The sequence below is a fragment of the Pteronotus mesoamericanus genome, unplaced genomic scaffold (assembly GCF_021234165.1).
Source record: "Pteronotus mesoamericanus isolate MK-2021 breed Mesoamerican mustached bat unplaced genomic scaffold, CSHL_Meso_final scaffold_137, whole genome shotgun sequence".
Classification (NCBI taxonomy): domain Eukaryota; kingdom Metazoa; phylum Chordata; class Mammalia; order Chiroptera; family Mormoopidae; genus Pteronotus; species Pteronotus mesoamericanus.
The window spans coordinates 2,066,449-2,138,187 of NW_026555306.1; the positions used below are offsets into that span (position 1 = coordinate 2,066,449).

At 43.6% G+C, this 71,739-nt stretch overlaps 3 protein-coding genes across 3 annotated transcripts in view; all 3 read right to left on the bottom strand.

The window, feature by feature from the left end:
• Window positions 1-9,024: 9,024 nt before the first annotated feature.
• Window positions 9,025-16,106, bottom strand: ZNF229 (zinc finger protein 229). The gene is made up of 5 exons (XM_054588447.1): window positions 16,087-16,106; window positions 15,894-15,990; window positions 15,637-15,695; window positions 13,125-13,258; window positions 9,025-11,392 (listed from the first exon to the last, which is right to left on the bottom strand). The coding sequence occupies exons 2-5, from the start codon at window positions 15,925-15,927 to the stop codon at window positions 9,169-9,171; spliced, it is 2,451 nt and encodes an 816-aa protein (XP_054444422.1). The 5' UTR covers window positions 15,928-15,990; window positions 16,087-16,106; the 3' UTR covers window positions 9,025-9,168.
• A 23,522-nt stretch (window positions 16,107-39,628) lies between these two features.
• On the bottom strand, window positions 39,629-54,674 carry ZNF180 (zinc finger protein 180). Its single transcript, XM_054588449.1, has 5 exons — window positions 54,614-54,674; window positions 53,568-53,654; window positions 47,564-47,638; window positions 42,650-42,773; window positions 39,629-41,508 (listed from the first exon to the last, which is right to left on the bottom strand). The coding sequence occupies exons 1-5, from the start codon at window positions 54,617-54,619 to the stop codon at window positions 39,770-39,772; spliced, it is 2,031 nt and encodes a 676-aa protein (XP_054444424.1). The 5' UTR covers window positions 54,620-54,674; the 3' UTR covers window positions 39,629-39,769.
• A 4,145-nt stretch (window positions 54,675-58,819) lies between these two features.
• CEACAM20 (CEA cell adhesion molecule 20) overlaps window positions 58,820-71,739 on the bottom strand; it is a 17,027-nt gene continuing 4,107 nt past the window's right edge. The window contains exons 4-12 of the mRNA XM_054588450.1: window positions 71,371-71,652; window positions 69,717-69,995; window positions 66,369-66,647; window positions 64,356-64,470; window positions 64,044-64,129; window positions 63,216-63,277; window positions 62,806-62,841; window positions 62,466-62,582; window positions 58,820-58,873 (exon numbers count right to left, since the gene is read on the bottom strand). Of these exons, the coding sequence (XP_054444425.1) occupies window positions 58,820-58,873; window positions 62,466-62,582; window positions 62,806-62,841; window positions 63,216-63,277; window positions 64,044-64,129; window positions 64,356-64,470; window positions 66,369-66,647; window positions 69,717-69,995; window positions 71,371-71,652 (1,310 nt within the window). The remainder of the gene's footprint in view (window positions 58,874-62,465; window positions 62,583-62,805; window positions 62,842-63,215; window positions 63,278-64,043; window positions 64,130-64,355; window positions 64,471-66,368; window positions 66,648-69,716; window positions 69,996-71,370; window positions 71,653-71,739) is intronic.

The following is a 71,739-nucleotide window of genomic DNA, read 5'->3' on the forward strand; positions in this document are numbered from 1 at the left end:
AATAGCCAAGCCTTGGTGTTTTATCTGCCTGCCAGTAAAGAGCCTGCCATTTATCAAGCACTTGATCAATGGTCCTTGACATTAACAGATGCAGAGACAGAATCAGCTCTAACACATGAGGTGCATGCGCAAAGACACGAGCGCACTAGGCTCTCCTCTTCCAGAACCTGTTCCTTCCTGGGAGCGACCAACGGGACAGGCTGAATCACACACACGTGTACACCCTGCACCCACTTAGTCGGGGCTGGTTTCCTAGATTTCTGGTTTCAGGCTCCCCCGGCCTTTATCAAGTCAGGGCTCTGGCAGGAACCAGGCAGCGTATTCAAATTTGAGGGGAGGTTAATAAACAGCACTCACAATGATGTAGCCTGGGCGGAAGGAAACCACGGGGAAGAGACAGGGAGGTGCCTGGGCCTCCCTGTGATTACACCTGGGCCTGAACGGGCGAGGGGAGGAAACAAGCACTGGCGCCCGGAACGGAGCCGGCTGCGTGGAAGGGCCGCCTGACAGGAACTGTAACTTTTTGTTGAGAGGTACAGCCAACCTGTTGAGGAAGGAGGGTAAGAAGCTAGGAAAACTCTTGAGCAAAGGGAACAGGAAAACTGAAACAAGACAATTAAACAAGACCAAATAATTTGAACGACTTAGAGCCAGTTAGTGAATCATAAGAACTTATCTTCCCTGACCAAGGACACTTGAGAGCAAATAGTTTATACTTCTCCTCCCTAACCAGAGAGTAAAGAGCTTAAATCAACCGGTCAGGGAGACAGACAGCAGAGACCCAATTAATGCCATTTGTGTCAGATGAAGTCAGGGGAACAAATAACAAAAACCTGATTAGAGCCAGACAGACCCAAGATAAAAATAACACAGTAAAGCAGACGAAAGAATAATCCCAAACTCCTCTGTGCACTCATTTTGACGCTTCAGCATATTAAAAATGCCCTAAGATTCTTGTCCCAGGAGGGAGATAAACCCCTTAAGGCAAAGGACACCAGGGAGAGCTCACTCTATAGCACGCCCGTGCCCCTCCTTGGGCATGAACTTCTCACTTCCTTCTAAACTGTAAGGGTTCCCACAAGACTTGCAACGGGGGAGCACAGGGCAGCAGCATCTTGTCCCGGGCTTAGCCCCTGCCCCTGTCTCCAAGGACCCCTTTTCTCTGACTTCCCAGTGAGCTAACAGCAGTCCCACTTTGGCTCACTCCTTTCCTATAACGATTCTAGGGAGCTGGAGCAGAGCACCACCTCGGCTCTCCTGTTGCGTCTTCTACCCTAAGCCCTTCCTTGTCTCATTGTCCTCAGCTTTAATAAACAAAAGTACTCTCAAAATCACCTGGACTCGTGTTGTGAAATCTTTTCTGCATGACGTCAGGAACCCACACGCTACAGGCGGGCCCGAGGCAGACCCCTTTGGCCCAGTCCCCATCTGGTGACACTGTAACAACTCTGCACAGAGAAGATTGGAGGACTACAGATTCCAAGTCACTCTTCTCTCTCTTTCCAAACTCTCCTGTTGTGACTTCTCATTGGCCAAAGACAACCAGGTCGGAGAGCAATGGTGGGCTCTCAGGACAAATAGGAAGATGGGAGAGCAGATCCGGGGGAGGGGAACCAAAAAAATGCGTGTGACACCTCAGAACGCATTTTCCCTCTCACCTGCTGAAGCCCACACAGCTCTTGCCTACAAATGCCTCTCCCATTCACACTGTCTGATCATCGCTCTGATCTGAGTCACTGTAGCAGCGACCATATCAACCTTTTGAGGGAAGAGGACCTAGAGGGAAAAGTTGCATCTGAATTTGAAGCTGAAATTGCTCAGAAATATAAGCCCCATGTCTTCCCCAAACCCTGTTTCCAGATTCCTGGCTTCTTTCTTCCCCCAGAACTTCCAGGGGCTGCAGAACGGAGGAGGGGGACTGACCTGAACTGGGCACGTCTCCCAGGATGTGCCTGGGGATGCATTCTCGGCAGCAGGATAAAGATCATTGTGTGTGTGTGTGTGAGGGTGAATGTCACGCGATTGTGACAAAGTTGTACATCTGTGATCCACGAGTGTCTGAGCCAGAGGATGCTACAAGGGCAACTCCAGCCCTAAGGGCCTGTGGCAGAACTGCTGATGGGGCTGTCCCTCGTCCACATGATGCCTTTGGACAGTTGAGAAAAATATATCGCTTCTTCCAGATACTTTTCTTTTACCTGTTGGTAAATATACTGATTTTGTTAGAACAAGGCACTTTCACTGCTACCTGCTGAAAAATTGTGTATGTGCATCTTATAATGCAAATGGCACATTTTTGACGTGGTCCCCTTGCACAGGACTCAGCCCTGCACAACTGGGCGCTGCAGCCCCGCCCTCCAAAGCCAGGCCAAGACCTCAGACCAGTGAGGCACGGTTGTGCGCACATGACAAAGCCTGACACTGGCCAGTGCAAGTGACTCGAACTATGGCAGGGCTTTCCTAACGACTAGCCCAGAGACCCCACTCCTGGGATCATTCTCGCGTGATCAGAACACTGGATCTTTACAATATCCATTGTAACACTTTTTACATTGTACTACATTTTTCTGGTTCCTTTTTGCTTCCTCTCCTGCATCATGTGCTCCTTATGAAAAGAGATCTTATAGTTCATGTACATGTGTTAAGTTTAGTATGCAATAGGTGCCAAATAAATGAGTGAATGGGGGAGTCTGGGACTTTGCTGATCTTAATTCTTAAATTGAAGAGGTCAGATGTGAGGTCAAAAGTGCAAGGAAAACTCCTCTATGTGACCCATTCATCAAAATGTGGCTGTGGGAAAAGGTGGCAGAGCCTGCCTGTGACGTGGACTCTGAACACAGTCTGCCTGGGTTCAAGGCTTGGCCTTGTCACTCGCTGGTTTTGTGCCCTTGAACAAACCACCTCCTCGTGCCTCAGTCCCTTCATCTGTGCATGACAGGATGTGAAGAGAACCTACTTCATGGCGTAGTTGTGGGAATTCAATGAGTTATGTGTCAGGTGCTCTGAACAATGCCTTGCATACAGTAAAGCATCAGTAAGTGTTGACCATCATGTACTACGCTATGTGCTAAGAGCTCCATATAGAAAAGAAAAATTCTGTCCTGGACCTAAGGTGTCCAACCTTTTGGCATCTCTGGGGCACACTGGAAGAAAAAGAGCTGTCTTGGGCCACACATTAAATACACAAACACTAACGAAAACTGATGAGCAAGAAAAGGTTCTGAGTAAATTTGTGATTTTGTGTGGGGCCGCATCCACAGCCATCCTGAGTTGCATGCGGCCCATGAGCCGCCGTCTGGACATCCCTGGAAGGGCAGGCAAACAAGAAGCAGAAAAGTGAGCCAATGAATTCACTGAAAGATGAGAAGTGCTGCAACAGACATCCTGCAAAGAGACAGGAAACTGGAACCCAAGGCACCCTGAGAGGGGCCCAGGCAGTTAGGGATGACTGAGATGTAGCAGGTGTCTATAGAAATAGTAGGCCTTTGCCAACGTGACAAGGGAGGAAAAGTGAACAGGCAACAATGGTAGTGTGGACAAAAGAACAGATGTGGGAAATACTGTGGGCCAATCACAGGACAGGAAGCACTTGGGTAGGGACCAGAACAGAGTATCACGGGGCAGGGTGGCTAAGATGACACTGGAAACATCACCAGAGGCCAAAAACAGAAGAATCTTGGGTGCTATACTAAAGAGCTTGAACCCAGTGTTGCCATTATAATCATTATTATCATCCTTCAGGTCTTGGCTCAGATGTTACTTCCTCCAGGAAGCCTTCCTTGATAACCCCTACTACATTAAGTACAGTTTTACTGTGTCCAGGAGGCTGGAAGAAAATACCAAAGACTGGGTGGCCTTTAAACAACAGGAGTTTGTTCTTACAGTTCTGGAGGTTGGGCAGCCCAAGATCAGGGTGCCACCATGTTTGGGCGAGGGCCTTCTTCCAGGTCACAGACTTTTCATTGTGACCTCCCATGGAGAGGAGGGCTAACGGAGCTGTCCAAAGCTCATTTACGAGGGCATTAATCTCATTCATGAGGCTTCTGCCTCTTGACCTAATCATCTCCCAAAGCCCTACCTCCTAATACCATCACATGGATCATTAGGATCTCGATATATAAGTTTTGGGGGGATACAAACTTTCAGACCATAGTAGGCACCCACTGTGGCTGGCACTTCTCTTATCATAGTACTATACGCTTTTGTTTAATTACCTTCTGCCTTTGGCTATAAGCTCAGACAGGACAGCATTCTCTCATTCAATACATATTTATGAAGTACCTACTGTGTGCCAGGCAGTGCTCTAGACACTGAAGCTACAGCAGTGATAAATGCTATGAAGAAACAAAGGCAAGGCCCTGACCTATGTGGCTGGGTTGGTTGGGCGTCTTCCCACAAAGCAAAAGGTTGCCGGTTCGATTCCCAGTCAGGGCACATACCTGGGTTGCAGGTTCAGTCCCCACTCCTGTCATATACCTGATCAATGTTTCTCACATTAATGTTTCTCTATCTTTCTCCCTCTATTCCCCTCTCTCTAAAAATAAACAAATAAAATCTTGAAAATAAACAAAGGGAAAAAGGGGAGGGAGTGAAGCAGGGTGGTCAAGATCGGTTTTACTGGGAAGTTAATATGTGAATGAAGACCTAACAAAGTAAGGGAGTGAACAATACAAATGTCTGTATGAAGACAGCTCTAGAAATAGAGAACAGTAAGTGCAAAGACCCTGAGGTGGCAGCATGCATGGTGTGCGGCTAAGTGGAGCGAGCGAGACAATGAGCAGTAGGAGGAGAAACCAGGTCATGGGAGCCAGATGGTATCTGATCTTGCAGACCATTTGAAGCAGCGATTTTCAACCAGTATGCCACAAGATTTTTTTTTTTTTTTCTGGTTGCTTGTCATTTTTCCCACTTGGTGCAAGGCAAACAGTTATGCTGTGTCAGGAAGACTTGCATGTGGTTTGGGTAGTAAAGAGCGGGACTCTCTCAACTTCTTTTCTGGGGTTTTGCTATTTTGATATAAAAGAACCCAATTGATTCTGCTTGCTGCAGCCAGCCCAGCCTACGGGGGTGGCGGGGGGAGGGGGAACGAGGGTAGAGGAGGGGGTGGGGGAGGAGCTCAAAGGAGCCTAGCTTGCAATACCTGACTATTTGGTTAGGGGAATTGACCTATTTTCCTTTATTGTAAAAAAAAAAAAAAAAAAAAAAAAAATGACAACAGTTAACACAATAGCTGGTGTAATGGAAATTATACCTATTTTTGTCAGATTGGCAAAAAATATATTTTTTGGTGTGCTGCAGAATTTTAGTGATTATGTGTGTGCCATGAGATGAAAAAGGTTGAAAATCACTGATTTAAAGGATTTTGGCTGTTAGTCTCATTAATGGGAGCAACACGAAAATCAAAATTGTAAACAGAGGAGTGACATGGCCTAACTTAGGTATTACCAGTATTACTCTGGCTGCTCTTAGACTAACAGTGGCAGGAGGGGACTATAGAGGCCAGTTAGGAAGTTATCAGGATCATCTCAGCAAGGGATGACGGTGCATGGAGTCAGGGCGGTAGAGCCGGGGTAGTGAGAAGTGGCTGGGTTCTTCGTTCACAGTGATGGTACAGCATGTGGGGTGAGAACAAAAGGAAGGAGAGGAGGCTTTGGCCTCAGTGACTACAAGGATGGACTAGCCGTTTAAGGAGATGGGGAAGACCATAGGGGAGGCGAGTTTTGTAGAAGAGCATCAGGGATTCAGCTTTGAACATATGAGGTTTAAGATTTTGAAAAACACACCTATATTAACAGAAACAGAGGGGGAAATGCACCTCATTCATAAAATACCTATGATTCAACCTCATTAAGGAGGAAACCCACATAAACATATTAAAAGGCCTGACATTCTGACTGCGCCTCTGAGTCCCAGCGACTCCCAGGGCACAGGGACCTCGGTTGAGGGGAATTCCCAAGGTGTGGCCCCCACATACCGTGTGCAGCTGAGAATGGATCCAGCCTTTCTATGCTCAACCACCTCCTAGTTTGTTGACTGGAAAACTGCTTCAAAAATATTTCATTATGAAAATTTCAAACATACAGAGGTAGACAAAAATAGTATAAGGAATCTCCATGTACCAATTGCATGGCTTAAACAATTATCAATATGTGATCACTCTTATTTCAAATATACCTCTACCCCTTCTCTTGTCCTATCATTTTGAAGCAAATCCTTGGTATAACACTATTTCACCCATAAATACTTCATTATGTAGCTTTAAAAGTTCTGAATTTTTAAAATTCTAACATTACACCTAAAGTAATTAATATTCTTTAATTTTATCAAATGTATAGAGTCAGCGTTTAAATTTCCAATTTGTTGTCTGCAATCTAACCCTTTACAAATTGCCATGTGTCTCTTAATCCTCAAAGTTTGCATTTCCTTGCTCACAACATGCAAGGTGAGGATGGGGTTAATTATTTGAGGCACTTCTTTTCACACTGCATTCAGAGGCATACTCCAGATTTATTACTAGAGAGAGGGAATGTACAGTCTGAGCTATTCCCCTACTTCCAGAGGCCAGAACCTCCGCCCTAAAGTCACGAGTGCCCCGCTAGAGTCAGAGCTGCCAAAACTCAGACAGCGCTCAGAATCCAAGACTCTGAGATTTGGCTCCTGCCAAACCCAGGAATGAAGAGCCCAAGCCGTTCCCCATTTCAGGAGGTGAACTGCTTGAGCCGATCTCCGCTCTTACGCAGGGATGCAGAGTTCAAACCATTATCCCCAAAACCTGAGCAAACGGCCCCTGCCCCCGCTTGGCTCCAGAGTTTCACGTCCGAAGATGGATACTAACCCCCGACCCGGCGATGCACAGCCAAGCCCGAAATGTGCAGAAGCACTACCTGAGTCGGTCACCACGAAACTCGGGCTGCCCCGCAAACCGAGCCCAACCTCTCCCCACCTCATCCCAGGAAAGCCGAGCCAGAGCCCCTCACCACCCTGCCCGGCCGAGGCAGCCCTAACATCGGTTCCAGTCCCCGTTTCCAACTCCTTCTACTCCAGTCAAGGCCGACTCACCGCTGCACACCCTCCACCCACAACCCAGGTGACCCCTGTGAAGAGGGGCGCACTCCAGAGCCGACTCTCCCCTGCGTGGCAGAAACCATTGTTCTCGGGGAGAGCCCGGGATCCAGGCGCTTGCACTACAAAGCCTGCGAACTACCACCCCCCAGAAGCCCCTGCGCGGTAGCACAGCGCCACACGGGCTGCCGGTCAGCAGTGCAGCCGCGGCTCTCCAGACTATCCACTCCTCTGAAGTAATAATTGCAATAGCGATAAAATAGTGAAATGTTAACAATGAAATCACTCTCCATCTGTGATAAAAAGTCGTGAGAATATTCAATACCTTACCACCCAGATGTGAGCACTTATTTTTGTGAAAATCCTTTTATGTTCCTATTCTGCAGACATACCATTTAACTATATAACCATGCAACTTTTAAATTACAATTTATTCAAACACTAAGTTTGTTTGTTTGTTTTGAAGGGGACTCTGGAAACTCACACTTGACAAATGACTTATAGCGCAGAAATATTTCTCCTTCTCTGGAGAAGCAGGATTAACAAGCAGTGACTTCTGTCTTGAATCAGGAACAGTATGAGTCTACGGAGGTCTCCTGAAAGACACTTATTTCAACACATCACGAAAACACGGAGTTTTCACATTCTCTTCGAGAAGTTTCCCTTGTTTGGACTTAACACCTTTTGTGCATTTTCAGATTTCTACCTAAGAAGCTATCTGTTCTGGTGACTTAATAGGTTAAGAAAATTGAGTATTTCGCTAGAGACCCACAATTCTGGCCTGGAGGAAAGCAACAAAAGGCAGATGAAATCTCTCTCGCACTCACCTTCCTCCCTTGGTACTTTTCACCTTCTAAAATGCTATATAACTTACATATTTTGGCTTTTGCTGACTTCCTCACACTGTTACCGTAAGAGTCAGCTGGTGCACCAGGTGAGTTCCTGCCCATTGGCCCAGGGGAGGCTCTTACACTGAGCAGGAAGAAAGCTAGAAATATGAAAGGATAAGGTCCCAGGTGGCCAGAAGTTATAAAGTTCACTGGATTGGGGGAAAAGAACGCCCTCTCCTCCCTATCCCTTTAAGAACTGCAGGCTTGAGCAGGAGGGCAGGGGGTGGTCTTTGAGACTGGAGTCCACCATTTACCCAGGTTTGAGCGGCACCTGAATAAACATTTGCACCAGCACCTGCCTCATGTGTTTGGCTTTTTGTAGTGACAGGTAGTGGAACCGTTCTGTAAAAGTCGTAGGAATTAAGCTGAATGAAGGTTGAGATTTTTGTCTATTGCATTCATTGGTACTGTATTTACTGAGAACCTACTATGTGCTATGCACCATTCTAAGCATTAAGGCTGTAATATAGTGAACAAAACAGACAAAAATTGCAATTGTTGAATGTTTAGGGTTTTTAAAAAATTCTCACCCGAGGACATGCCGATTTATTTTAGAGGGGGAGGGAGGGAGGGTGAGAAACGTTGGTTGCATCCTGTACACACCCCAACTGGGGACTGAACCCACAACCCAGGCCTGTGCTTTGACTGGGTATCAAACTGGTGACCTTTTGGTTTGCAGGACAATGCTCAATCCACTGAGCCACATCAGCTAGGGCTCAGGACCATTTTTTTCATTGCTTTTAGAAAGGGCAGGAGAGAGAACCATCAATTAATTGTATTCCATACACACTGTAACCGGGGATTGAACCTGCAACCTGAGTATGTGCCCTAACCAAGAACCAAACCCTTGATCTTTCAGTGTATAGGACAAAGTGCCAACCAACTGAGCCACACCAGTCAGGGCCATCTCACTATCCTGGTCATTTGCAAAACCTCCCCCTAAACCAACTTTGAATTTGACCACTTTTACTGAAGCTGCCGCCATATTATTTCTTCAAGGACTATTCTACTGCGCAACACTCCAGCAGACTAATAAATTTGTGATTGAAGTGCTTTCTCTATCAGACTTCTGGATCCTCCCATGTGGACTAGCTGCTGCCTATGAAAATGCCAGCCTCCACTGCTGCCCTCCCTACAGAATACGTTCACCTTGTTCTTCTCCATGTTCACTGCCAGATGAAGATAAAAGTTCTGAGCCCTAACTGGAGACCTTAACTCACCCGTCCTTATAAGGCTTCTCACTGAGGTGTACTTTCTGATGATTTCGCAGACCTGAGATGTAGCCGAAGCCTTTCCCACACACCTCACACTTATAGGGCTTCTCCCCAGTGTGGACCCTCTGATGGACAAGAAGACAGGAGCTTCGACCAAAGCCCTTCCCACACTCCTCACATTTATAGGGTTTCTCACCAGTGTGGACCCTCTGATGACCTTGAAGATATGAGCTCTTACTATACCCTTTCCCACACACATCACAGCGATATGGTTTCTCTCCAGTGTGCACTCTCTTGTGACTGAGGAGACCTGACCCATACTTGAAGCCCTTTCCACATTCGTAACATGTGTAGGGCTTCTCTCCTGTGTGCAGTCTCTGGTGGGTGCGAAGATTTGAGCTGTAACTGAATCCCTTGCCACACTGATTGCAGGTATAGGGCTTCTTTCCTGTGTGAACTTGCTGATGTTTGTAAAGGCTTGAGGTGCATCTGAAGCCCTTTCCACACTCCTCACATTTATAAGGTTTCTCACCTGTGTGGACCCTCTGGTGAATGAGAAACCCTGAGCTGTGATTGAAGCCTTTGCCACACTCAGCACATTTATAGGGTTTCTCCCCCGTGTGGACCCTCTGATGGATGACCAGGTCAAAGCTATAAATAAAGCTCTTCCCACACACATCACATAGGTAGGGCCTCTCTCCCGTGTGGACCCTCTGGTGACTATGAAGGTCTGAATTCCGCCGGAAGCCCTTCCCACACTCCACACATTGATAGGGTTTCTCTCCCGTGTGGACCCTCTGGTGCACGTGGAGGTCCGAGCTGCGGCTGAAGCTCTTCCCACACTCGCATTTGTAGGGCTTCTCTCCTGTGTGCAGTCTCTGATGCCTGAGGAGCCCCGACCTGTAACTGAAACTCTTACCACACACGTCACATGCGTGCAGGCGCTTGCCCTTGTAAACTCTCTGGTGAGCCTGAAGGTATGAGTTGTGACTGAAACCTCTGTCACCCGTGTCACATTGGAAGGGTTTCGCTCCTGTGTGTGTCTTCTGATGACTGCTGAGGTGGGTGCCGCAGCTGTGGAGATTTTCTCCCGAGTGGATGTGCTGATGCTTGTGCAGTGCAGACTTGGCGCAGAATACTTTGGCACACTCATCACACGTGTAGAGCTTCTCTCCCGTGTGCAGCCTCTGGTGGATCTGAAGCTCCGAGCTGTAGCGGAAGCCCTGTCCACACTCATGGCATTTATACAGTTTCTCTCCGGTATGGACTCTCTGGTGGGTAAGTAAGATGGCACTTTGACCAAAGGCCTTCCCACACTCCTTGCATTTGTAGGGTTTCTTCCCCGTGTGCACCCACTGATGGATCAGAAGAACCAACTTGTACTTGAACCTCTTCCCACACACACTGCATCTGTAGGGAATCTCTCCTGTGGGGATCCAGGGGTGGTTGTGAAGGCCTGTGTTCTGCCTGAAGCCCAGACCACACTTGTTATTTTTATAGGATTTCTCTCCTGAGGGAATCCTTTGAAGTCTCTCAAGACAGGCAGTCTGCCTCACGTTCTGACCAGACTCATGAAACATACAGGGTTTCTCTTTCAAAGGGACTCTTGGAAAAGCAGGATGGTTTGAATCGTCCCTGAAGCCATTTCCACATCCATTACTTACCAAGCCATTCTCTCCGGGGTCAAGGTGATGAAGTACTGACTTTTCAGTGCGGTCTTCTCTACATTTATCACAATCACATGATTTCTCTCTTTGAGCTAATCTGTGGTCGCTGTAACCACTACAGCTGAAGCCATAGCCATCACACTCACATTTACACATTATATCTTCCATGTCGAGTTTACTCCTTTCTAGAACATTCCTGGGCCCATTCACAAAGGCTGTTGTCCAAGATTCTTGAATGGAGACTGGTCTCACTGCTTTCCAAGTGGGAAGCTCTTGATTTTCCAAAGTGACGGGCCCATCTCCTTGAAGGCTGTTCACCGAAGTTTCAATTTGTGAACCCTGAGTAGATGCTCCTTCCCACTCCTGCCACAGGGGAGCACTGTTTGAGCACCGGACATCTTTCCCTTGAAGATTTACTCTATGGTCTCGACTCTGAGTTAATTCACCAGCTGCCTGTTCCCAGATTTTCCAGTAGGAGAGCTCTCTGCATGAAAGGAACTTTAATTCTCTTTCTTGAATGTCCTCCATTTCCTTTTCATTCTTGTCTCCTACGGGGTTAAAGACAATTCAGGAATGAGAACAAGTAAAAGACTGGCCCAGAAAGATCAGGCCCAATAATGAAATGGCTTTGGGAAAAATTCAGTTTTATGTACCATAATTATCAAGGCACTTATCTTTAGATCTGAAAAAAGGAAGAGGCTCCTATAAATAAGGTCTGAAGCTAAATATATATACCTTTATTTTATTTATTTTTAGAGAGGGGAAGAGAGGGAGGCAGAGAGGGACAGAAATATCGATGTGTGAGAGAACCATCACTTGGCTGCCTCTCACACGCCCCCAACTGGGGATCTGGCCAGCAACCCAGGCATGTGCCCTGACTGGGAACTGAACTGGCGACCTTTCGGTTCATAGGCCAACACTCAATCCATTGAGTCACACCAGTCAGGGCTGAAGCTAAATCTTAACATGATTCTATCAGTAACAAACTTAGTTTAAACATATCATTGCCAAGCAAAAAAGAAATTCTGAACAGATTTTTATAGAGAAAATTCTCTTCTCCCCTTAATAATGCTGTTGTTGCTAATAATTATAATAATATCTAATACCACTATAACACCTCCTATAGGCCAATGATGTACGTGTATTACCTTCTTTAACCCTCAGAATAACACTGAGGTAGGGACCATTGTTATCTTCATTTTACACATGAGGAAACCAAGGCACAGAGAGGTAAATACCCTACTTAAGTGGCCCTGCCATGCTGGAGGAAGTGCTGAGCTGGGGTTCAAACGCAGAAGTCTGGTTTTACAGCTGCATTTAGCCCTCTCACCACACCGCCTCCCATGTGACTCTGGGAATGTGTGAGCTGAAATGGGGAAGGGAACCAAGTCCTCCGAAGTGCATCAGCGGTGTCTCCTGTGAGCACACAACCAGGACTGCAGATGACACCGATAAGGCACAGCGACATAAAAATATCAACTTATCCCCATTACTGCCTGTGAGCCATCAAATTCATATGAATGACACAGTTCCAGATGATTTAAAAACATTGTCCAAGTTTTCTGATATTCTCCATCAGCTATTTTTATCTTTGAGGAATACGGTAACACAAATCTGTTTATATCCCGGGGCTTGTAGTATACTAGAGTTAAGGGAGAAAGCTTTCAGAGGACTCTCAATATTCTGGAACAGTGTCTCTGCCACTGCCTGAATGTTTTAATCAGGGGGAGGAAAGTCCAGAGATCACTGGGTACGTCATTCTCTGAAAAGCGTGAAGGAACCATGCGAAGGTAGGGACTGAGTAGCAGAAATGAGGCTGCAGAACAATGACCTACACTGGCACTAGCAGTGTTCCCAGGCAAGATCAAGGGTGCAGACTGGGCCTGCCTAACAAGATCACCCTCTCACTGCCTAGCCATGCTCCCAAGCTCCACGGTTCTCACCTGGATGTGATTCTCTTAGAGTTTCTCTCTCTGTCACCCAGGTCTCTCTGTCTTGTTCCAAATGGGGTATCTTCTTAGGTTTAAAAGGTTGCCCTGCAAATGCAAGAGAATGCAAAGCTTAGGCTCATTTTTGAAGTGCAAAAAATAATCTGAAAAGGTTGTCCTAATCCCATGACCTCCAGGCCTTTGAAGGACAGACAGGGAAAAGATCTGGGACTAGGCAAATGAAACTCCTTTATAATAGCTCTATTAAAAAATGGATTTAACTTATGTACAAAGACCAAAAACATCCTCTCTCTAGGGAACAAGAACACTCTAATAAGCTTAATTTCAATTAACTAGAGGTTACCCTCACTCAGTGAGACCAGGTTCCAGAAGTTCTCCAGCATCACATCTCGATACAGCTTCCTCTGGGACGAGTCCAGCAGCCCCAGCTCCTCCTCGGTGAAGACCACAGCCACATCCTTGAAGGTCAATGGCTCCTACATCATGAAACACCATTAAGAAAAACACTCACTCGATGAAAAGAAAGTTTGCTGTAACTTACTTGGCATCACTAAGACAAGTAGACAAGAAAGCAGCAAAGTGCTCAGTCTGCTAGTCAAATCAAGTATGATTACTGTTTGGTAACAATAATTTTGATTCTAACCAAATAATCTTCCATGGTCTTCCAAAGCGTAAACAGGAGCATCCTCCACTCAGTGTGCGCACTTCTGAGGGCAATTTCCTAGAGCTTGAATGGATGAACCACAGGGTCTGCACATTTTACAATTTGGCTCTACCTTGTAGATTACCAGCTTTTCCTTCAGAGAGACTGTGACAACTTACAGTTCCAACAGCACCTAATTTTAGCATGCCCGTGTCTGCACACCCCCCAAATGAGGGCAAATCCTACTCTTTACTGCCACAGTCTCCCACCTTATCCACAGACAGTTTTTTTTTTAATCCTCACCCAAGGAAATGTTTATTGATTTGAGAAAGAGGAGGAGGGAGGAACGGAGGGAGGGAGGGAGGGAGGGGGAGAGGAAGGGGGTGAACACGATGTGAGAGAGAAATATCAATCAGTTGCCTCCCATATGCACCCTGACCAGGGATCAAATTCACAACCTAGGTATGTGCCCTGGGGATCGAACCCATAACCCTTTACGCTGCTCCCACCAACTCTGCTGCCTGGTCAGGATCACAGCCATTTTATACAGGTTTCCATGTAATCACTTGATAGAAGCAACCAATGTGTTTATGCCGCCATCTCCCCAACCAGATGAGACCTCTGAAGCAGCGGTTCAAACGAGGGTTTCAAATCATGCTGTGTCGGCCTTAGCAATAAATCATGGCCCAAGTTTTTATGGGAAATGCTCCAGTCCAATGAGAAAAAAATGGTGTTATACATTCTGCAATATAGTGATCAACAGCATTCCTATTTCATTCCTGTCTTCACTTAGGAAGAGATGTCTTCATCTCTCTCTTGTAGGAAATGTTTTATTATCTATTTTATCTTTATGCCCACAGGGTAAGCTACTATTGCTATCCCTGTTTCACAGGTGAGAAAAATGGGGACTCTGCAAAGTGAGTATCATTTGTGGATGAACATACATCTAATAAAAGCAGTGTCAGAACTGACCCTGGGCAGCCTAATATGCTGTAACCACTCTGCTACACTGCTGGCCAGATATAAGAAGGACCACAAGCCAGAGGAACCTATTTCTCCACTCTGGAGGATGACCGCCACCGACAGAGCACATTTCCCAGAAGGGTCCCAGGTCCATTCCCAGACTAGAGGCAGCGCGACTAGGAGAAAGCCTGGGCCAGAGGCAGTCCGCTGGTCGCTCATTCTCAGTCTTTATATCCAGCTCTGGCTTCTACACTGAGTCCTGCCATATCCGCCTACCACTTGGACATCTGAAAGGTACTGCAGACCAAGAAAAGCCCAAGGAGAACCGAGTCTTCCCCCCAGCTGTCCTCTCCTAATCTCTTCTGTGTGGGCAAACGGTACCATCTACCTTAAAATCATCTTTGATTCTTCCCTTGTCCTCATTTCTCAACTCTCATTCATAAAAAAGTCTGCCAATTATCTTTCCAAAATAGAATTCAAATCTATCCACCTGTCCCCTCTCCCCCTCTCGAGTCCAACTCATCACCTTTTCCTTCGGTGACTGCAAATACTTTCAGTTCCTTCTGACTGTGTCCCTTAAAGTACTTGAGAGCAATTATCTTGCTTTTAATTTTACTACCTGTCTCCCCCTTTTAGAATGTCAGCCCCACATCCCCCTTCCAGAAAGTCAGCCCCAGGAGGACAGGGATGTTGTCTGTTTTGTCCTCTGACAGTAAAACACTGCAGAGATGTACAAGCGACTCAGTGGACCAGAGTACAGAATGCAGGAACAGTCACATTACATGAAAGATGGATCGATGGATATGTCTTTCTCTCGCTCTCCATATACATAATATACATAACTATTTTAGATACACATGTATGTATATAAATACATAGACAATATACAATAAGGATGGTATTCCAACTGACTTGCAAATGAATGATTAATTGTCATAATTGGTATCCATCTTGAAGAAAATGAACCATATGCCAGTTACAAAAATAAATTACAGTCCTATTAGAGATTCTAAAATTTTAATGTAAATACCAAAAAACCCCCAAAAAACCCTGGTTATCTTTCTGACTAAAGTTAGAATGGGTAAGGCCTTTTGAAACTAGCTATTCTGTAAATAAATGCAATAAGGAGTGGAATATATTCACCCAATAACACATCAATTTTCTCTTTTCCCTTTTACCAGGCGAGGGAGATAATGTTCAACTTGATGCCTACAGTTATTTCCAGAGAGAAAAGAAAACTCAACCCACCTGAAACCTGGTCTCATCCTCCCCGTGTCGGGAAGGGGCTGAGGCTTGAAAACACAGAGCTGGAGGAGGAGAAAGACGACGTGAGGCGTGGGCTGGGGGAAGGTGCCTGCCTGTGCTCTCAGCTATCTACCTGGGCCTCAGGAATGCCTGCCCCCTCACACGCTGGTTTCTTGCAAGTCCTCACCCACCTAACCTTTTCTCTCTCCTCACCCAACTTAGATACCCACCCACACCCCACACCCTTCATTAACTCTCACCTCTTTCCTCATGCCTTAAAGTCAAAGTCTTCATGGTCTCCTCTCCCAAGTTTTCCAAGTGCAGCGGCAATTCTATTTATTCTCTGATCTTCCTAAGCTGGAAAAGCAGAAAATCTGGGCCTTCATCATTCTTAAGACGCGCCAAGTTCTGATAAGGAGCATCAGATAAGTATCTGAGGTCACAAGTACCCACCTCCATCTCCACCTGGTTGGTTCTCACGCTCCAGGGACCTGTGGGGCTCAAGAGGGAACTTGACTTTATCTGAGTTCTTTCTCCTGGGCCCCAAAGTTCTGCGTCTCCAGTAGGGTTCACACCCTCTGGATACCACTTATTCTGTGGACAATTACTGGACAGCTGTACGCAGTCTCTGTTCCGGAGAGACTCGCAGTCCAGACAGCCAGGATGTTGCAGATGGCTAAGGATAGTCAGGGGACTGTCTGCGGGGAGGGCGGAGCAGAGTGTCGTGGTGAGACACAGGGCCGCACAGGAAGGGCGCGGAGACCACACAAACATGGGGCACGTGTGCCCCGTGAGGGAAAACCAGAATGTGCTTAATAACGCAATACTGTGGGGGCGGCAAAAATAAAAACAAACGTAATATTCCTGCCCTACAGGATTCTAAAAGTCATGATACAGGTTAGCAAATTTCCAAATCCAAATTTATAAACTTTTTGACCCAGGCCTCTTTTGGCAGTCAAGTGATACTTATGGAGTCCTACTCACAATAATATTTCAAAAGTATAAAGTAAAACACACAAGCGTCTTGGCCAAGTAGCTCAGTTTATTAGAGCGTCGCCCCAGTACACCAAGGTGGTGGGTTTGACCTCCATCGGGGCACATACAAGAATCAACTAATGAACACACAACTAAGTGGAACAACAAATTGATGTTTTTCTCTCTCCCTCCCTCTGACTCTCTCTCTCTCTCTCTCTCAAAAAACCAAGAAACAGGATTGTTTTAAAAGCTAATTAAACTGAAATACAACCTTTAAAACTGTTAAAACACCAAGTATGTGCTTCTTTATTAACACATTCAGTACCAAGAATAAATTAACTACCATCATTTCAAAAAAATTAGTGTAAACCGTATTTTGAAAAATCTACGCAAACTACGATATAAAGTACCTCTGATTTACCTGAATAACAAAGTCACAAGTTCTGCTAATACTATTGTGGCTTGTTGTGTAAATCCTAATGGAAGGAAATGCTAATGTTCATTTCGACTAGTGTACATTTCCCCCCCACTCTAGTTCAGGGACCTGCTGCATTATGCCCATTGATCTCAAGCTCTCTTTTTCTAAATGAAGCCTCCTCCAGCCACCACCAGACTGAATTAATCTCTCTGGGACCCACTGACACTTGGTTTAAAACACTGATTCACCACCTTTCACATTGCCTGCCTGCCCTGTTAAAATCTCTAAGTCAAGGAAACGAAGTCTTCTTTCTTTATCCTCTCCATCTAGCATTTCTCTGGCACACAGGGTCCACTTAGCAAATTCTATCCGCAGGATGTGATGCTGAACAGAACTCTTGGCAGCAGCCTGGAGCTGGTCAGCAGGTAGTGCAAAGATACTCACTGTGAGCTCCCTCGGGCCTTGCCTTGCTTTCTCCTGAGAGCCAAGCCACAGAGTAAGTTCAGACAAACAGATGCATACACTTGACGCCCATTCTAAGACACTCCCTGCGTTCTACTGCTTCAGGAGCCCAAGTCTCCACCTTTCCTCTAACCATCTGTCCCAGACCTTTGCACAGCCCACTCTGAAGACATCTCTGCGTGACACCGCTTGGGCACTGCCTGGCACTGGGTTCACTCTCTGAAGCAAGTGTTGAGGACCAGGAAACAGGTGTTGCCTGCTAACCTCCTATCTGGAGGACAAAGAACTGCAGGGTAGAGGCCAAATAAGTAACATGCCCTCCACACCAGTGCCATTTAAGATCAGCTCTTCAGCCCTGGCTGGTGTGGCTCAGTGGCTTGAGAGCCGGCCTGTAAATCAAAGGCTCACCAGTTCGATTCCCAGTCAGGGCATACACCTGGGTTGCAAGCCAGGTCCCCAGTAGGGGGCGTGTGAGAGGCAACCATACACTGATGTTTCTCTCCCTCTCTTTTCCCCTCCCTTCCCCTCTCTCTAAAACTAAAATCTTTAACAGAAAAAAAGAAAAAAGATCAGCTCTCCAGGACCCTCCAGGGCTGTGCCTTGGGAGCTTTTAGAGTGCTTAAAAATACCACAAGAGACTGTTAAAACTGCCGGGCCCAACTTCCAAAGATTCTGACTCACTAGCTCAGCAGTGAAGGCTGAGAGTCTGTATTTTTTACAAGTTTTTAGGGGATGCTGATACGGCTGCTCTTGGGACCACACTTTAAGTAGCATGTGCTAAGATACTCTCGCTTCCTCTGAATGGCTGATTTTCAGGGTTTCCAGGGGCTTCTAGTTGGTATAAAATTTCCGGGTGGCTCCTCCTCACATCCCCGAACTCTACCATTAGTGCTGCCCCAAGTTTTAGTCCATGAAATTCTCTCTAAACTCATGCATCCCCCTGGTCAACAGAGCCAGCCTCATGGCTTTACTCAACACAGGCTTGACACCTCCACTTGGGTGTCTAAAAGGCACCTCAAACTTAACATGTCCCAAAACGAACTCTAGATGTGCCTCTTTCTCTCCCAATGAGAACACATATTTTGGGGTGATGTTTGATTTCTCTCTCATACACTGTATCAGCCAATACCTTCAAATTCGAGCCAGAATCAGACCAATCCTTCTTCCTGCTACTGTCCACAGCACCATCACCTCTCGCCAGAATTACCGCAGTAGTCTCCTTCCTGGCCTCTCTGCTTCTCGGAGTGTCCCCTTAGAGTCTATATCCTACCCAGCAGCCAGAGCGATCTTTTTAAAATATAAATAAAGTCATGTCACTCCTGTGGCCAAAACCTTCACCAAAATCTTTTCAATGGGCTAAAGACCTTACATTCTCTGGCCCCCCAATACCCAATTTCCTACTCATCCTTCCTCTTTCTCGTTCTGCTCAGCCCCTCTGGCCTCCTTACTGTTTTGCAAACAGACCAGTCACGTACCCACCTCCGGGCCTTCACTGGGGTCCCTACACAAGCACCATGTTTTCAGTAAAATCATCCCTGACTATCCTACTTACAACTGCAATTCCCTCTGCCAGATCTCCCAAAGCCCCTTCCCTGCTTCATTTTCCTCTGTAAAACTGACGTTCTAATCTACCATCCATTTTTCTTCTTTACTGTTTTTCCGAGCCCACTAGAACGTGAGCTCCATGAGAGCTGGGATTTCACTCTGCTCCTGAAACAACACATGTGCTCAATCTCAATTCATCCTGCTGATACCTGGATCCTGGGCCTTTTGACACGCTCGAGAGGGCAGAATGGATTTGGTGCCTCAGGTCATTCACTTAGTAAATGACATGCTAAGGAGCATGAGCCACAGTGTTGATCAGGGCAGGCAAGGACTCTGCGTTCAAGCAGCTGACATTCTAGTTGGGAGGAGAGCAGACATGTACTGAAATTCTATGATGTGTCAGATGCTTAGAATATAAAGAAAGATATAGTCCTTGACCACACAGAGCTCACTCTGGAGCTATAAAGAGAAATAACTGGCAACAAAGAGATAAAGAAGTAACAGAAATAAGAGTAGAAGTAACAGGACTAAATGAATAATGACATGCAGGAATAAAAAAGGAGGAGAAATCAAATATGTATCTGGGGTTGAAGTTTAAGGAAAATGCATAAATTACCATGTTCTACACCGGATAGCAAAGGAGGAACAGAGTTTTGGAAGCTGCAATTTACCTCTCAATATTGGAGCTGTCAAATGGCAGGTTTATTTCTGGCTCAGCCACTGTATAGCTGTACTGACACTAGGAGGGTGACGAATCTCCGAATGAGTCTGTTCTCTCTTCTGTTAAGTGAGGATAATACTTCTTACTTACAGAGTTGAAAGAATGAAGTCTTTCTCTCTCACACATACACATGGCATGCCTATCTGAATAAAGCTCATAGCCCAGCACTTGGTACACACAGAATCTTCAGCAAACTATTTTTGTTATTATTCATTCATCTGAGCACTAACCTAGAAACACAGGCATCTGTTCACTTAGCAAACATACCTTCCATGTCTAACTACATCTTGGCCACCGTAACAGTGGGGATACAGCAGTAAATAAGATGGATATGGTACGTGTTTTATGGTACTTGTATTCTGGTGGGTAAACAAATCGACAAATACGGTGATTGTTGCTTATCAAAACGGCAATATAGAAAATAAAACATATGTGATAACCTCTTGTTACCAGCCAGAACCTAAGTTCTCTTGGGTAGAAGATAGGTGGCAAGTGTGGAGGGGCAACATTAAAGGAGGTTGACACCTACGGTCTCTAAAACCTGCCCAAAGATAAATAAGCTGTGCGAAGATCTGGGAAGGGCGCAGAGGGAACTGCAAAGGCAAAAGCCCTGACTTCTGGTTATAACATCTCCTGGCTAAGTGACATTTGTTAACTTCTTAACCTTTCAAAGTCTCAGCATTCTTATCTTTAACATGCGACTAATAATATCTAACTTAAAAGGTTGCTGAGCAAGTTAAATATATTCTATTCAGTCATTCAAATATTTACTGAGAGACTACTGTATGCCAGGCGCTGTAATCCTAGAACCGAGAAAAGAGCATCATTAGTACCTTGGCCGATGTAGTTCCTGATCTCCTATGTGAGTAAATATGTATTTAAATTTTTTTTTCTTCCCACAAAATTGTCATCGCAATATTTGGAATGGTTTGTTTTTTCTCTCTCACTTCATATACCCTGAGCAGCTTTCCATATCACTGACGGTACTAAAGACACAGCAGTGAATGCCCTCGGCATAACTGGCATATGCTATGCACTTCATGCACACACCATTACAGTTATAGTAATCGTTTCTTCCCTGTACCTAGCACAACCGTGAAACAGAGTAAGCTGAGTGATCTACTAGCCAAATGAACCACTACTAGGTGCCAGGGAGAGAATACAGTAGATAAAGACTTTTTCTTAACCTCAGAAGGACCTCATTTCTGGGGAAAGGCAGCTATTACGGCAACGGGGACTGAAAGGACATTTGTCAAAACCACGGGATAAAGAATGAGGTCAGCAGAGGAGGTCTAGTTCGGAGAGAGAGCTGGCACTGCCATAAAACAAGAAGAAACCAGAAATCCCAGGGATCTTTAAGAGGAAAAACAGGGCATATGCATACTCAAGGTTTAAAAATAAACACCGGTGCAGAGGGCAGCTACCGTGAAAAAAATTCAAGATATTATCAATCCGCACCTGCCTTAACTGGAGCCTCCCAAACCGAAAGATCCCCCTTTTAAAGTCTGGAACTGTCCCTTCCGAGCCTGTGGAGTGCCACGTGGTGCTGGCCCGAGCCCCGCCCCCCGCCCCAACCCAGGATGCTCCGGGATCCGCCTCCTCAAACCCTTCCACGCCAGGCCGAGCTCTGAGCCTCCACCTTACGGGCCCCTCTCTTCCCAGGTCTTACACATCCAGCGCCTGTTCTTGCAGCCGGAACGAAGACCTCCCAGAAGACTTTCGTCCCTTATCCCTCTCATCAACGCACAGGAAATGACGACAGTAGTGCGCCTCCAGAAGCAAAAGTAGGCGCCTTGAGAGGGTGCGGACTGCAGCTCCCAGAACCCTCTTCGGTATTCGGACTGTAATCTAGAGTCCCGACGGTGACGTAAATACACTAGCACCTGGAGTCCCGCCCACAGGGCCAAGTGCAGGGTTGCGGTACAGCGAGCGTACCTAGGGCAGTGGGGAGACAAGTGATGTTTCGGCGCTTAGTTTTGGGGCACTGCTACCCACCTTTCTTTTCTTAAAAAAAAAATTGATTACTCAGTACTAACATGTTCATGTTGTATAAAATCTGACAGTATTCTCAGGAATACATAATCCCATCACCAGGGGATATATAAAATACTGTTGATGTTTTGGTACAAGTTACTGTTACACTATATATATTTTTTTAATTCCAAAAGTAGTGCATGGTCAATGTTAAGAAAAGTAAGGAAAAAACGTTTAAAAAGAGCGAAATGAGAAGTCTACTGTAATCCTAGAACCAAGAAAAAAGCATCATTAGTACCTTGGCCGATGTAGTTCCTGATCTCCTATGTGAGCAAATATGTATTTAAATATTTTTTCTTCCCACAAAATTGTCATCGCAACATTTGGAATGGTTTGTTTTTTCTCTCTCACTTCATATATCCTGAGCAGCTTTCCATATCACTGAATAATGAAATCATTTTAAGTGGTTCCTTCGGATTCTGTAGTTTTAGATACCTTGCCACCTAGTCCACCAATGAAGTTCTACTTCCAAACTCAGTGTATCATCAAAACCAGAAATAATCATTGCTTTTAATATTTTCCAGTCTGATAGACTGAGCATGCTGTGTCGTTATCGCGTAATACGACACTGAGGGGACCAGGCCATAAAACGAAGCATTTCGTGTAGACAGCAAAGCGGAAACAAAAAATGAAAGTGGACCTCGGTGACCTAAGAGTTAAACCACCACACCGACCAAACAACAGCAAAAGCCACCCCAAATATGGAGCACAAATATAGTTTATCTGATAACTGTGGGTGAAAGCATTCCTTCTGCTACAGACAAGTGCAGTGTTAACCTTGATACAGTCTCTGTAACATCCTTGCAGATTTGTTTGTGAAAATCATGTCAGAGTGGACAGTGTTTTCAGTGATGACAAATGTGGTAAGAATTACGTCATGGAAATAAGCATGAATTCCCTAATGTGAAACTCGGGGTGCTTGCTTTTGTTTTCTCAGATATATGTGAAGTGTCCAAGGCATCAGGACACAAATGCTGACAGAGATCTTTTCCTCCCCCAAATTACGACCCTCATGGCTTTTACAGACACTTGATGCTGGCCTTTGAAAATTAGTCTATTGAGTTAGAAGCAGAGACATCCAGGTACACAACTATGATGATTATCAAGAACAGCGATTGTCACTTTTCATCTCATGGCACACATAAACTAATTACTAAAATTCTGCAGCACACCAAAAAATATATTTTTTGCTGATCTGACTAAAAGAATAGGTGTAATTTTGATTCATTCATTCCAGACAGCTATTGTTGTGTTGGCCGTTGTCATTTTTTAATTTGACAATGTAAGGGAAAAAGGTCAGTGCCCCTGACTAAATAGTCAGGTATTGAATGTTTCAAAAATTCTTGTGGCACACTGGCTGACAATTGCTGATCTAGATATTTTATTCTGCTGTATTAAAGCTATTATTAATAGTATTATTAATAATGCTATTATAAAGATATACATATATTATACTATATAGTTATATTTTTGAGTGATATATTTTATATATAATACATGATTTATATGTCTATGTACTCTGGCTATGAGTCTTGCCTGATAGGTATTTTCAAATATATGTTTTCACTATGTGGCTTATTTTATCATCTTTTAATAGTGCCTCTCGATGAGCAGAAGTTCTTAATTTTAATCTTTCTGCCATCTAGTTTTGTAAATGGAGTGAGGTAGGACTCTGAATATTTTTCTACAAGAATATCCAATTGTTTCATTTATTGACTCCAATTCAGGTGACCATGTATATAGATTCTCCATTCTGTCTCATTGTTCAATTTGTCTATCTTGGGATAATATCATATTATCTTAATGCTAATAGATTTAAGACAGATCCTGTTATCTGTTACAAGTTTTCTAGCTTCATTCCTTTTTCTCAACATTTCTTTGACTAATGCTTGTGGCCATTTGCTTTTCCACAAAATTTTTGGAATCAGCTTGTCCATTCCCACCAGATTTCTATTGATATTCAAATGCTTTGAACCTCTAGATTAATTTGTCAAGAATTGATATCTTTACAATACTGATGCTTTGGTTTCATGAACATGGTATTTATTCTGGTCATCTTTAAATTTGTTTCAACAATTTTTTAGTTTTCAATGTAGAAGTCTTACACAATGTTCATTAGGTTTACTCTGAGGTATGTGAGGTTTTTGTGCTATAACTTTAAAAATCTATTTCTATTTGTTTACTGCTGTTATATAGACCATGATTGATTTTGTGCAATTTTGGTGATATATTCACTGGCCAAATTCATTTTTAATTCTCATAATTTTTGTAGATTCTTCGCCTTGTTGTAAGCAGACAACCACATTGTCATTGCTTTTAATATTTTCCAGTCTGATAGACTAAGCATGCTGTGTCGTTATCGCGTAATACAACACTGAGGGGACCAGGCCATAAAGGGTGAATTTATTCTCCTCCCAATAATAATGCCTTTCATTTTTATTACATGTGAATAGTTGCTTCATAGAAAGAAATGGGAGGTTTTTCTTCAATTTTAAAACTTTGGAACAACCTGGAGTCTGGGTCTGTGGGAGAAGACTTGGGGTCCATGCTGGGCAAAAAAAACAGGTACAAAGAGGACTAGTGGGCGTACCCTGGACACGTTAAACCCTGTTAACACCCCAAACTCCATGTATAGGATCAGTCAGACTGAGACAAAGAAGAAAAAATTGGGACGGATGCTGGTCCCATAACTACTGAAAAAAGGACCATCAGGGCTCCCTGGAATCCTCTTTAAGCAGTTGATATGCAAACACAGTGGCCCCCATTTGAACCTGATGTGCTGGCTCTGGAAGAGACCCCACATCTCAGCCGGTACCCCCAGGCTATTCCTCATAGAGCTTGTGACAGAGTCCATTTGGGTCCAGCATGAGAAAGATTCCAAGAGGTCTCTGGATTTATCCTCACTGACCCATAACACGAGGGCATCGGCATATGCAAGAACATTCACTAAAGGTATGAAATGAGGTAGGAAGCCAGCTTCATTTTTCCCCTAATGGCCAACCTGTGGTATCATTTCCTGATGAGTCCTCCTCGCATGAACCCTACCTCATTTTGTCTTTAGAGTCACTGAACTATCTTGGAAATTTTATTAGGATCCCACTGTATTTATGGATTAATTTGGAAAAAGCAGCTGCTTTATGTAAATGACATTTATTATACAAGAATGGATGGTGTATTCAAGGCTTTATATCCCTCAATTATTTCAAGTTTATTCACATAAATCAAACTTATTCCTAGGTATTTTACCTTTGTTGTTATTATAAATTTGGTCTTTACTATCATTACATTTTTTAACTGCCTAGTGGTTGTCAGAACAAAAATTAGTTTTTATTAAAAAATTATTTTCTTTAAAGATTTTATTTACTTTAAGAGAGAGGGGAAAGGGGGGAGAAAGAAAGGGAGAGAAACATTGATGTGTGAGAGATACATCAATCGGTTGCCTCTCGCATGCCTCCAGCTGGGGACCTGGCCCACAAACCAGGCATGTGCTGTGACTGGGAATTGAACCCGCCATCTTTTGTTCACAGACCAGCACTCAATCCACTGAACCACACCAGCCCGGGAGAAAAAAATTCTTTAAATGTAATCCAATTAAGTTTAAGAAAAACTACTAGTTGGTTTTTCTTGTTTTTTCTTTTTTAAGATTTATTCATATATTTTTTAGAGGTAGGAGAGAGAGAAACAAAGAAACATCAGTGAGTGATTGCCTCTCACAAACCCCCTACTGGGCACCTGGCCCACAACCCAGGCATGTGCCCTGACTGGGAATCAAACCATCGACCCTTTGGTTCACAGGCCAGCACTCAATCCACTGAGCCACACCAGCCAGGGCTCTTCCTTTTTCTTTTTTTTATAGTTTATATACGATATAGTTTTTGGTGTACAACATAATGACCAGACATTTATACACCTTACTAAGTAATCGTAATGAGTCCAGTACCCATTTGACACTATACATAGTTATTACAATATTATTTTATAAGTTTTAAATCATTTTTTATTTTTCAAATACAGCTGACATTCTATATTATATTGGTTTTAGGTGTACACCAGTGATTAGACCTTATATATAACTTAGTGATCATTCTGATAAATCCTGTACCCATCTGACACGATACATAATTATTAGACTACTATTGACTATATTCCCTATGCTGTACTTTACATCCCCATGAGTATTCTGTAACAACCAATTTGTACTTCTTAGTCCCTTCACCTTTTTCGCTCATCACCTTAACTAACTCCCATCAGGCAACCATCAAAACGTTCTCTGTATCTATGAGTCTGTTTCTGTTCTGCTCTTTCGGAGGTTTTTTTTAGATTCAATTGTTAATAGATAGGTATTATTACCATTTTATTGTTCATATCTTTGATCTTTTTCTTCTTATTAAAGAAGACCCTTTAACATTTCATGCAATACTGGGTCAGTGGTGATTAACTCCTTTAGCTTTTTCTTGCCTGAGAAGCTACTTATCTGTCCTTCAATTTTTTTTTTATTTTTCAAAAGATTTTATTTATTTATTTTTAGAGAGAAGAGAAGGGAGAAAGAAAGAGAGGGAGATAATATCTATGTGTAAAAGATACATCATTTGGTTACCACTTGCCTACAACCAAGGCATGTGCCCTGACTGGGAATTAAACCGGCGACCCTTCAGGTTGCAATTCAGCACTCAAGCCACTGAGCCATATCAGCCAGAGCCGTCCTTCAATTTTTTAAAAAACAATTACTGATTTTAGAGAGAGAGGAAGAGGGAGAGAGAAAAATATTGATTAATTATTCCACTTATTTATGCATTCAGTGGCTTGTCCTTGTATGCGCCCTGACTGGAGATCAACCCCACAACCTTGGCGTATCAGGACAACATTCTAACCAACTGAGCTGCCTGGCCAGGGCCCATCTTTGATTCTAAATTCCTTGCCAATCTCTCTGGCCTGCAGTTTCTGTTGAGAAATCAGCCAAGTTTTATGGGGCCCCCCTTGTAGGTAACTAACTGCTTTTCTCTTGTTTCTTTTAAAATAATCTCCTTGTCTTCAACTTTTGCATTTTAATTATGATGTGTATTGGTGTGGGTCTCTTTGGCTTCACCTTGTTTGGAACTCTGTGCTTCCTAGACTTGTATGCCTATTTTCTTCATGAGGTTAGGGAAGTTTTCTATCATTTTTTCAAATAGGTTTTCAATTTCTTGCACTCTCTCTCCTCCTTCCAGCACCCCCCTGATGCGAATGTTGTCATACTTGAAGTTGTCCCAGAGGTTCCTTACACTATCCTCATTTTTTTTTTTAAATTCTTTTTTCTTCTTGGTATTATGATTGGTGTTTTTTGCTTCCTTATATTCCAATCACTGATTTGATTATCAGCTTCATCTACTCTACTGCTGATTCCTTATAAATTATTCTTCATTTCAGTTGGTGTATCCTTCATTTCTGACTGGCTCTTTTTATGGTTTTCATGTCCTTTTTTAATGCTGTTAAAGTTCTCACTACGTGCATCTACTCTTCCCCTAAGTTCATTAATCATCTTTATAACCAGTGTTTTGAACTCTGCATCTAGTAGACTGCTTGTCTCCTTTTTGTTAAGTTCTTTTCTCAAGTCTTGTTCTGTTCTTTCATTTGGGACATGTTTCTTTGTCTCCTCATTTTGGCAGCCTCCCTGTGTGTGTTTCTGTGTATTAGGTAGAGCTGCTATGTCTCCCAGGCTTGGTAGAATGGCCTAATATAGTAGGTGTCCTGTATAGTCCATGGCACAGTCTTCTGTTCACCTGCACAGTTCACTTCAGGTGCACCCCTACAGAACAGGATTTACTTTAGCAGGGCTCTGGTGCTCCCTGAGTCTGACCCTTGAGTGTGTCACTTGTGGAGTTGGTTGGGTGGTGCTTTGAAGTGGTCTGAAGCTGTCCACCAGGTACACTGGCTCTGGGGCCTCCCAGGAGGTGCAGATCAAGGTCAGCAACCACCTGTGTTCTGCTAGGACCTCCTACCATGAGATACAAAATGATTTTCAGATGGCTGCTACTTCTGCTGGGCTTGGAGGTGCCCAGAAGAGGCCAAGCTGCAAACCAAGGCCAGCAGCTGATAATGCCAGGCCTGGGGCCCACTTAGCTACAGATATATGGCATGTTAAGGCCAGATAATGCTTGTTTGAGATATTAAGGAAGTCTGAAGCATGAGCTAAGACAGGCCATTTGTATGGAAAAGCCACTGGAAAGAGCTTGGGTGGGCCCACAAGTTGATGGGACAAGATCACAGGGAGTCATCAGGGCCAGGTGAACAGCATTAGCCAGGCTGATGGAGACTCAGATATCGTGTGCCTATGCGGGCAAGGGAGGGATCAGCAAAGGAACTTTTACAGCCCATCTCTCTGGGATAAAGCTGCCCTTCCAGCTCTCACCCTGATCTCAGTCAATCCAGTTCCTTCTTGTGCGTCCCTCGTGCCTTTCGAGCTGCTGTCCCAACACTGGAGCTTAGAGGGAGTTAGTCCAAGTAAGTTCATATGTGGGCACTTTAAGAGAAATGCCTGGGGCTCCAGAAGCCCTCTGTTTCACTCAGCCACAATCCCTGCTGATTTTTACAGCCAGAAGTTACAGGGACTTCTCTTCTTGGCACTAGAACCCTGGCCTAGGGGGCCCGGTGTGGGGCTGGGGCACCTTGCTCCTCAGGGGGAACCTCCACAGCCAAGATCTCCCTCCTGATTTTTATCCACCGCACGTGGGCATGCGACCAGCCCTTCTGCATCTTTGCCCTTCCTACCAGTCTCGATGTGGCTCTTTCTTCTTTAAAAAAAAAATATTGATTTACTTTTAGAGAGAGAGTAAGAGAAGGAGAGAAACATTGATTTGCTGTTCCACTTATTTATGCATTCATTGATTGCTTCTTGTATATTCCCTGATAGAGGATTAGACCCACGACCTTGAAGTATCAGGATGATTAACTAACTGAGCTACCCAGCCAGAACCCTGCGGCTTCTTTATATAATTAGTTGTAGGAGTTCTGCTCAACTAGGTTTCAGGTGGTTCTGAATGATGGTTGTTCCATAATTTAGTCATAATTTTGATGTGGTTGTGGGAGGATTCAAGCACTGCATTTACCTATGCTGCCACCTTGATTGGAAGCTATTACAATATTATTGACTATATTCTCTATGCTGTACTTTACATTTCTGCAACTATTTTTATACCTGGCAATTTGTACTTTTAATCCCCTTCACATTTTTTACCCCCAGCATCTGTCAACCAACAGTTTGTTCATCATACTAGCCTCACTATATAATGATACATTTTATTTATTTTTTATTGAGATAACTGGTTAATAACATGTAAGGTTCAGGTGTACAGCATTATAATTCAATATACATATACGCTATAGCATGGTCACAGTTGAAAGTCTAGATTCCTTCCATCACCATATATTTGACCCTCTTTACCCATTTTGCTCACCTTTACCCCCTTTTCGTCCTGGTAAACACCAATATGTTGTCCATACCTACAAGTTTGTTTTATTTGGTTTGGTTTGATCATTTTTTATTTTTTCTTTTATATTCCACTTATGAGTGAAATCATATGGTTTTTCTTTTCTCTCTGACTTACTTCACTTAGCATAACTCTCGAGATCTACTCATGTCACAAATAACAATATTTTATCTTTTTATGGCTCAGTAGTATTCGTGCGTGTGTGTGTGTGTTACATCTTTATCCATTCATCTGTTGGACAGATAGGTTGTTTACATGTCATGGCTATTGTGAATAATGCTGCAATGAGCATACAGAGCATATATCTTTTTAAAAAGATTTTATTTATTTATTTTTAGAGTGAAAGTGAGGGAGAAAGAAAGGGAGAGAAACACCAATGTGTGGTTGACTTTCGAGCACTCCCCCTCCCCACTGGGGACCTGATCTGCAACCCACACATATGCCCTGACTGGGAATCTAACCAGAGACCCTTTGGCCCACAAGCTGGCGCTCAGTCCTCTGAGCGACACCAGCCAGGGCTGAGCACATATCTTTTTGAATTAGTGTTTTCATATTCTTTGGGTAAATACTCAGAGGAGGAATTGCTGGATCATATAATAGTTCTAGTATTAACTTTTTAAGGAACCTCCTATTATTTTCCATAGTGGCTGCACCAATTTACAAACACACTAACAATCTCTTTTCTCCATGTCCTTTCCAGCACTTGTTCTTTCTTCTGTTTTTGATAATAGCCATTCTAACAGGTGATAGCTCATTGTGGTTTTGATTTGCATTTCCCTAATAATTAGTGGTGTTGAAAATTTTTTCAAGTGCCTGAGGCCACCTGTATGAAAAAAAATGTCAGTGTAGAACCTCTGCCCATTTTTTATCAGAATTTTTGAGTTGTATTTTTAAAAATATATTTGATATTAACCCCTTATGAGAAATATCATTTGTAAATATCTTCTCCCATTAGGTTGGTTGCCTTTTAATTTTATCAATAGTTTCTTTTGCTGTGCAAAAGCTTTTTAGTGTACTGTATTCCAATTTGTTTATTTTTATTTTCATCTCTCTTGTCTTTGCAGTCAAATTCACAAAAGAACCACTACGACTGATGTCCAGAAGCTTACTGCCTATGTGCTATTGTATGTATTTTATTGTTTCAGGTCTTATATTCAAGTCTTTAATCCACTTTTACTTCATTTTTGTGTACGATGTAAGATGGTGGTCTAGTTTCATTCTTCTGCATGTGGCAATCCAGTTTTCCCAATACTATTTATTGAAGACAGCTTTTTTTCTCTCGGCTCCTTCATTGAAAGTTATTTGTCCATATATACGTGGGTTTATACCTGGGCTCCCAATTCTGTACCACTGATCTGAGTGTCTGTCTTTCTGCCAATACCATACTGTTGTGGTTACTATAGCTTTGTAATGCAGTCTGAAATCAGGGTGTGTGATACCTCTAGCTTTGTTGTTTTTTTCCCTCAGGATTGCTTTGGCTATTTGGGGTCTTTTGTGATTCCATACAGGTTTTAGGATTATTTTGTCCTATTTCTGAATATGTCATTGGGATTTTGATAGGGATTGCACTAAAATATAGATTGCTTTAGGTAATATAAACAGTTCAACAATTTTAACTTTTCCAATCCATGAGCATGAAATATCTTTCCATTTCTTTGTATCTTTTTCAATTTCTTTCAACAGTGTCTTATAGTTTTCAGTGTACAGTACTTTCACCTCCTTTGTTTATTCCTGATTATTTTTTTTGTAGCAATTGTAAATAGGATTGTTTTACTTTCATTTCTGATAATTTGTTGTTAGTGTATAGAAATGCAGATTTTTGTATATTGATTTTGTATCCTGGAACACAACTGTACTTGTATACTATTTCCAATAGTTTTTTGGTGGACCCTTTAGTGTTTTCTCTATAATGTCATCCACAAATAATGACAGTTTTACTTCTTCCATTCCAATTTTGATGCATTTTATTTTTCTTGCTAATTGCTCTGGCTAGGACTTCCTGTACTATGCTGAATAAAAGTGGTGAGAATGAGCACGCTTGTCTTGTTCCTGATCTTACAGAAAAAGCTTTTCATTTTTCACCATTGAGTATAATATTTGCTAAGGATTTGTCATCTAAGGCCCTTATTATGTTGATTTAGTTTCCTTTTATACCCACTTTATTGTGTTTTAATCATAAATGCAAGTTGTAACTTGTCAAATGCTTTTCCTGCATTTATTGAGATGATCATATAATGTTTTTCATTTTTTAATGTGGTGTATCATGTTGATTGATTTGCAAACGTTAAACCTTCCTGCATCCCTGGAATAAATCCGCCTTGACCATGGTGTATGTTTCTTTTAATGTATTGTATTTGATTTGCTAATATTTTTTTGAGGATTTTTGCATCTACATTCATCAGACATACTGACCTGTAATTTTTTCTTTTTTGTGTTGTCCTTATGTAGTTTTGTTATCAGGGTAATGTTGACCTTGTAAAAATGAGCTAGAATTTCCACCTTTTCAATTTTTTTGAAGACTCTGAGAAGGAAATTATTCTTTGAATATTTGGTAGAATTCAACATTGAAGACACCAATCCTGGACTTGGATATTTTGGGAGATTTTTATTATTGTTTCCATTTCCTTACAAGTGATAGGTCTATTCAGATTTTCTATTTTTTCATGATTCATCTTAGGAAGGTATTATGATTCTAAAAATTTATCAGTTTCTTCTAGGTTGTCCAATTTGGTGGTATATAACTTATTTATAGTATTATTTTATGATTCTTTATATTTCTGTAGTATTCCTTGTAACTTTCATTTCTTATTTTTCTTTAAATATTTTATGTATTTATTTTTAGAGACATGGGAAGGGAGGCAGAAAGAGAGGGAGAGAAACATCGATCTGTTGCCTCTCACATATGCTCCATCCAGGGACTGGGCCCAAAACCCAGGCATGTCCCCTAACTGGGAATCAAACCAGTGACCTTCCACTTTGCAGGACGACACTTAACCTACTGAGCTACACCTGTCATGTCTCATTTGTGATTTTACTTGAGTCTTCTATTTTCCTAAGTAAGTCTAGCTAAGGTTTGTAAAGTTTTCACATCTTTTCAAAGAACAAGCTCTTTATTGATCTTTTCTGTTGTCTTTTTAATCTTTCATTTATTTTTGCTCTAATTTTTATCTCCTTTCTTCTACTGACATTGGACTTTGTTCCTTTTTCTAGTTCCTTAAAGTGTAAGATTACATTATTTATTTGAAGTTTTTATTATTTTTTGAGATAGACCTGTATTGCTGTAAATTTCCCTCTTATGCTGCTTTTGCTGCATCCCAAAGGTCTTGGTACGTTGTATTTTCATCTACATTTGTCTCTATGTATCTTTTTATTTCTCCTTTTATTTCTTCCTTGACCCCATAGTTATTCAGTAGCTTTTGCCTTATTCTACCAGGTAGGATCTCTTATAAAATGTTAAATAGAAGTGGTGAAAGACACCTTTGTCTTGTTTCTAATATTAGGGAGAAAGCATTCAGTATTTAACTATTAAGTAAAATGTTACCTTTAGGGTTTTCATAGAGTCCTTTGATCAGGAAGTCTATTTTCATTCCTAGTTTATTGATTTTTTAAAAATCATGAATGAGTGTTGAATATTTTCAAATGTGTTTTTTGCATTTTTTTAGAAGAGCGTATGTATTTTCCTTTGGTTTGCTCATACAGTGAATCACATTGCTTATTAAATGTTAAACCAATCTTGTTATTCCCAGCATACTTTTTACAGACTGATGGATTTGTTACAAATAACTTACTATAAGAATTCTTGCATCTTTGTTAATCAGGGGTATTAGTATGTAATTTTCTTTTAATGTCTTTGTTGGGTTTTGATATCAGGTTTATACTGAGAGCATATAAAATAAGTTGGGGTATGTTATCTTTTTATTTGCTAGAAATATATGTGAAGGATTGGTATTAATTTTCCCTTAAATGTTTGGGAATTAACTAGTGAAGTCATCTACACCTGGAGTTTCCTTTGTTAAAACTTTATTTCATAGATTTACAAATAAAACTTTGTCCCAGATGCATGGTAGATGGAGTACTGTTTTCCCCAAGAGAAAGTAAACCCATATTTTTAGTCAGGTTCTAGTACATCTATCTGCTAAACAATCCTGAGAAAATCTTAAGTTGTGTGGGGTCCTCCAACCTTAAACAATGGGAGCAACTGTTAGAGCAGAAGAATTAAGAAAACCAACCTGGAAAAAAGAAGTATCAACTGAAATCCTATTTAGATATTTGGTTCCTAAGCCTTGCTTTAGAGTTGGTACTCATTTTTCTCTCAAATAATTTACACTTTGCCTGCCCCACCCCACCCCTACATGATGACATGGGCCATATTCATTTTTTTCCCCATTTCCCTAAGCTCTAACAGAGAAAATAAGGGCTCTCACTGAGAGTGAATTGTCAATAATCCCAATCACTTCTTAAAACCTGCCCATTTCAATGATAAACATGACCAAATATACCTGAGGATGGGCACATTTATGTTTTCTTACACAGTTCATGGTCTATCCACCAGAAAGGCATGAAATAAAGAGGCCAACCTCTTGAGTGTCAGTAGGGGGTCTGAGTAGGATAATTTTAGATGCCCCCTTCAGTCAGTGAGATGAAGCCTGTAGTTCCCAAATCATCAGTCTTGTGAAGGTTTTATTTCCTGTATGAACCTATATATAAGCCTATTTTATCATTTGTCATAAGCTTAGATGCTGACCCAACACTTGCCTACAGGATGATTTGGACTGATCACTAAGCATCTTTTGGGAAGACTATTAGGTGTTTGTGCCTGTTATGGACTGAATGTGTGCCCTCAAAATTGATGTTGAAATCCTAACTCCCCATGTGCATGCATTAAGAGGTGAGGGCATTTGGAAGGTGATTAGGTCATAAGGGTAGAGTCCTCATGAATAGGATTCATGCCCTTATAAAAGAAGCCCCAGGGACCTCTCTCAACTATTCTCCCATGCGAGGACACAGCAAGGTGGCCATCTAATAACCAGAAAGTGGGTCCTCAACAGACACTGAATCTGCTGATGCCTAAATCTTCTTTGTTGCTTCAGGCGCCTAGTCTATGGTATCTTTGTAATAGCATCTTGAACAAACACTAAGGCAGTGCCTTTCTGCAGCACTTGTCATACTGCCTCTAACAATGAATCCGTGGCTCTGTACAGACATACCGTGGTCCAGCTGTTCTTAACTAATGGTTTCTCAATGCTCTAAGTGTTTCTGCTGCCTGGTAGGCATTCCATTCTGGTTAGTGGCCCCTATGGCCAATGTCACATCATGCAAATGTATCTGAAAATGTTACCTATTACCCATAAGACATTACAAACCCATCTCTATTGTTCTGCCTTAAGGTAAGCTACTCACCAAACAGCCCTGGTTCCATGTTGATGTTGCTTAATTGATGGATCCACAGAATGGTGTGCAACCCAAAGGCTGCTCAGCCTTTAAGGGTACCAAATAATGATGCTGTTTCCAATTTAACTCACTTTTTTAACCTTTTATTTAAACATTTTTTCTCATTCAGTATTTTCTAACCAAGTTGAATATTTCATAAATATAAAAACCCCACACTTCTACTGTTTCCTTTAAAGCTAGAAACTTTAGCTTCCTTTTATAAAAGAAATACAACTGAGCTTTATCCAGCAATAACAGAACAATACCCCAAACACAGCAGCCATCCCATCTTCTCATTTGAATATAGGAGCCATAATTGGACACTCACCCACAGACAGAGGCTGCAGTACTCAAGGATGGGTGTAGCCTGTGGTGACTGGCTGTCCAGTTTCTTGGGGACACGTCTTGGAATTGGCTGTATTGTATACAGGTCTAGATGACCAACACTCAGCAATATCTACTTAAAGCACCAGATTATGAAGAGCTTCCAACTGTCTCTACCCCAGTGCAATTATTTAGTAAAAAAAAAAACTAAAGTAGGGAGTATACCAGTACCACCAATGGCAACCCCATACAATTAGTAGAGATTAGTAATATTAGAGAATACAAATAAATGGTTTGAGATTTCATCAGAAAAATCCCCTCTGGCTTTTGTTTTGTCCTTTTATAACTTAATCACCGCTCTAAAAATTCAGCATATTCCATTTATGATTGCATTCTACAGATTTGTATGTTTTAAAAAATTACCAACCAGGGTTAATGGAATGGCCTTGATATTTTTCTAATGCACAAAAAAAAAAAAAAAAAAAAAAAAAAAAATCAGGAACTTACACCCACAGAAACTTCCAGCCTGCAGGATTAGCATCGTTCTTATCCTTTCAGAAAGCAAATAATGGTGGAGAAAAAATGTACACAAACCAAATACGGAACAAAAGGATGGGCTTTTGGTGAAAAGAATCACCAACTTGTTGGATCTGTTGTGCAGTCAATCAAAGGCATAGATATCAATAATCCAAGACTTACGCAAACAGTGCCAGAGAATGAACTAGAACCTGGACAAGAGAGAGGTACAATATCTAAGACTATCCATGTCTCAAGAACTTCACCCAACAGCAAAATTCCAGGTATCCTCCCTAAAGGAGAGGCAATGATCATGAAGATTGTGATGTCCTCAGAATGAACACTGAGTAGAACATAAGTTGAAGAGTCCAGACAGGTGATGTGAGGACCATAGAAAGGTTTATCAGCCTACGTCCACTGAAATACCATCCTCAGTGGATTACAAATCAATACCATATCGGCCACAGATATTTCGAAAATCCAACATTACTGTTTCAACATGAAGATCCACTTGTCAAATGTCAAGTGACATTTTTAAAAGTAACAATACTATTTTTACTGCAAAGTAATGAAAATCATTGATTTAGTTAGACCCTAAGTGAATCCAAATATGGATTAAATTATCCTAACGAGTAAAAACTATGTATGTCACCAATGTAGTGGTTTTCCAAAAGCGACCTTAGAAAGCTTCTGAATACCTAGTGGCAAAAAGCAAGGTTACTGAAATTAGCTTAGTAAAATTTGACCTGGTTTTATCATCTTTTCTTTCTTCCTTTTAAAAAGATTTTAGTTATTTTTAGAAAGAGGGGAAGGGAATAAGAGAGGGAAACATCAGTGTGTGGTTGCCTCCCACATGCCCCCACTGGGGACCTGGCCCACAACCCAGGCATATGCCCCGACCGGGAATTGAACCAGCGACCCTTTGGTTCACAGGCTGGCACTCATCCACTGAGCCACAGCAGCCAGGGCTAATCTTTTCTTAATGCTCAGCATTTGAACTGTAGAAAAGGAATGGACACCACCCAGAGAGCTGACTTGGAACTGGATGCAATGACAGGAGGGGGGGTACATATGTTTTTGGTTGTAAGAGAGAAAGAAAGAGAGAGAGAGAGAGAGAGAGAGAGAGAGATTATGTTAAGTAGGAGGCTACATGTACAGTCTAAGTATAGAAAGTGAAGAAAATGTTGACATAATGGCTAGAAACCTTTTTTTCTTTGCTGCTGCTTAGTAAATTAGTAACAATTCTGAGAGTGACAAATTGCCCACACAATTAGAGTAGAAGGTAGAGTTCACCTACCACTATGGACTCTCCAGGAAATACCAGGCACTAGTGTCCCTGGCTTCCCAGCCTTCCACATAGCCTCCACCAGACCTAGGCACCTGCCCCAGACTTGGGACCATAAGTAATCAATGCAGAGATACATTAAGAAAATTAATGTATATTAAGGAACTTGAGAACATTAAGGAACTCTCATAGGCTCTGCAGCATAATTCGCCAATTGATTTTGTTTACAAAGCCCCAAACATACTCTTTCTTGCCAATAACTGGAGCCACCTAATATCCTTTCAATGAACTCCCTTTTCTGAAACAACTTGTTAGAGTTGGCTCAGGTGCTTTCCAACTAACAACCCAGGCTATTATAATTTATGAAGAGCCAAGCACTATTTACTGATGTGGATCACATAATCTTCTAAAGGGACACTGAGTCCATGTGCAACCTCTTTGAACTGAAAAAATACTGATTTTTAAAAGATGAGGTTCTAAAGGCTAAGGTAAGATTAACTGGTTTTATCACGTATACTAAAGAAAACATATAGAATACATAATATTGAGTACAAAATCCAGAAGAAAATTAAAAAACACAAAAGGCACGTAAGAAGCACTGCTGTGTGGTATACCTGCAAGCTGCTAAGAGAGTATATCATAAGAGTTCCAATCAGAAGGAAAAAACCATTTTGTCCTTTTTTTGTATCTATACGAAGTAATAAATATTAATTGTGGTACTCATTTCACATCACATGTGTATCATTATGTTGTGCACCTTAAACTTATGCTTGTCAATTATATCTCAATAAAACTGGAAAAAATGTTAAACACAAATGCTTCTACGACAGTGCTACTTACCATCTAGGTAAACATTTCCATCACCTTTCATTTATTTCTAATTTTACTGGAATGTGTTGAGAGAAATTTCACCTATAAAATCTCTATTTTTCTATGGCAATGTACTATTACATTTTTGTGAGTTTTACACACACAGTGCAAGGGAGATATTATATGTATGTGTGTGTATGTCATATATGTCATTAATGTCAAGTTACTGATTCCCTTTTTTAACCTTGAATTTTAGGTTCAAAAGTTTAATTACTTATTTTTGGCATGTTTTCACTTTAACTTCTTTTCATTTTTGGTTGACCTTTTTTGTAATTAAAAGACTACCCTTCCAACAAAGGGAAATTATTGAAAAAATGATAGAAATTAACATTTTTGTTTATTTATTGAATCTGTCCTCTTCAAAACACTTGGCAACCATAAATTACCACCCAGGAACTGATATAACACACACAGATGACTCTCATATTCAACCTGGCTAGGAAAATCACACACACACTCACTTAAAAATTTTTCCATTTTATCAACTTCACATTTTCAATGAAATGTTTTTAACATTTACTCAAGAGATTACTTCGCAATAAATCACTCCCCAAACTTGAAATCTTTAGAGCCCTCCTTCTTAGCTATCTTGCTTTATACATATTTGTGAAATCATGGCTCTTTGCCTTCAAATATTCAACATGCCCAGTGACAATAATCCACTTGTACCTAGCACTGGCATCAATTTTACCTATAATGATTTGTGTGTGTGTGGGGCGGGGGGGGGAAGGCTTTCTCAGGTCTCTCTGTTCAACTCTATTTTTTTATATTAATTCTCTGAGAGCAGAGATCCCAGATCCATAATCCAAAGGATTAGAATTCATGATTTAGGAGGAAAAGCTAGAAAAACATGGGAACCAAATCTTAAAAATGAGAAGATACACATCTTAGCTTACTAAAAGCTTTCCTGCAAGCTTAATTTAAATAATGAGCACTTAACCGGGGAAGTACCTTCCCACTTAGCGGATTCTCACATTACAGAATATATTTCAGAGAAAAAAAGACAATCTACATGAGGGGAGGGGAAAAAACACTTTAAAAATAGAACTCCTTTACACCAGTTTCAATATATGAAAAAAAAAAATCCACTTGCCCTTACACTACCAGTGATTATCAGTCCCTCCTATGAAACCCTTTCTGGCCTGAATTTCCAGTTCCACTTTCCCATGGAAATATTTTATTTTCAATGGGGAATATTCCTGGGCAATCTAAGTTCTACCAAAGTGATTTGGTCACACTAATCCAAATGGAAATTTCAGAACCCTGAGGAATCTTTGTTATCTGGCTGTACAGTCTTTCCTGAATGGTCAAAGCAGATAAAAATCTTTTTTTTTTTTTTTTGCTTGTGATTAATGTTAACTCATCATATCATTTATTGTATCAAAACAGTATACATTCCTGCCCCCCGCCCCTCCAAAAAAGACCAGGCATAAGCCTAAAAATCAAAGACACACCTAGAATCCCTTTAATTCTGACCCATACACAAATATCTTATTATAATCATTCTAGAAATGAATGTTCTACACTCTTGTCCTGCATTTTTCAATTTGTATCATACCTATTTCCCTAATTTTAAAACTATCTTCACATGAAAGAGAAAGTTCTGTATGAAAGAGAATACAAAGTAATGGGGAAATCATGTTGTAATGTGATACATTGAAGTACCGTTTTCCAGCCTAATTTCTAATAACTCAGCAATTTGCAAACTTCTCAACACCACCAGCAGTGTTAGCATTCTCATTACTCTTTATTGGAAAAGAGGTTTACCTCACTGCCAATCACTCCACAGCATATTGTCCATTTATATTAATTCTAAGTGCTTTCTGCAAGGAAAAGTGCCAACACTTATTATCTTTGTTTGGAATGTGTCATTAAGACTAAGTTTGATTTTGCACATGGAATTACTAAATAAAATGTGTGATCCATAGTCTCCCCCTTTCCTCTCCAGAGGAAATTTCCAGATACACAACAACAGAGAGCTAACTGAAAGCTTTTCCACTTACATTATTTTTATATGAGTTCTTTCCAATACATACACTTCCTTGGAAGGGGAGGAGGAAGGAATATACTCTGGCTAAAAATTTTCCAAACTAGTTGCATTCATAGGGTTTCCCTTCCGTATGAGTTGCCTGATGCCTAATAAGTTTAGAGCTGTAAATAAAAGCTTTCCCACACTGACTACATGTAAAGGGTTTCTCTCCAGTATGTGTTCTTTGATGTACAATGAGTCGAGCACTCAGGCTGAATGTTTTCCCACACTGATTACATTCAAAAGGTTTCTCTCCAGTATGAGTTCTCTGATGTTGAGTAAGACATGAACTCTGCCTGAAAGATTTCCCACACTGATTGCATTCATAGGGCTTTTCTCCAGTATGAGTTCTCTGATGTACAACAAGAACATAACTCTGGCTGAAAGACTTCCCACACTGATTACATTCATAGGGTTTTTCTCCTGTATGAGTTCTCTGATGCATAACAAGGTGAGAACTGCGGTTGAAAGATTTCCCACACTCGTTACATTCATAGGGTTTTTCTCCAGTATGAGTTCTTTGATGTGCAACAAGATGAGAGCTCCAACTAAAGGATTTTCCGCATTGATTACATTTAAAGGGTTTTTCTCCTGTGTGAGTTCTCTGATGGGCAACAAGTTTGTAACTCTGACTAAAGGACTTTCCACATTGATTGCATTCATACGGTTTTTCTCCAGTATGAATTCTTTGATGTGCAATAAGTTTACAGCTCTGGATAAATGATTTTCCACACTGATTACATTCATAGGGCTTCTCTCCGGTATGAGTTCTTTGATGTGCAATAAGTTTGTAGCTCTGCCTGAATGACTTTCCACACTGATTGCATTCGTAAGGCTTCTCTCCAGTATGAGTTCTCTGATGCACAACAAGGACATAGCTCTGGCTAAAGGATTTCCCACACTGATTACACCTATAAGGTTTCTCTCCAGTATGAGTTCTCTGATGGGAAACAAGGTGAGAGCTCCGGCTGAAGGATTTCCCACATTCGTTACATTTGTAAGGTTTCTCCCCTGTATGAGTTCTCTGATGTGCGACAAGATGAGAGCTCCAGCTGAAGGATTTCCCGCATTGCTTACATTCAAAGGGTTTCTCTTCAGAATTTCTAATGTTTGAAGCAAGCGGTGAATTCTGGGAGATTTTACTACATGTATATTGTCTCTCTTCAACAGGAATTCTCTGTTGTTCATTAGGGGATATGCTATGGTTCAAAACTTGGCCACATTCCTTAAAATCAAAGGATTTTCCTCTTGCATGTATTTCCTCATGTATATTTATAGGCATACCATGGCTAAAAGATTGAATATTGTTGCTAAATCCATAGGATTTATCTTCTGTTTGAGTTCTTGTAAACTGAAAAAGGTGAATGCTTTGGGGTTTTTTTCCACATTCATTATTTTCACATAGTTTCTCATCGTCATTAATCATCTGATGACTATTCATAACTGAAGGATGTAATTTTTTAACATGTGAGGCACGTTCGTGAAAATGGTTTCTTATAGGTATCATCTCGGGTAAAAGAAAGCTGGAATTCGGATTACTCTTTTCCTCAGGTTCATCATTTTTGCAGACTGTCTCATGAGTAATAGCATTCTTTTGAGTGAATGTTACTTTCTTCAAAAGTCTTTCTTGTTTTTCCTGTTGCTTCTCCAACTGGTCCTTGCAAATCAAAACTTCTTCACATGAAGATAACCAAGGATCATTTCTTGCCAACCTTTCTAACTTCACTCCATGGGATGGTTCATCATCAAAAATTCTCTGCTTTGATGTTGACTTTCTTATTTCAAGTGCAGTTGCTGAGTCTGGAAGAAAGCAAAATAAAACATCCTAGCCAAAAAATGTTAGAGCTGGAATAGTGGAATATAGCTAACAAGAAAAGATGCAAAATACTGATACGAGTGGATTTGTTTTCTGCTATTGTAACTTGTATGCAGAAGCAAAAGGGTACGATAAAGCAGCAAGAAGAAAACTACCAAAGCCCAATAGTATAACATAGCATTAAAATGGAACAATTTAATCTTAATTTTATTGAATATGTAAGACTTTAGATACCAAATCTAAATTTCAATATTCCAAATTAAGATCACCTATACAGACTAAAAGATCCTCAAAACAATTTTGCAATTCTTAGCAAAGTAATAAAGGGCCCTTTCCATCCTCTTTAGTGCTAAACACATGTTCACTGAAATAGAAATTAGTGTCCACATTTCTAGGAATTTCTGAAGACATGAAACTTGCTAGCACAGCCTACATATCAGTAAGGCATTAGCAAACCACAACTGTGAACCAGGAAAAAGAATGGGGACACTGTTTTCTCAGAGCCCCCTAAATGCTTTAGGGGCTAATATGGCCCCCTAGATTCCTGTCATTCCAAATGATAGAGAATGGAGGTTAGCTCGTAAACAGAAGCCTGTGTGCTCAATCAAGCATTAGGGAGCACCTAGAACAGTGGTGATGTGTACAGTCCACTAGGAGGTGGAAAATGAAGAAAAACATGGCATGCCCTTTGGGAATGTTCCAATCAAACTTTCTATACTTATGACTCCTGTGTGCCTGTTTCTCACCGAATATGTGTGTTAGGAAATTCTTTTTATACTCATCCCCTTGCTCCAACTAGAAAATTGTATCTGGTTTGAAAAGCTGATAGGTTAAGATATAGGATTTTGAGTTTCTTGTCTGGAGACAAAAGAAAATTACTGCAGAATTTGGTCCCAGTCTTTGGCCTTTGGAAACCACGAAGATTAAACAAGCTCAAACCCAAGAAGTTGTACCTTTTCTACCCTACAAATTAAAATTAAATCTTCACTGGGGAATAAAAAGCACACAAAAAAACCCTATGTGTGGCCAAAGCCAATCTTACCTCTGAACTCCGTAACTCTTAATCAATGAAAACAAGAAATAATTTCAACACGCACACTTCATTAAAAGAGACTGTATCCTTACCCCAAGAGACCAAGTCCCTGTGGTTCTCCAGGATCACATCTCTGTTCTGAGTCTTCTGAGCAGGGTTCAAAATGCCCTCTTCCTGAGTGAAGTCCACAGTCACAACTTTGAAGTTCACTCCTTCCTAAAACAGGACACACATTCCTGCATCATTTCCTTCTAATGTTCACAGGAGAAGAAAAGTTTGACAGATGGAAAAAAGGAAACTTGATGGCCTAGAAGTAGTCCTAAGATAGTCAGTGTTCAGAGGATTCTAGTCAAGGTGTACATGTGTCTTCTAGGTGTACATGTGTCTTCGGGTTTTGGATGCTGGATCTGTTTTTACAACCCCAAAGAAAAACACCACATAAGAACGAATATAAATTTTCTCTCTTGATCACCTTAAAGAAAATGCTTAACTCGGATTTTTCCACTGGTATATGGAATTCCCACATAGAAATTCCCTCCAAAATCCCAAGAAACTAACAGAACAAGGATCAGTAAACTTTTTCTATCAAAGGCCAAAGAGTAAATATTGTAGGCTTTGCAAACTATACAGTCTATTGCAATTACTGAGTTCTATTGCTGTAGCAAGATAGCAGCCACAGAAAACAGATAAAAAACTGGGAGTGGCTTTATTACAATAAAATTTTATTTACAAAAACAGGTGGTAGGCCACATTTAGCCCATAGGCTCTACTTTGCTGATGCCTGAAATAGGAGATGAAATGTGGGCCCTAATGAAGTAGAGGGTAAGAGCGCTGGATTTGGAAGAAAAGAGACTTGGGTTTTCTTACCTATAAATAGCATGTGTCTAAATTTAAAAATAAAGTAAAATAAAATCTGATCTGACAATCTGTGTTTTAACAGTGAGTTTATTCTATTTTAATTTACTAGGCTTAATCATATCCAACTCACTGGGTTGCTGAGTCAGGTAATTGTAATGACATCTATCCATCCAGCCAGCCAGCCGGCCAGCCATTAGCAGTTTACTAAACAAAATATAAAGGCTAGCAATTATTATGTCTGAAAACGCTGAGAAATTAAGTGATACCCAATGTGACTTTTATCCTGAAACTTTAGTCTTCAGATGACAGTTCTAGTTTGTCCACACTCAGATCTGTTGAGACTTCAGAAGACAGTCATGACTGCCATACACAATAAAAAGGACTGCCTCCTTTGAGCAGGAAAGGACCTATTTTCTAAACTAGTGGGCAGAAATTTTGATCTAAAAAAGAAGTGCTGAGGGTGATCTGTCCTTACCCAAAGGCAGGAAAAGCCGGGAAAGTCAAATGCCACTGACACTAACGGCTTTTTAAACAGGCCAGGTGTTACTGATATTAAGCTGTAATTCATGAATAGGACACAGGGTCTGTATGAAACTCCATGCAAAATGCTGCTGTACTGCATTTTTCTAAGTTGGGGCCATAAATTTCACCAAAATCTCAAAGGTTTTCCCAAGTAGCTCAAAATGGGATTGAAAAATGTCATTTACAAACCACAACCTCTGCTGAATGTGGATCTATAGTACTGTTTCCAAACTCTATTCCATGCTTCTGTCTAGTAAATTTAATATACAGGGGTGGGCAAAAGCAGGTTTACAGTTGTACATATGGAAAAAGACATGCAAGTTATGATTATAATAGCACAATAATAAACTTTTGTGTACTCACAACTGTAAACCCACTTTTGCTCATCCCTGTACTCCTCTTTGCTATTTAATGTAGGTATCTTTATTATCAAGCTTGTTCAAATATCAAATAAATAATACTACATTAGATTAGCACCTCCCACTCCACTCCAGCTATATGTTGGCAAAGTCTCACACTTTCCTATCATTTGCATAATGGTCATCTTTGTCACTAGTCTACAGTCCACAAAAGCAGGTACAAAGCATTTATAGTTTTCAACTCTAACTCCAGTGCTTAGCACAGTGTTGGTGTATAGTAAATACTAAATATATATTTGGTAAATTATGTCATTACATGAACCTATAGAATTAATAGACTTTGTAACATATCAAAGTAATCCTGGTCCAAATTCTGATTTAGGTCTTCTCTCACCTAAAACTCAGAGCCTATCAAATACCCATTTGATAGAGTCCTTCAAGCTCTGGCCAGGTGGCTCAGTTGGTGGCAGTGTTGTCCCATACACTAAAAGGTTGTGAGTTTGATTACTGGTATATCTAGGTTGTGGATTTGATTCCTGGTCAAGGCGTGTAAGGGAAGCAACTGATTGATGTTTCTCTCTCTAAAATTCAATAAATATACACAAATATATCCTTGAGTGATAATTTTTTTTAAAAAAGCAGATCCTGGCTTTTCTAAACTTCTATCCCCACATATTCTATTCTACTTCTCCCTTGGCCCCAACTCCCCACTCTTGCAAAGTCTTTCCCAAACCCTTCAACTGTGCCCTTGAGAACTCACTCATCTTCTGTAATAATGAAACCCTACAGCTTTACCATGTTCACCAAATAGTCCCTCCACATCCCTGTATTATGGAAACCTACCCTCTCCGCCATGGACTCCTTCCTCCACCGTCCTTGCAGACTCAGGGTGGTCGTGCCCTCCTATCCCAGGGTCTCAGCATCAAAGGGGAAGGGAGTGGGTCCTCCCAGTTACACTGAAACCCTTATCATTTACCTCCCTTCTTAGAGCTTTGTCCTACTAACCTCTTAAACACCACCATCCCCATCCCCTGAAGACTTAGAATACCTAGGATTCAACCCCCATTTCAAGAACTTGAATTGTTTCATCTCCCATTGTCTATTGCAGTGATATTCAACCTTTTTCATCTCATGGCACACATAAACTGATTACTAAAATTCTGTGACACACTAAAAAATATATTTTTTTGCTGAGCTGACAAAAATAGGCCTAATTTTGATTGATTTACAAAAAATAATAATCACTCATCCTTTTTTGTCTAAAGTGACTTTAAAAAAAATATCAGGTGTCTTTATTTGAATATAAGGATTTCTGGTACCCAGCATTAGCCAATCAAATTCAACCTTATTATGTGATGTGACCAATAAGATCCAACTCTATTATATGACCTATATATTTATGGTTCAAGATAAGGCATTCACACTGGACAGCTATTGTGTTGGCTATTGTCCATTTTTCACTTGACAATCAAAGGGAAAAGAGGGCCGTGTCCCTGACTAAATAGTCAGGTTTTGCACATTTTAAAAATTCTTGCAGCACCCCAGTTGACAATCACTGGTCTATAGCATCTACTCGTACAGTTCTCTGATAATACTATAAAAATAATTGACTTTAATGCAGCATTTACTGTGTGGTGTCAAGCAGTGTGTTATCCATGTCACAAATTATCATTCACTTAATTCTCACAAGGTCCCTGTGAGAAAATTCTATTAGCAGCACCATTTTTCAGATGAAGAACTGGAGAACTAACACAAACACCTAAGGTTGGTAGTTGGGATACAACCTCAAGGTTGCTTGACATCAGGGGCTGTGCTCTCAGTCATCAAGCCGCATGACTGGCCAAACTCCCAGACCCTGGAACTGCTCTTCAGCACCCCACTCTTAGCGTGAGACCCGAGACTCAACGAACATAAAGGGCTCCACCTCTCAAATCACACACACAGAACTGCCCACTCGTGGGTTACATCAGATTATTACTTTTGATTATATCAGACTATTTTTAAATTTTATTTTCAATTATGGTTTATAGTCAGTACTATTCTGTATTAGTTTCAGGTGCACAGCATAGTGGTTAGATAATCATAAAACATACTTCACCATGTAGTCCTCCCAATATTTCCAGTACCCACTTGACACTGGAAATACAGTTGTTACAATACTATTGACTATATTCCCTATGCTGTATTTTATATCCCCATAACTATTTTGTAACTACCAATCAGTATTCCTCAATCCTTTCACCTTTTTCACATAGTCCCCCAACCCCCTCACCCCTCTAGCAGACTTCTTGACTTTATTTGCTCAATTATTCCCTTTACCTTTCTTGCCCTTGGATGGTTTGGGGCTATTAACTCTATGGAAATGTCTGCTCTTACTATCTACCAACTATATTCTCTTCCTTTCTAGTTAGTGTCCTCCTTATCTTTTCCATCTTAATTACTCAGTTTAGAGTCTGTGGATCATTCATTTTAATCCTATTAAATGTATCCAAAAATTCTCTTTGATATTACCTTGACCTACAGGGCTTCCACTGAATGCATGTGGCTACAAAAACTGAACAAATCTGAATGTCAGTTTGCCATCTGTGGAGAGTAGGCCCCCACTTTTGGGGGAACCCACAAAAGCAACTGGATAGCGTGTTATCAATTAGTGGTCACTACCTTGGAATGATCCTTTCAGACCCACCAGCAACCCTGAGAGGCCTCCTGGAGCAGCTTGTTCTCCCATAATCCAAAATTACTGTTTTAAGCCTTCTCAACACTTCTCAAACAGCTCTCCATTCCAGTCCCCACCCTCATGCCTAACAGATAACTCCATCTTCTTGTTCACAGAGATGAAGTCAAGGTTTCACATAACTCCCTCAACCTCATTTGTCCTATATGCGCCCTTCTTCCTCCATAGAGCCAATTTATTCACATATGCTCTGAATTGATTCCCCTGGCACTAATCAAAGACTCGGCTTTATAACTTTATCTCCTCTCTTTCCTCATCATTAACTTCTTTTTCTCCACTAACTCCTCCCTGGAACCACTTAAGAGTCAAATCTTTTCAATCCTTAAAGAAAAAAAAAGTCCCTCAACCTCAGATTTCCTCACAGCTATCACTCTCTTCAATCTTTCACATGACAACCAAATTTCGGTAAAAGTCACACACTCTCATCTCCATTTCCATCACTTTCTACTCACTTCCCAGTTCACTTCAATCTGGCTTCTGCCACCCACCAGCCACACACATTTCTCAGTGAAGAGGCCATGGGTCCAACTCACCTGGGATGGGATGACCAGTGACCCAGCATCTTCTCTCTCGACCTTGATGATCATCTCTTGAGGAAGGAGAGAGTCCTAAGAAGGTAAAATAGGCGAGAGAAAAGAAAATAAAGGGAGCTAAGTGACAGCTCAAAACTCTCATTGTGAGTAGGCAGGGGTTTGACATACCACCTGTTTCAACACATCCCACCAAACTTCTGCTCCCTCCCATCAGTAAATTCAAGTGAGCTATTTTGGGGCGTGGGCCGGGGGCGGGGAGTGACCTCTGGAGGGGCACTGAGACACTGGACATGTGCATGAGGTCTCTGTGGATCTTCCAGGCCAGCCCCGCTCCCAGGTGAATGGAGCCATGAGTGTCCCCAGCACTAGGGAGAAGAAAGGCACAGTCCAGCTGGTCCCTGCATCTCTGACCTGTGAGCAAGTAAAGCAGAATACAGCAGGACCAAAGAATGATCAAGGAAAAAAAATCCATAAATTAACTTCGTAAAGCATTTGGCAGAAAGCACCACCAATAAAGGCAGCAGCAATAAATATCTACTGTTAAGACTTCTACCAAGTCAGTAAGAAAAAGGTAGTCTTGACAGAAAAATGGACAAAGGAAAATACAATGTAGCTCAACTATAAAGACCTAAAATGGATATACAAAAAGATGCTCAACTCTTTGAATCAGACAAAACTAAACCTCTTTCTAATTATCTCTCTGTATGTTAGAGACCATAAATTCACGTGGCTATACCACCCGCTTGCACCTCCAATTACAATTCAACGCATTGTATTCTAGCCTTCCTACTTTCCATATTTGCACCTTCCCTCTCCGCCTCCCATTATCCTCTTTATATTTACCGATGTGCTCAAAACCCCTGTACGTACCCAAACCCCAGCCATGTGAAACGGTCCGTCTGCCTGTTGCTCACAACTCATCCCGTGGTACTGGTCGTATACCCTGAGTGGATGTTTAAGTTGATATAACCTTTCTTCACTGGCAATATATTTTTTTAAATATCATTTTATTTTTAAGCAGTTTGAGACTTACAAGAATGCAAAAATAGAACAGAACTCCTGTGTGCCCCTCGCCCAGCTTCCCCAGTGCTGGTGCCAGACACAACCCCGGCACACTGTCAGAACTAAGAAGCTGGCAGGGGTGCCATCCATAATTCTAACTCATGCACATGCTTAATCCAGATTCTGGCTGTTTGGGGAGACACGTTTTGCTTTTATTTTTGTCTTTTTAATGGAAATATTTTTTAAACATAATGTAATATCCAGCAAGTCTACTTGTAAATATTCCCTTAGGAAATAATGCTGTAGAAAGTACACTTAGATATATGTACAATAAATCTCCTTAAAGGGTTACATTATCCTAGCAAAAATGGAAGGATGGAATAAATGTCCATGAGAAAATGCCTGGTTAAACAAATTACACTTTATCCAGATAACTAAATACTATTTAACAGTCAAGAGAAGAGACAGGTTTGCATGAACTGATGAGTACAAATAACAGAAAGATGTCTATAATGCACTACTGAATGAAAAAACTAAGAACAGTATATCAAATATGAATAGATTTTTATAGAATATAAACATACACAGAGAAGTCAGGAAGGACGGTCTCCAAAGCATTAAAAGCAATTATTTTGGGGAGGGGAAGAACTGAGGAGCAGGTTCAATGCCTATGTTTTAATACCATATCTATTTTTTTAATAATTTTTAAAAAAAATTTTTATTCATTTGAGAGAGATGGGAAGGAAGGGAGAAAGAGAGGGACAGAAACACTTATGTGTGAAAGATACATCGATTGATTGCTTATAGCGCACCCCCAACTGGGGACCTGGCCCACAAGCTTGGCATGTGCCCCGACTGGGAATCAAACCAGTGACCCTTCAAATCACAGGCCAGCGCTCAATCCACTGAGTCACACCAGCCAGAGCTAATAATCCTTATTTACCTTAATTAATCAGAAACCAGCAAAAATTATTTCTCTTGAAAAATTACTTTGAAACAAGAGAATTCCTATGTGTGTATATTTCTTATAAATATATACAGCGGTGGGCAAAAGTAGGTTTACAGTTGTAACACAAATACAATAATACAAGAATAAAATCTGTCTTGTGTACTCACAACTACAAACCTACTTTTGCCCACCCCTGTAGTTATATTTCTTATATTTATATTTCATATATGCATATATTTGGTCATTCAGATGACAAAAACATATGTCTAAGTTACAGCTAGTGTTCATCCACAGATCCTGGCTCAGAGCTCTCTTGCAATGTTATGCAGTGACTTTTGGAACCCACCCAAGGGTAGGGGCTGGCTGCCAGCAGGAGCCAACAACTTTAGAGAATTAGAACTTTCAGTCCCACCCCGATTTCCGGGGAAAGGCAAGGGGCTTGGGCATCGTGACTGTGTAATGAAGCCTCCATACAAACCCAAAAGAACAGCTCCTCAGTTCCTTTTTTTGAGGACAGCTTCCACACTGGGGAACTGGAATGCTTCCATGAGCCACCTTGCTGGGCCCAAGCTCCTCGAGGACAGAAGCGCCTTCCTTCAGGGCCTGGACCTGTGTATCTCCCTATCTGGGTGCTCGTTTGTATCCTTTACGATCCTTTGTGATAAATCAGTAATCTACTAAGTAAACGGGTGTTCCTGATTGCTGTGTGCCATTCTAGCGAATTAATTGAACCCAAGGAGGGGGTCATGGGAATGTGTGGTTTATAGCCAGTCGCTCAAAAAAAAAAAAAAGCACATACATCATGGGCTTGCAGCTGGCACCTGGAGTAGTGGCACTCACAGGGTGGTTTTGTGGGACTGAGTTCCTCACCTGTGGAATCGGATTCTACTCTGGGTAGATTCCCAGAGTTGAGTTAAAATCTTGGACAGCTTGCTGGTGTCAGAGACTTAAAATGTCTCAGGGAGTGAGTTGGGGGGGGGGGGGGGGCGGCGATAAATAAATAAATAAGTTTTCACAGGGAAAATACAAGAGATATGAGTTCTGCTGTCAACTCTGCATCAGATATTCTTCCCTGCCCCATCCAGTCCCTTCCACCAGTTTCCCCGCTTTCGCTTCTTTACACCTTTGTTTCTGTGTGGGGATGTTTTTTAAAACTGTACTTCTACTAGAGTGGGTTCCGTAAAGCTGAGCTCTCCTGTTCACCGTGCTTTTACTGGGCTTAAATCAGCACTGACACATGGTAGGCACTTCACAAGTGTGTGCTCTCAGTAAAGCAGCCACTGAAAAAAAGGACATGGAATGTGCTACTCAAGCCTACACATTTGTCCCCATGGCTCCCGAAGTCACCAAATCGTGGCTGAACTCAAGTCCTTCCTGTGGCTAGAAGAAACCTCTTTGGGAGCCCTTCCTTCTCAGAAAATTGAGAGCTTCATCCTCCAGAACCTACTCTCAACTTTCTCTAACTAAATGCTCAAAAACCATGTTGTCACACAAGTGTGTGAACACACACATGTACACTCCTTCTAGCCACTCTGGATTACTATCTTAGGAACGTCTCCAGTATTATATCTTATTTCTATCTTCGCTCTCACCATCCAACATTTGCCTACGTTTTACCAATATACAGAGTACTTTGACGCAGACTATCTCACACAATTATCTAATTTTTTTGAAGGAATGATGTCTAATTCACCGACGCAGAAGTTAACGGTTATGAAGCTTAGTACACTCATTTCAGTCCGTGGAGTTCACCAGGGATGACCCACACACTGACTGCCTGAGCTGCACCCCTGGCCCTTCCACTGCCCCACCGCTCAAAGTCGGGCCGTTCAAGCCTCGGATCAAATGCCACCTCTTCTATGAGGCGTTCCCAGATAGCATTAAGTCTCGTCTCTTCTTTCCTTAGGATTTCTTAGCTGGTTTTACTGGATTCTTACTGTTCCAGTAAAATCATTCTTGTATTATTTATCTGTATGCCTCTTCCCTGGGTCATGAATTCTACACTGTAAAGAATTATATATTTTCAACTTTGTATTCTCCTCAGTATTGAGTCATCTGAATTTGACAAGACTAGAGATATGGGCAGGGTTGGGATATACGAATGGAATTAAAAGCCTCTACCCCCTCTTCTGTGTGCTCTGGACCATTTTTCCCACTATTTTGCAACTTTGGAGGTATACCTAACAAATAAAAATTGTATATATTTAAGGTGTACAACATGACACTTTGATTATATGTGTACATTGTGAAATGAGTACCACAATCAAGCTAATTAACACATCCATCACCTCACATAGTTAGAATTATTTTGTATGGTGAGAACAATTAAGACAAACTCTCTTAACAAAGTTCAAGTTCACAGTACAGTAAACTTCGGTCCCCGCATTGTACATTAGGCCCCTGAAACTTACTCATCCCACCTAACTGAACCTTTGTCCCCTGTGACCAACATTTACCCCTGTCCCCTCACCGCCCAGTCCCTGGTAGCCACCACTCTCTGTTTTTATGGGTTCGACTGTTTTAGACTCCACATATAAGAATAATCATGCAGTTATCTGTCCTTCTCCATCTGGCTTATTTCACTTAGCATCTGTCCTTCTGAAGCACTTTATCCTATCCAGAGGACATTTTTTTCATTGCTTTTAGAGAGGGGGGAAGGGAAAGAGAGAGAGAAACATTGATGTGAGAGAGAAACATTGATTGGTTGCCTCCTGTATGTGCCTGAACCCACAACCTTTTGATGTATGGGATGACGCTCCAACCAACTGAACTGGAGCATTTAAAAATTATCCTTTTTGTTCTACGGTCACCTCTGCATATAATAAAGGAAGAGTTTCCTTTTTTCTTCACATACTTCACAAAATGGAAACAGGAATCAGACTGTTGTTGACTTCCACAGAGAACAGTTACAGGCAGAAGATAACTCGGCCCATCCCCCCCACCCCTCCACCGCAAGGTCATCTGCACAGGGAAAAACCAGCTGCTGTGTCGTGCAACCCTGGGGAGAGGGCTGCATGGCATGGGACCAGGGCCCCCTGCCAACAGCCACGTGAGTGACCCTGCATTGGGTCCTTCTGTTCGGTCACGCTCCTGAAGGTGGCAGCCCCAGCCAACGGCACGGCACCTTCGTCAGAGACCCTGAGCGCCAGAAACATCCAGAGAAGCTGCTCCCAGAGTCCTGACCTTCACAAAATGTGTGAGATAACAAATGCTGGTTGTTTTAAGCTGCTAAATTCTGGGGTATGCAATCATGGGTAACTAATACAAGAAAGAAGTTTTTTTGCTTTTCCTATGTAATCTTGGAATATATAAGAAACACAATTCTGTCTATGAGAACTAAGTCATCTTTCTCCCCAGTGCCTTCCACAGGGCCTTCCACTGGTTACACAACCAACAAATATGTGAAGAAAGTAAAAATTAAAATGAACAGATTGCTAACTCAGTTGTATGACATAGGAGAAGGACCCTTAAGATTATGAAAAAACACACAAATGTAACATACTGATAATCTTTGCTAACTGCTATAATTACAGTCTTCTAACATATTTTCCATACACACACAAACTATGTCCATTTTTTAAAAGGTGGTCATTTCTAAATGTTACTGACTTAACACAGATCATAAATAAATATCTTTTTATGTCGGTAAATATGCATTATATCAATGACTACAGTATATTCCATTTCATGGTGTTACCATAACTCATCGAGCTCTCCTCTTGCATTGCATATGCTCAAACATTCTTCCCAAGAGCTCATTCTCAAACAAAGCTGTGTTGTTGGCCAAAGGGCACTCCGTATTCTAAGGGCTTTTGATACAGGATGCCAAATTCCTCCCAGAGAGAGTTATCTGGGTTAAAAGGGTGAAGAAATGCAGGGAGCCTCATTAAATGCATGGTATATAAGTGTCAGAACCATGCAGGAGAGGAGGGGCCATAAGCCCCCAAAACTGCAGAGAGCTGGAATACGCTCCCAAGCCCAGTGGGGGCCTGGCTGGGAGCAAGCTCTAGGTCTGCAGGTCGGGGTGGGGGGGTGGGAGAGAAGCTCACTCACCTGCACACAGGACTTCAGGGGCCCTGGGGGCTTCTCATCCTGCTCTTCCATGCTCTCCTCCCTCAGGCAGGGGCCTGAGGTCCTGAGCTGCAAGGGGAGAGGCCCTGAGTAGAGCACCCTCCTGCATGTCCACTTAGCACCCCCCTCCCTGGATTAGTCTCGCTTCTGGGATGCAATCCCCATAAGTGTGTAGATTTCTAGAGGTTCCTGCCCAGATTCCAGCCCGAATAGCCGTGCATGCACCTAGATTCCCTTGGTGTCTCTCCTAAGCCAAGACTTGGCCGCTCCAAACTAGTTCCTCCACTATCTCGGGCTTCTGGACCACGTACCAGTAAGACCGCCTCATGCCCAAAAGCAGCCTTTGTTCACGACCAACACCTGCAGCACAAACCAGTCCCTCCCTACCCCACTGGGTCCTGGGATCCCCACAAACACCTAGCACATCGAGGACCCCCGGGTGTGCGCCCCTTCCTCCCCAACCTGAAATTTGCAGCCCCAAACCAGCACCTCTCCCTTGGCAAAGCATGAGGGTTCTGGGATTGATGGTGCAGAGCCACACTTCCTAAGTGCAGGGAGCTCGTGACACAGCCCCAACCCACCAGGATCCTACCCTCCCATTAACCACGCCTGACCCTCCAGCAACCTGCCACCGATTGCTTCCGGCTCAAATAGCCAAGCATATACTGAGCTCATCTGCCCCCGAGACCTGCGCCCTCCACCATTCTGGGGTCAGCCAGCCCTGAGTACAACGGTGCTAGCCCAGATTCTCACCCCAAACCCTCCTGGGCCCTGACTGTGTAGCTCTGACCTGGTCTCGCCACCAACCTGGATGTCCTGGGGCCTGAGCTGGCAGCAGAGCCAGCATGGCACTGGTAGCCTCTGACAGATACCAGCACGTGCCAGCCCTGCCCAGGCCCAGGAGGTGTACTTCAGCTGTCCTTGCACCAGCCAGATGTTTCTGGGCCCAAGACTAGAACAGCCCCTGGCAAACCCTACCCTATGTGTCCCAGCCCCACATCATCCCTCCCTCTTACCCATCCCCTCACCTCCATTGGATTCCCATTCAAACAGTATAGTGTAGGTCACAAGGCAGCCGTACCGTGGACCTGCACCCAGGCTGTTTCCTCCACCAACCTCCACAGGCTCCCACTTGAGCTACACCTGCCTTGACTCTTGCCCAAACATCTTCCTGGGCACCTGCAGCTCCAAAAGTTCCTGTCGTTTTACCAACCTGGGCATCGCCAGGCTGTGACTGGAGTGCCATGTACACAAAGAGCCCGGCACCCTGCCTCATCCTACAGCCTCTCCTTTCTCGCCCAAACACCTCTGCGTGTGCAGAGGCCGGGTCCAGCCTTACCCCTCTGCAGCTGTTCCCTCTACCCACCGGAGCATCCTGGGTCCTAGGAGCTCCCCTGCCTCCCCATTCTGCCCAAAGGCCAACGCATGTACGGAGTGCAGCTGGAGCAGCCCCAAGACCAGAATCTGCAGCTCCAAAATGGGGCCTCTAGGCCTCTACTCCCAGAGGTCTCTCCTGGCTCTCTTTTCAGGGGCCACTGCATGGAGGTCACCCACCCAGGCTCCCTCCTCTTGCTGGCATCCACAGAGCAGGCTCATGCTCGGAACGTGCGCCCTCTGCCAGCCCACAGGTCTTACGCAGTCCCTGATCTTCAGATGAGAATCTATTAATATATCTCCCCTTCTGTGCCTCAACCCACCTGAGACACAAACAACACCTGCAAGTCTCCATGAGGATTCTGGGGTCACCTGTATCCACTGTCTGCTTGCAACAAAAACATTGGAACACCCAAACAGTAGCTTGAGCACAAAGCTCCAAAAGCAGCCTCAGGACTTGGGCACTGGCCTGGGAGTTGTCAAGCCCATGAGAGATCAGCTCCCATGGGAACTGGGACTTTCCACTTCCTCCCACCCAAACATGGACACTTAGTGCCATGCTGAATACAGCCCCTTCCAGGTCCAAATCGGCAACACAGACCCTGTCCCTCTACCAACCTGGGCGTCCTCATGCCCAGAAGGCAGAGTAGTCCTGAGCAAAGGCCCCGGGGAACACCGACTTCATAATCATGCTGGCAGCATCCTGATTCATCCCCAAACAGCTGCCCATTTGATGGCCGCTACTGCAACTCTGTCCTCCCTGGGCTCCGATTCTGTACCTCCAACCCTGTCTCCACCAAACCTGAGTGTCTTAGGACTCTGCACAGTCCTACACGAGACCCAAGATTACCAGTTCAAATTCCTGCTTCCCATTCAGAACTACTTCACTACACTCCCTCAGCAGGTGCAGGGAGCACTCTGCCCAGGCCCTGGTCCTTCCTTCGACCTGAGACTCTGCCGTCCATCAGGCATTCCCACTGAGGGTTCGCTGAAGCAACACTGCCTCTCCTGGGGCAAGAATTTGCAACTCCAGCCTGTTCTCTCCACGGCTCAGGGCGCCTCCAGGCCTACAAGAGCTGTGTCTGCTCCAGAGTCCCTGAGCCAGTTGCGCAGGATCTCACCTCCAACCTTGTGCTTCCTACTCAAACAACTGCTTCTCCAGAACCAAAACCTGAAAATGAGTACTTCATCAACCCAGTGGTCCTAAAGTCCTCCTCCACTAACCAGGCCTAGCCTTGGACGAGGGGAGGAGAGGTTCTGAAGATCCTCCCCCTCAATACCCGTGCTCGCAGCTCGCCTTCCACCGACCTGGGAACCCTCTAAACCTAGGCAAGAGCACCACCTGGCTCAGGACCCGCGCATGCTCAAAGCACAGTGTCGGGATCTGCAGCTGTACTACTAGTACATCCAACTTCGGTAACCTATCGCCGAAGCGCAGCCCGCGTAGATACCCGCTCGTCCACCCATACCCCCAATCCCAGCTCTTCGCCTAGACCCTGCGCGTGCGCTCAAGCGACAACGCAGCTCAGCCCCGCCCCTCACCAACCTGGGCGTCTACAGGTTCGCCACCCAGGCCGGGCGTGGCCCAGCCTCAGGGTCCGGCACAGCTCTGGGGCCGGACGAGCTCGTTGAGGCAACCCCCTGTCCCGATTCTACACACGACAGACTCAGGTTACGCTAGTTCTGTCCCCTCCCCAACTCGGCATTCGCAAGGCCGCTCGGGTTAACCTCCAAGGGCTGAGGCAGACAGCGTCCGCGCGGTGGACAATGGCTGCGTTTCTGGCCGAAACCGGAAGTGCATTTGGACTCGGCGAGTTCGAACTACAATTCCCAGCAACCTCGGCGGCACGAGCGGCGTTTGGGCGGGGTTCCAGCGCCTTAGGGTAGGTGGGCCCGGGGACGCAGGTAGACCGGAACTGGGCGTGCGGCTTAGGGTCCAGGCTGACAGTTGAGTGTGTGTGTACGAGTTTGTGTGGAGCGTCGAGAAGAGAAGTGGGACTGGGAGGCCGAAGCCAAGACACCGATGCGCGATGAGTGCCTGACTTGGGAAAAGGTTGGCCCTGGCCCCGGCCTGACGCCCAGGAGCGACCGAGAAAATGGGATCCGATGGAACCCACCGGGACTCCTCCCAAGCGCCTGCGTGTCAGAAGTTTGGGGCGCACGGCCTCCTTGGTCCTCAAGGCTGCATATAGTTGCTACACACCCGTAGGCAGCCCAGGGAGCTCATATCAAGCCCTAAAAGAATCTGATATTTTAGTAATCTCTCTCTCTTCTCTTTGCCTTCATCTCGAACTTTTTTCGCCTCAACCCCAGCCATGCCGGCATTTCTACCTTCTCCAACAACTCAAGCAGACTCCTGCCTCAGGACCTTTGCATGCGCTGTTCATGCTGCCTGGCAGACTCTTCATCTGAGGATCCCCCAACATCTGGTCTTTGAGCCGATGTCACCTTCTCATGAGGCATTCCCCCACCATTGTAAACTTGCAAACAAATCCTTTATTCCCCACATAATTCCTGTCTCCCACCCCGTCTTTATTTTTAAAGAACTTTTCACTATTGAACACACAATGTATTTCAGATATTTATGTTGTCTGTCGTCTATCTGCCCTCACCACTAGACTCTCAACTCCGTAAGACAAAGGATTTGCATCTATTTTATTACTGCCTTATTCCCAGCACCTACAGTACCTCGCAATAATAGATGCTCAATAAATAATTTTGTTTTGAGTAAATAAAGATTCCAGTTTCTATGTTAAACACGGTAACAGCCAACATTTCATTAACCAGCCCAGTCACACTAAGGGAATTGTGATATTTCCTCCCCACCAGGGAGGAAGCAGGAAACTGGAGCCCTGTTGTATGAAAATGTTATTTTTAAGTTTCTTTTAATGCTTCCAAAAGACTCCTATAGTTTTTCTCACATAAATTCTGACTTTTAACGAACAGCTACAAAAATACTGCTATTTGAAATGTAATCTCTACAACTACAGAAATATTGCTATTTGAAATGTAGTCTCTACCCTTAGAGTTTCTTATAACTTTTTTTATTGATATTATAAGAAATACTTATTTTTCCCTGGCCACATGGTTCAGTTGGTTGGAGTGTTGGTTCCGTGTGCCCAAAGGTTGCTGGTTCAACTCTTGGTCAGGGCACACGTGTAGATTGTGGCTTCCATCCCTGGTTGCAATGCGTACAGGAGGCAGCCAATTGATGTTTCTCTCTCACATCCATCTTCCTCTTTCCCTCCCCCTCCCTTCCTCTCTCTCTCCAAAAATCAATGGAAACATGTCCTCAGATGAGGATTTTAAAATATAGAAAGAAATATTTATTTTGCATGTGGTTAATCTACTGAAATGTTATGAATTCTTACAGTTTTATTTGATTCTCTTGGCATTTCTAGTGAGATAATCGTCTACAGATAATAATTCCATCTCTTCAGTATTTTAAAGTAGATAGCCCCTTTCATGTTGGGTTGCATTGGCTACTATTTTCAAAACTATCTTAAAGGCCTAAGATCCTGGCTGGCCATACACTTCTCTCTGAATGTTGTGTCCATCAGCAGTGTTTGTTTTGTCTATTCTTACGATGCAGCTATGGCCACTCCAGCAGCTGGGACTCAAACCTAGGCCCTATAATTCTAGGTTACTTTTTCTCTGTTTTTGTTGCACTTAAATAAATATGAGTCAAAAGCCTAACATTTGGTGGGACCTTGGTCCAGAGCCAGAATAACACATTGAAATAGAATGTCTCAGTCTACAAAGAGAGTGGCTGGAGAATAATATGCATCCAGTAAATGTCATGGAATATACGATTGAGCGTGGTTTCTTGAGGACTTCTGGAGAAAGGGCCCTTGCTTCCATTAGACTGAGGACTTCATTCCGCAGTAATTGCTGCATTCTGGATTCACAAGCACCTATTACATAAGAAGAAAAGGTGAGTTCCATCTTCTGGTTCAGCCCTCCTTCTCTACTTGCTGTTGTCTAGGACCCGAGCACTCTAGCACTTCCCCATCATTGAAAATTCCAAAAATCTTCCTCCTTTCTTACTGCACTTCAGACACACTGGCACCTCGCTGTTCCTAGAAGGGCCCATATATTTCCCCCACTGTGGAGGACAGGCGCTAAGGTGGCACCTATTACCCACATATCCTGGTGTTCCTGCCTTTATGTTATCCCCCACCCACCGTCTTGAGTGCAAGACCTGTGACCTGTGACTTGCATCTAACCAGTAGACTATGACAAAGGTGACCTAAAGTAGAGGATTGTAAGCATGTGATTCTATTATGTAAGATTGTGACTTCTGCCTCGGCTTTGAAGTAGTCTTGTGAGCTCCCTGTGGCGAGACCCACATGGCAAAGGAGTAAGGGTGCCTCCAGCTGACAGCCGGTAAGAAAATGAAGCCCTCAGATGACAACCAGAAAGGACCTGAATGCTGCCAATTACCACATAAGCTTGAAAGAGGATCCTTCTCCCAGCCAAACCTCAGATAAGGTCTGAGCCTTGGCCAACACCTTGATTACAACCTTGGAGAAGACCAATATGAGCAGTGCCTGGACTCCTGATTCACAAAAACTGTGAGACAGTAAATTTATGTTGCTTTAATTGATAAGCTTGTAGTAAATTCATTATGCAGCAACAGATCACTAATACACCCACCTGGGGGTTTTTCACTTGATGCCCTTCAACTTGGAATGTTCCACTCCAGACCCTCTGCATGGTTTGCTCCTTCTTATCCCTCCAGGATGTAGCAGATGCTGAGTTGACTGACCTGACACCTTTCCCCATGTGTCTCCCTTACCTGCTTCTGTGAAGAGACTGGGAAGGATACCACCTCACTTTCTCAGCCTTCCTTGCAACATGAACTATCACGTGACAGCATTTATATCAAGGAGATACAAAAGGAAGTTTGGTGGGTGAGAGTTACAGGAAAGGGAACAAACTTTGTCCCCAGACCCTGATAAAGAGAGGGGCCAAGGAGGCTAAGTTTGTACCAGTTCATAGCTGATTGGAAAACTGACCAACCTAAGCACAGTCCATGCAATAACCTGAGCCTGTCTGTTTATTCTCTTTGAACCTAGAAGCCCAAATATAGTAAAGGACAATTTATATAATCTGAAGCTATAGAAGAGTAGTGACCAGGAAGGTTGCCTAAGATTTCAATCTGGATGGGAAAAATGGAACAAATTCATAGATCATCAAAAATGAGCAATCACATAACAGAGAAAAATCTTCCTGCTAATATTCCAGTCCCCATATGGCCCACAAGTAATTTCTGAAATTGAATTATCTGAGATTCTCCAGTGTTCTTCCAATTAATCCCCATTTTATCTGTACTACTTTCAGAGGGTTTGCTTTGTAAATAATCCCTAAGATAGCCCTGGGTGGGTGGCTCAGTCGGTTGGAGCATCATCCCATACACCAAATGTTGTGGGTTTGATTTTTGGTCAGGACACATACCTAGGTTTCAGGGTTAATCCTTGGTTGGGGCACATATGGGAGGCAACTGATTGATGTTCCTTGTTCACGTCAATGTTTCTCTGTCTCTCTCCCTTCCTCTCTAAAATCAATAAACATATCCTCGGTTGAGGATTTTTTAAAATCCCTAAGCTATATGGGACATTCGTATCTTTCTAGAATGGTTCATCTGCCAATTGAGCTAAAGTCTGCTACCTTCTAATTGCTTCCAAGGTAATTAGACCTGCCCTCTGGAACACCAGAGAACACATTTGTTCCTCTACTCCAAGCCAGCCCTCAGACACTAAAATATTGGAATTTTATGTCCTTAAACTGTCTCTTTTCTAAACTTAACAAGACATTGTCAATAGGGAATTGATTTGGCCACCTCCTTCTCCCTCCTTAAAGTCAATTAATGACTGCCTCCTTTAGAGTATAGGGTCTAAAGTCCATCCCTGGAATAGAGTAATCTGGCAAGTTCCAATGAGTTCTCTGAAGTGATTTCACTTGCCCTTAGAACTAGGAAGCCATCACCCAAGTTAGCTGAACTTGCTATGGGAAGCCCTGCTTATGCCTGGATGAGCGAATAGTTTTCTTCCTTTTGGGTGATGAAACTGATTGTATTCCCTTTTTTATTTGGCCACCAGGAAACTCAAAGACAAATGAGAAGTATAGGGACAGATACTATGTAGGTCCAGCATATTTTTACATTTTATCCATATCTTGACTCCTACTATTATTAAAAATATTTTTCTCATTGTGATTCCTATTTCTGATTTAGTACCATTTTATAGTGGGGTATGTAAGCTTGCTGTAAACTGCCTGAAATCCCCCGTGGGAGAAATGTAGGGAAGTAAATATGAAAGAAATGAAGGATCAGAAAGAAAAGGAGATGAGTTAAAAGGAATAGTTAGCAATGCAGCTGACAGGGATGGGAAAGACGTGAGTGATATCAAGAGAAATGGAATAGAATGGAACAGAAAAGAGTGCAATGGAAGCAAAAGGCAGGGGATAGAGTGGACTAAATGGCATGGTGCCCCCAAGAAATATCAATGAAAGGAATGGACTCGATAGGAAAATTGTAGTGGAAAAGAATGAAGTCAGATGAAATGGAAAGAGTGATAAAGTGCAGGATCAGAATGGAAGTGAATGGAAAAGAGTGGAAAGGAAATGAATTTAGGGAAAAGAACGGAACAGAAAGCAGTGAAGTGAGAAAGAGGAAGGAGAAAGAAGAAATGACAGGAAAGTAATATAATGAAGGGAAATTGTGGGAATTAAAGGATGGAAATGAAGCAATGAAATTGAAAAGAATGAAAAGGGGGGAGTGGAATGCTATGGCCTCTAAAATAATGAAATGGCATTGAATGAAACTGATGGAATAGCATGAAATGAAAGGGAATGAAAATACTTGAAAGTAGGAAATGAAGTGGGAAGTATGGAATTGAAAGTAACAAAGATGTGTAGAATGGAGGGCAATGGACGAGAACAGGAGGAGCAGGCGGAAGTTAAATGAATGGAGTGGGATGAAATGGAGTGGAACACAGAGTGAATGGGTAGAGAGGAATGACGGAGGATAAATGGAAGAGAGCAGAGTGGAGGGGAATGGAAAACAGTGAAACGACTGAATGGAAGGGGAAGGGGTGGGGATGAGGAAATTAGGGAAAAGAAAGAAAGAAATGAAAAGGAAGTGAGTGGAAAAGAAATGTATAGAATGAGAAGAAATGGAATGCGGTGGGATGAAACGAAAGCCAATCAAATGGCAATGAATGTAAATACGGATGTTGCATAGAGAGGAACTGAGTGCTAAGAAATAGAGTGGATGGGCTGGATTAAATATACGGATAGAAAGAACAGGGATGAAATGGGGTGGAGGGGAAAAGGATGGCAATGAAATTAAGTGGTGAGGTGGCAATGGATGATACGGAGCTGGAAAGGTTTTTAAAGGAAAATTCTCTCGAGTTTATTTCACAGGTTCTTCAGCAAGGAGGAAAAAGCAAGTTGGTGATAGCTCTCAGCCTCTCCAAAGACTCCGCGTGACATAAAAATGCCTACCTCATAGACTGATTCTGTGTTTCCTTTTGGTGGAGTAGATGGATGCAACACAAGCGTGGGCGATGGCTTCCTCAGGCCGTGAGAAGAGCCCCCAGGGGTTGCAGAAGGCAACTCCTTCTGCAAGTGAACCAAGAGACTGATTGGGGGCCGCAGGCACAGACTGCCTTAGAATCACAGTGTCTGGAAAGTACCAATTTGCACTTTCCTCCTCCCCATCCCTGGCCCTGCAATGCACCAGAAAGATTTAGGCACGATGATTCCTCATACTTGACAAATCTAAAATTCTAGGACTGTGTTCCCTCTGCAGCTCTAAAAATCAAATCCAACAGAGTCAACATACCTCATAAAACTGCTCTGGGGGCTCTTGAGACAGCATCTGCAGGCACAAAAAGAAATGGTCACAGAGCTTGTGTTTGGGGCCGCAACAGAAATTCTCAGAAATGGCATTAGCCTCACAAGCAATTATGTCCTTTCTGATTTCCAGGGGAGGGGGGCGGGGGGGGGCGGGCTCCAGGCTAGGCATTGTCACATTAAAGAACAGGAGGACAAGGAGAAGAGATGGAAAAGCCAGGAGTGTCTTGGGATCTCTGAAGAAGACGGGGAAGAAATGCAGGAACGCAAGCTGGCACTAGGGTCCCCAAGAGAACATGCCTGACCTCCCATCCCAAGATGTGGGACTGGAACAGCCCTTCTAGGCTGAGGAAGAGCCAAACAGGGGAGCAGGGAGGGTCCCTCTGGAGCATCACCTACCTTTTTGACTCTGACCTGATCTTGAAGTTCAAGTATATTGGCATACACAGTCTTTGGCTTGTCTAGAGAAAGCAAATGCCAGCCCAGGGCTGGAGTTAGGAAGAGATCTGAGGGGAGGGGTTGTTTTCCAGGTCACTTCTATTCCCAGGAAGGAGGTGACAGAAACCTCCTTTCTTTTCTCTCCAGGACTCCTAATCACCTCTCCAGCAAACTTGACCTGAGATGTTCCAGAAAACTAGCTCTCAGTCAGAGAAGGCTGTTTGATCAAACGGATGGGGACAGAAATCTAAGACCTAGCCCCAGCTGCACAATGGGTCCCCAGTCACATGGGTTTGTCCAAACTGAGTGGGACTGGACAGTCTCTAGAGGACTTCCATCTGATGAGGCCCATCCTTCCAGAATCCTAGGCCAGAGATGGCAAAGATGCTTTATTTGCCTTTGGTCAACTCCCACCAAGCACATTAGTAGAGGTGCTTGGGCCCCTGTGTTGAGGTGGATTAAGAAGCTGGTTTGGATTCAGCAGAAGGGAGTGTTGTGATTGATTCTCTCTATGGCAATCAATTAACAAAGTTTTCTGAGAGTGAGGGAGGAGAGAAGGGCAGCACAATGCTGTTTTTCTGTGGCTGTTGGAGCAGGCAGAACTCCTCAGAGTTCTTGACTCTAATCTCACCCATTTTCCAGATGGAGACACTGAGGCCCAGAGAGAACAGGGCTTGCCCATGATCACATGGTGACCTGGTGGCAAAGCTGGGAGCAAGAGGGCTCCCAGTACCAGCCTCTTCCCCAGCCCTCACTGCCGCCCTGGGCATCAGCTGCAAAGCCACTTACTGGAACTAGGCTGGGCAAGGTGCTCTTCCTTGGAGGTCGGAGTGGCGACCTCACAGATGGGGTCTTCTGCTGTTTTCCTTGAGTGCCTGAAATCCCAAAGCCCTCATACTTCCGTGCATGTGGTCCTTCCCATCTCCGCAGGCTCTGCCCACATCGTACGTAGGCAATGCCACAAACCCTCTGAATTCCCCAGGTGCCACGGACACAGCTCAGCACCGTGGTCAGCAATACCCCCTACCCTGGCACGCCCCCCCCACACTGCAGGGCAGGCCCCCCGAAGGCCGCACACCCGCACCCGAATCCCAGCTTTACCATCTGGCATTTCTGGTGTAAAGGAAACAGCCCAGCCCTACGGTCAGGGCAACGACAGCCACGATCCCGACGGCGATGCCAGCAACGGACCCCGCAGACAGCGACGACTGGGGACCTGGGCCAGGAGGGAGAATTGAGACCTGGGCCTGACACACTCGCGTCCCTGCTCTCAGCCCCATTCCCAGGCTCGTGGCTTCATCTCCACTCCATTTGAGGAGCGCTGGTTTTCCAATCACAGAGAGGTAAGATTTTGTGGTAGTAATAGCATGACTTCTGGAATCAAACAGCCTAGGTTCACCTATCAGCTGTATGACCTTGACCATGCTCTTAACCTCTCTACGCTTCAGTGGTCTCTTTTGTAAAATGGGGACAATAGGGTCAACCTCATACAGTTGTGTTGGTGTGAGGATGATCCTGCTTCGGATGATGGATCAGATATGGCTTTCACAGGAAAGGGCTTTGGCAACCAGAAACCTCGCCTTCCCCTGAGGCACCTTTCACTCTCTGGGGCCCTGTGACCAAGGACAAGTGATTTCCCTTTCGAGTCTTATTTCTTCATCTACAAAGCGGGGGGGAGACGGTACCCACTGCGCAGGGCTGTTGTTAAGAGGAAATGAGATTATGGATGTTAATGCTGGGCACACAGTAGGTGGTTGATTAATAAATGGCAGTGGTTATCATTAACATTGGCCTGCTGTTTGCCCCTTCTTCTTCTGCTCAGAACCTTTCTCAGAGGGGAGAAGCTCAGCCATAAGGATTGAGAAGGCAGCCAATAGGGTCGGGGTATGAAGAAGGAGCTCTGCATTGGAAGAGCGGGAGGGGTTTCCTGGATACCTGAGTGGTTCTTGGTTTCATTCACTGAGCCTCCATTTCTTTGTGTGTCAAACAAGCATAGCAATTCATAACCCATAGGTCTTTTAAGAGATAAAATGAGATCACAAGCAAAAGTTCCAGCACAGTGCCTGGCCCATAGTAGGGCCTTGATAAAAGATGATGATGATGATGGTGATGATGATAGAAATTGACATTTACCAAGCTCTATGCTCTAAGAGTCTTACCTATTTGATCTCATTCAAATCCTACATCCCCATGAACATCAAGTGAACTCACTGCTTCCTACTCTGAGCCTCTTTTTCTCCATCCATCAAACGGTCCTAACAAGACCAGGGGGCTTGTTCTGAAGATGAAATGAGGTAACTCGGGAAGCTGCATGGGGCCCTCTGCCTAGTGGACAACTAAGAACATAGCTCTTGAGGCAGCCGGACTGGTTTCCAGCCCTAGACAGGGCTGCCACTCTCTAGTTCTCAGTCTCTACTCTATGATGGAGATACAGGCCTGCCTCGTAGCTGGCAGGCAGAGATACCCAAGAAATGTTTGTGGATATTATACAAAGACTTGCTCCAGGCATGTGGCACAGGCTCAATGAAGAATCATTTTATTATTTAACAAACGCGGTATGTCAGTCACCACCAAAGAACTTTACATGTTAATTAATCTTCAACAAATCTATGAGATAGATATATATGTATAATTACTATGTCAGTTTTACAGGTAAGGGGTCAGCAGCCCAGAGAGGTTAAGTAGCATGCCCAAGGTCACACAGCTCATAAGCTCTGAGGCCCGGCTGTGAGCCCCGGCTCATAGTGACACTGTGTTGCCTGCTCAAGAGCTTGAGATAGAAACACAGGGACTCGCTGCCAATCACACCCCATCGCTATTAGTGTAGTGTCTTATTCCCCTCCCAGCTCACTCCTTCTCTCCCTGGCTCATTGGACTTCTAGACAGCTATGAAAGGCAGGCGTCACCTCCCCATGCACAGGTAGGAACCGGTGTAGGTCCAGGGGTTTCCGGCGCGCAGCTAGGAAGCAGGGGTTCTAGGGCCTGAGCGTTAGGGGTTGGCATCAAACAGCTCTGGATTGGCCCCCTGCCCACACAGTACATTCATTTCTACACCACGAGGCCAGGAAAAGCCACCCGTACCCCAGGAGAAGGTAGTGCACCCGAAGGACTCACCTACCACTCTGACCAGGACCGAGGCGGAGCGGGCCAGGCGGGTCTGAGGGTTGTATGCTGTGCAGTTGTAGGTGCCCTGGTGTTCCCAGGTCAGGGCCTCGATGACCAGCTTCTGCCCCATGTACACACTGGTGGAGTGTTCGAGGGTCCAGTGATACTCAGCGTCTGGCTGGGACTGGGCCCGACACTGCAAGGTCAGGCTGGAGTTGAGCTCCGCCTCGACGTGGCTGACCACCCCGGCCTGCGGGCCCCTGGTGATGTCCACGCAGTCAGGGCCATCTGTGTGCAAAGCCAAACATGTGCCCAGCCTCCACTGGCAGGTTATCCTACTCTGCCTTGTTCTCTTCCACGTTGGAAGTTTTGCCTTTTTTTTCTTCTTAAGCTTGTTTTCTTCCTAATTCTTTTTTTTTTAATCTTCACCCAAGGATATGTTTATTGATTTTAGAGAGGGGTGGGAGAGAGAAAGAGAGAGACAGAGGGAGAGAAACTTCAACGTGAGAGACACCTATCAGTTGGTTGCCTCCCATACACACCTCACCTGGGGATCAAACCTGCAAGGTAGGTATGTGTCCCAACTGGGAATCAAACCCACAAGCTTTTGGCATATGGGACGATGCTCCAATCAACTGAGCTGCTGGCCAGGGCTCTTCTGAATTCTAACTAAGATTATACCCCAGGCTATACCCCAGACAACAGAGGCTCTTTTAACTGCAGTTGAAAGAAATCTCAGCAAGATAAGAAAACTGCTCCATTTCCCCCTCAGCTGCCTGATGAGTAGGCAGTAGTTTGCAACATGGAGGAAGGAAAATCAAAATTAAAACAAACAAACAAAAAAACCCTACCCTTGCAAAAGCAAATTCTTACAAAGGAGCCTGGTAAGACATCAGGCTTCAGAAATTGTTGCTGTGTCCTATGAATTTCCAAAGAAATTCTGATGGCATTTCTTACTTAACAACACATGGCTCTGTAACAATATTTACTTTTTTATCTATGTATTCTCAGCTGAAGAGATACTTGTGGATTATCTTTGTAAAGAACACTTGGCTGTCCTCCCATATCCTTGAAAGAAACCAATGAAGAGGCTGTTGGATTTCTCTTGCAAACTAAGAGCTTAAATCTTGTCTTGTTTAAATTAATGTAAACTACTGGGAAAGAAGGATGCAAAGAATTTCTAGTTGGAACCTTCCAGGAAGGGAGGAAAATCCTGCCCCCGCCCTCTGCTAAATACCTTTTGAATCTGTTCATTTCTCCCCATGCTAACCCCAGGGCCACCAGGATCCCTCATCTGCTCACCGCTTGGTCTCAAATCCTCCACACAGCAGCCAGATCGGTCTTTCCCTGACACTCCCTGACCCTCCCCCACCCTTGCTGAGAGCCCTCCGTGGCTCCCCAGCATCCTCAGGACAAAGCCCACGGCTGATGAGCTCATTCACAACCCAGCCCTTGCTGACCCCTCCAGCTTCATCACTCACCCCTCCACACCGCCCACTCTCAATCCAGGAACAAGATCCCTCTTTGCTATTCCATCCTTGTCATGTTCCCTCTTGCCTCAAAGCCACCCCTTGTTCCCTTCCTTCTCCGGGATGCCCTTCCCTGGGTCTGCTCTACCTCACTAACTTACTGGTCCATCAGCTCTTATTCACAGACACCACCCCTCACCATGAGGCTTCCCACATCCTGCTGACTGGCGGGGCCTCCTTTGGGTCCCCCGAATCCTCTCATCCCACGGCAGCACTTATGACACTGTGTTTGCTTTGCCTGATGATTGCCCTCCCTGTCCCCAGTAGGCTGGGAGCTTTGAAAGTCATGCCTGTCTGTTACCAAGTGCCCAACACGTTGATCAGCATAAAGAACAAAATAGGTATTGTTGGTTTAATGACCAAAATAGGAAGGAAAGAGGAGAGGGCAAGAGAGGAGGATAAAGAAGAGAAAGGCATTGTATTTAACCCTTTATCTATGTCTCCCCTGCTACGTAACATGTATAAAAGTGGACCCCTGCTTCCTCCCCCTGCACAAACCTCTTCCTCCCAATCTTCTCCTCCTCAGCTCATGGTTTCTACATCCTTTGAGTAGCTCAGGCAAAAGCCTTGGGCTTGTTCTTGACTGCTCTCTTTCTCTTTTGCTCTATGTCAGCCAGCAGCAAATCCTGTGAGTCTGACATTCAAAATACATCCAATAGTCCAGCCACTTCTCATCAGCCACAGCTGCCTCCCTAGCCCAGCTCCATCATCTCTTATTGGACAGTTGTGCTCGGTCACCACGAGGGGGCGCCTTGCAGAATTCCAATGGCCAGAGTTGAATTAACCAAAGGTCCAGCTGCTGTACCCTGAAATCCACTCCTCGCCCTCCTGCGGGCTGCAAAACTGACACGGGGCCCTTCCTGGGAGCCATGGGACTCCTGAGAGCCTTGGCAACGTTCCTTAGACTGCCTGGCGATCCACCCAACCCAGGGATCCACTTCCAACCCAGGGATCCCTCCCTTTAAAACCCAGGGATCCCTCCCTTTCTCTCTCACTCCGGGTCCAGCTTGCATCCCAGCCCGATGGCTCTCCCAGCCTTCCTGGCTCCCTCTCTGCTTTTCTTCACAGGAGTGTCTCCCCTAATTAAATCCTTGCCATGTATAATCCCATTTCATCCCACGTTGGGGGCTGCCTCTCCAAAGACCTGGACAAACACGCTGTTTCTATAGCCTCTGCCCTCTCGCGGGCTTCCACTCTGTAGACAAGGGCTGGGAACGCCTATGAAACGTGTCTAGTCCTATCCCTCCGCTGCTCAGAGCCTCTGAGGCTCCAGGGCCCTCACCATGGCCCTCAGGGCCCTGCGTGATCTGCCCCAGTCCTGTCACCTCCCGACCGGCCCCGTTCCACTCTCCCCGATTCACCTCTCTGGTCACCTTGGCCTTCTCGGGGCTCTCTGACATGCCATGCACAGTCTGTTCCCTCCCCTTGGAACTCTCTTCCCTTTGCTGCCTGCACGGCTCATTCCCTGCCTCCTTAGGGCTCTGCGCCAAGGCCACCACCACCGGGAGGTCTTCCCTGACCACCCCAGCTAAGACTGCAACGCCTTCCCCCTCCCAGCACGCCCTGTCCCTGTCGCTGTCGCTGCCTCATGCTTCTCCTTAGCCTTAGCCCCACTGGACGCACCATGCCTCTCCCTTGCCTAGCTGTTTATGGTATGTCTCCCTCACTACTGTGTAAACTCCACGAGGGCAGGGGCTTTGTCTTATTCGTGCCCAGACATGCCTGGCATGGAGCAGGTATCCAGTAATTGTGGAATGAGTGGCTGGAGGGAGAACTAAAAGCAACGGAGGGAGCGAGGAGGAGAAGGTCCAGGTTTGGAGTGACTCACAGTAGATGGTCAGCCTGAGAGGGTCGCTTCGGGTCCAGATGCCCCCGTGCCAGACCTCACACTCAAAGGGCTCCGTGTCGTTCCGCCAGAGGTGGTGCATGACCAGGGTCCTGTTGTCAGCCGACAGCACCAGGCGCTTGCTGGGCAGGAGGGGCTTGCCGCCCAGCAACCACTGGACTGGAGCCCCCTCATGGGTGGTCTGGCAGGTCAGGGGCACGGTCCTGGCATTCTCCGTGACGTTCAGGCTTGGGGTCATGATGAGAGGCTTGGTCAGCGGTTCTGGCAACACAGAGGGATAGAGGATGAGGTTCAGGAACTCTTCCCCAGTCTCCTGTCCAGGTCAGGCCCACAGGGCTTTCCAGGGGTGTGAGTGTGTATGTTGTGTGCAGGGTATGTGTATGTGCTTTGCATATAACTACACTGTGTGGGTGGTATGTGTGAGTCTTTTGTGTATGAGTGTGTATTGTGTGGTGACAATTACGTGAACATATTATGGGTTTTGTGTATATGGAGCATATGGATGTATTTTATGTATTTGCTTCTATTGTACGTGTGTGTGGTATGTTTATATGTTTTGTGACTGTGAGGTATGGGTGTTATACATATGCATATGTGTGTGTGAGTGAGTGTGTACTGTCTGTATATTTGTTTCTGTATGAGAGTGTATGCTGTGAGTTTGTGGTATTTATGTGTTACGCATATGTGTTGTATGGTATAAACACACGCTTTGTATATGGCTGTGCTGTGTGTAGTCTGTGGATACACTGAGTGCGTGTACCACATGTCAATTTTGTGTATGTATGGGGTGTTAAATGTATGACATGTCATGTTTTGTATGTTGTATGTGAAAATGAGTGTGATGTGTGTGTTGTGTGTATGTTATCTACCGGGTGGGACAAAAGTAAGTGTACAATTGTGAGTACATGAAACATGGAGTTTATTCTTGTATTTGTTAATTATTGCATTTTTCCCACATGAACAACTGTAAACCTACTTTTGCTTTACCTTCTGCTGTGTGCATATGTGTTTTTTGTGGAAGTTTTGTGAGAGTGAGTTTGTGGCTTTGTTGTAGATGTGTGGTATGGGAGATATGTGTGTCTGTGTTTCATATGTGTATCCTGTGTGTTTTATATGTTATGCACATGTGTGAGTATATTATACAAATGTGTTGTGGGTGCGTATATGTGCTGTGTGTCTGCAATGTGTTAGGTACTGTGTATTGTCTTGTGTGTGTCTGTTGTGTGCATGTTATATGTGTTTATATGAGTGTGTGTCATGCCTGTGGTATTGTAGGTTACATGTTGCTTCTGTGATTTGTGTCTCGTGTGTTGTACATGTATGAGTGTGCTGTGCACGTGTGACTATATTTTGCGTGTGACTCTATGTGTGTGTAAGTGTGTGACTATTGTGTTAGTGTTTGTATTGATTGAGAAGCAACCCCCACATTCCAGAGAACTGGGTAACGGATGGCCCATGGAGACTGACAAGTTCCTGCGGACGGTAAGCCGAGGCGGGGGGCGGGCCCTTCCCTGTGTCGAAACCCTGCTCTGCCACCGACCACGTGGAGAATCCCCACTGCTCTGGGTCCTCCTCAAACTCGGGGGGCTCTGTTCCTCACAGGAACAAAGGAGAGCAACAGAAAAAAGAGACTCACTAAGGACTTGGAGTTTAAGAGAAGCCAGGTGGGACAGCTGGGTGGCACTGTTGTTTACGAAGCACCTGTACGTTCCCTCGTGTTCCCTGGACACAAGATGGATGGTGAAAGTTCTCGTGGTGAAAGATGGGGCAGAGCCATTGGGGAGAAACCAGGAATAGGCTGGCGGAGGGTGAGACTGCGTTTCCGCCGAGAAGGTCACATTGGAGCCCTCTATCACTCCAACCACCTCTCTGCTGTGTACACTGGGCTCCACCTTGATTTCAAAGGGGTCAGGACCATCTGGGAGGACGAGAACAATCATAGCCATAAACAATAGCATCAGCGTCAGCTCTCTTAGGGGAACTTACAGAGCTAATATTAATATTT

Excerpts from the sequence above, each read along its gene's own strand:
- ZNF180 (XM_054588449.1), bottom strand. Across the intron at positions 47,639-53,567 it reads CCCTGAAGTCCTGTGTGCAG|GACTCTCTCCTTCCTCAAGA; the intron begins GTGAGTGAGCTT and ends TTACCTTCTTAG. Across the intron at positions 42,774-47,563 it reads CACTGGTCATCCCATCCCAG|GAAGGAGTGAACTTCAAAGT; the intron begins GTGAGTTGGACC and ends GTCCTGTTTTAG.
- ZNF229 (XM_054588447.1), bottom strand. The coding sequence starts at position 15,927 with ATGAAGACTTTGACTTTAAGGCATGAGGAAAGAG. Across the intron at positions 15,696-15,893 it reads TTTAAGGCATGAGGAAAGAG|CTCTGTGTTTTCAAGCCTCA; the intron begins GTGAGAGTTAAT and ends CTCCTCCTCCAG. Across the intron at positions 13,259-15,636 it reads AGGATGAGACCAGGTTTCAG|GAGCCATTGACCTTCAAGGA; the intron begins GTGGGTTGAGTT and ends TTCATGATGTAG.